Source organism: Amblyomma maculatum, chromosome 4 (assembly GCF_055883805.1).
Source record: "Amblyomma maculatum isolate TAMU_Amacu chromosome 4, ASM5588380v1, whole genome shotgun sequence".
Taxonomy (NCBI): domain Eukaryota; kingdom Metazoa; phylum Arthropoda; class Arachnida; order Ixodida; family Ixodidae; genus Amblyomma; species Amblyomma maculatum.
In genome coordinates this window covers 141292248-141364336 of record NC_139347.1, presented here as the reverse complement: position 1 = coordinate 141364336, position 72089 = coordinate 141292248, and the positions used below count along the sequence as shown (strand labels likewise).

The 72089-nt window shown below is 43.9% G+C and overlaps 2 protein-coding genes and 3 long non-coding RNA genes across 6 annotated transcripts; 2 read left to right on the top strand and 3 right to left on the bottom strand.

Moving 5' to 3' along the window:
• Positions 1–15476: 15476 nt before the first annotated feature.
• Positions 15477–17442, top strand: LOC146193201 (uncharacterized). Its single transcript, XR_014706801.1, has 4 exons — positions 15477–15667; positions 16577–16710; positions 16899–16963; positions 17306–17442. It is a non-coding gene; the product is annotated as an uncharacterized LOC146193201 (long non-coding RNA).
• On the bottom strand, positions 15657–22599 carry LOC146193200 (uncharacterized). Its single transcript, XM_084602616.1, has 5 exons — positions 22426–22599; positions 21864–21989; positions 20857–21033; positions 20391–20646; positions 15657–19951 (listed from the first exon to the last, which is right to left on the bottom strand). Exons 2-5 carry the CDS (start codon positions 21917–21919, stop codon positions 18887–18889), a joined length of 1554 nt encoding a protein of 517 aa, XP_084458742.1. The 5' UTR covers positions 21920–21989; positions 22426–22599; the 3' UTR covers positions 15657–18886.
• Positions 22600–57514: 34915 nt separating this feature from the next.
• Positions 57515–64812, top strand: LOC146193199 (uncharacterized). Of its 2 annotated transcripts, XR_014706798.1 has the most exons (3): positions 57906–58060; positions 63521–63652; positions 64212–64812. It is a non-coding gene; the product is annotated as an uncharacterized LOC146193199 (long non-coding RNA). The 2 variants fall into 2 exon arrangements; XR_014706797.1 differs by lacking the exon at positions 64212–64812 and having other exon boundaries at positions 57515–58060; positions 63521–63944.
• Positions 61836–65551, bottom strand: LOC146193198 (uncharacterized). Its single transcript, XR_014706799.1, has 2 exons — positions 65413–65551; positions 61836–63622 (listed from the first exon to the last, which is right to left on the bottom strand). It is a non-coding gene; the product is annotated as an uncharacterized LOC146193198 (long non-coding RNA).
• A 315-nt stretch (positions 65552–65866) lies between these two features.
• On the bottom strand, positions 65867–70849 carry LOC146193197 (uncharacterized). Its single transcript, XM_084600497.1, has 2 exons — positions 66845–70849; positions 65867–65877 (listed from the first exon to the last, which is right to left on the bottom strand). The coding sequence occupies exons 1-2, from the start codon at positions 70704–70706 to the stop codon at positions 65867–65869; spliced, it is 3873 nt and encodes a 1290-aa protein (XP_084456623.1). The 5' UTR covers positions 70707–70849.
• Between the last annotated feature and the right edge of the window lie 1240 nt (positions 70850–72089).

The following is a 72089-nucleotide window of genomic DNA, read 5'->3' as shown; positions in this document are numbered from 1 at the left end:
AAATTGCCTTTAGATAGCATGTGCGAACACGACATCCTGAATTTTCTGAGCAACTGGCTCTTAATTGCAGCGCTGTTTGCATAAAATATTTCCTCTAGTGTTGCATTTCCCCAACATAGTGGCATGTTCAGGCACCACGAGCAGGTCCACGGGTTTGTGTCAAGGTGAATCAAGCCCGAGTTCTCTTCCGTAGCAGATGAATGTGACATCAGATGCACTAGCATAAAATTAGAACCATTCGAATTGCACTTCTGAATACGCTTTGGCGTACTAGACAGGTGGATGGAAAGAAATGTAACAAAGACCCGCTAACATAAATAATACTGATGGCTGAAAACAAACATTTATATAACATTGAGAATGCATGAATGTTAGCATGAATGATAACTGCTGCTTTCGGTTAGGGGTAGTAGTAGCTCTGGCGGCTGTTTGCTCTAAGCTAACCCTCAGTTATGTTTGTTGTTCCCATTTCATAGATTCTGATACCAGGAAGGACAGAGGAAAGGACAAAATAGGTCCACTTCATGCTGGTGGCATGAAGCACCTGGCATAGGATGAGTCAAAGGTGTACAGTCGAACTTCGTTATAACGAACACGGATACAGCGAATTTTCAGATATAACGAAGTAAAAAAAAAGCTTATGGGAGTTGTATCTGTATAACGAAACAATTGAAAATTTGACAATGTATCGGTTATAACGAAGCAGATTTCGCATTTACAGGGCTCAAAATCTGCAAAAAAAAAAATAAACTAACTAAAAATGTTTTTTCAAAACGCTAAATTTTAATTTTATAAATCGCCTTCCACATAAAATGTGTTTGAATCACCCGCGCTTTTACACGCCACATCATCTAGCATGTGCTCTGCATCATCTGCATCTGCAATAGCATCTGCAAATGAATCTAGCATCAACCGCTGCCTGGCATGTGATCGAACCACCGCCGGCGCGCCCCTGCCACAGATCCCAGCGTATACCACGCACACAATCTGTGCTCTCTTTCCTCGAGATCGTGCCACTGTCTTGCAACATGGAAGCCCCAGAACGCAAAGCAGCGGGCGCAAGAAAATTTGCCGCAGACTACGCCGTTGTGCCTAGCACTGTCAACCGTCCTGAGCGCAAGAAAAAAGCTTGAAAAGATGCATTCTGCATGCACTGTGAAGAATGACAAGACGCACATAAAGTATTGTCACCACCAGAATGTTGAAGATGCCTTGTTCGCGCGGTTCTACGACGTTCGAGCACGCAACCTGTCTGTGTCTGGGGCCACGCTTCAAATGAAGGCAAGAAGTCTCGCTTGCGTCTCAGGCCACGATGACTTCTATGCAAGCAGTGGCTGGCTGCAGCGATTTAAAGACCACCATCAGATTGTTTGCCACGCCTAGTCTGGCGAAGAAGCAGCCGTTGACATAGAGAACTGCGAGAAGCGGGCAGAGAGCTTCCGCATGCAACTGGAAGTCTATGAAGAGAGAGATGTCTACAATGAGGACAAAACCATGCTTTTCGTTAAGCTGCTCCTGGAGAAGTCACTCGTTGCGAAGAATGAACTGTGTAAAGAGGCAAGAAAAGCAAAGACCGTGTCACCGTCATCGTTTGAGTCAACATGGATGGGTCAGACAAAAGGCAGTTGTTATTGGTAAATCTGCTTGCCCCAGGTGCCTACGCAACACCCAGAATGTCCAAGCGGATTATCGCTCGAATAAGAAGGCGTGGATGACGTCATCACTATTTGAAGCATGGATTAAGGCCTTCGACAAAGATATCACAGAACAGCACAGGAAAGTGCTCCTTATATTAGACAACTGCTCTGCCCATAAGGTGTCTGTACTAAATGAAGCTGACTGCCTAGTTTTCTTGCCGCCAAACTAGACCTCCATGCTGCAGCCATTAGACAGGGTCACCATTCACTCACTGAAATGCTGCTACCAAAAGCGATTGATTACGTAACTCTTATTTGACATGGACAGAGGCATATCAACGGCCATAAACCTGAAAACAACGCTGGACATGTTGCACGGTGCATGGAACGGGGTTGCACAGTCGACAATAAGGAATTGATTTGTCGATGCTGGGCTAGCCACATCCGCCAGCAAGACTGAGTTTTTACTTTTGACCAGAACCTCATTTTCGTCATCCATTTGATTATGTGCCCATTTGTACACTCTCTGTGTGTTCAATGAAATCGCATAACTTAGCATAAGATAATTTACCGAATCACGACATGATTTGGTAAACTTGCTCTTTACCTGCGTTTCTATATAGCATTTGCCCAAATGCCCAGTGTTCGTTTCGCAGACAAAATCAGACTGTCACCATGAACTGCAGCAAGTTTGCAAAGAATCTGGCGGCTATGCAAGGACAAGGCGATTTAGAATGCGTCAAGCCCGTAAAAAGATCCCGATACTCCTATGGAGACAACAGAAAGTGCCTCGAATCTAGGGGAAAAGAATTTCTATGGCTGAGCAGTGTGACATCACAAGGTGTCAAGCATTCAGTCTGCAAGTTACATCAAAAATCTCTGAAACTACCCTGCGGCACATTAACCAAAGATTTACAGGGGGCTCACCCTAAAGAACTTGTGAAGTCTACATGGTGTATGGACCTAAATGTTAAAAAATGTAAAGCTATGCGAGTGTCGCGCAGTAATTTCCCCCCTGCTTGCTATGCATTGAATAACACTCCTTTAGATACTGTAACTTCGTACAAATATTTGGGTGTGCATATTACTAATGACCTCAGCTGGAAGCAACATATTGATTACATTATTAACAACAGTAACCGCATGCTTGGGTATTTGCGCCGTAACTTTTCGAAGGCACCTGTTTCGACTAAAATGACTATGTACAAAGCATTGGTACGTTCAAAGATTGAATATGCTTCTGCAATCTGGGATCCCGGTTTCACGAACTTGAAATCCTCACTTGAGATGGTTCAAAATAATTCAGCGCGTTTCATTCTTTCCAATTACAGTCGCACTAGCAGCATAACTTCAATGAAACTAACGTTATCTTTGCCATCTCTCGAGCTTAGAAAGAAAATTTCACGTCTTAGCCTTTTTCACAAAATTTATCATCATAACGAATTGAGGCATACTTTCATTTCGCAGCCATCGTATCGCTCCTCCCGCGTTGATCATGCTTACAAAGTAAATGTCATAACTTGCAATACTAATGCCCTTTTTCATTCCTTTCTACCTCGTACGTCAGTAGAGTGGAATCGCCTTCCGCCCGATATCGCATTAATCCAAGATCACGATTCATTTCACTCATCACTGATGCAATATCTTGAAGCTGATCCGTGACACTTTTTCCCCCCTGACTATTATCTTATTTCCGTTTTTGGTTTTTCATGCTTGTTTGCTCCCAGTGCTGTTGTTCTTTTCGCTGTATAATGCTGTTCTCTCACCGCTTATGATTGTTTTCAATTTATTCCGCTTGTATAACTTTCTTTATTGTAAGATTGTTTTCGTTGTTCTGTATTCCCTTGTTCGTTTAGCCTTTGTTATGTTTTGTTCATTTAGTGTTCTATGCTTTCTATCATATATGATGTACCACTCCCCTCTGTAATGCGTATGCGCTTGAGGGTAATAAAATGAAATGAAATGAAATGTTTCTAAGATGCTGAATTTACCAAAGAAGCTAGACCTTCCCAACGACGTGAAACGTGTAGAATTGGAGTAAACCAAGTTTTTTGTGTATCCCGATAGAGTGTAAGCCAAGTGCCCAGAACAGAAAGGTCTTCTGCTCAGGCAGGAGGACACTAGGCTGACAACAAGTTGATGCATAACGAGCTCAAGGAAGGTAATTCAAGAGTGTTTCAGAACTGGTGTTTTGTCATGTTGATGGAATCTGTAATGATTTGGCAAGTGACCACTTATTGACACAGCTTATCGGCCAAGTAAAACCCAAGACATACCATCGCACAGCACAGTGCTACAAAAATACTAAAAGAGTGAAAATCTCCAAGTCTGGCGTGACCAGATTTTCTCAGTGTATAGGTTTGTGCAGTCGTGGTCCAAGGAATATGTCGAATACACGGTTGTCAAGACAGACATACAGTGCAACAAATGTTGTACACACAGCTGTCCTGATTGTTTCACTTATTTTTACAGCTTCCAGTGCACATGGACAGATTTTGGCTTACATCAGACTGTGTCACCATAGCCATGTAGTTGGGCAGCGAGAGCTGCGAAGAAAAGATGCAACCATTCACGAGTTGGCCACTGAGGACGCATCTGCAAGTCACCATTCATTCCTTGTCAATAATCCTAAGGCATTATTGGAGAGCATTCAAAGTGGCATGATTGAGTAGCAAGAATCAAATGCGCTCACCAGCGCTGACATTAAGCCCGTTGCTCTACATGCAATGTCATGAAAAAGGCATCAGGTGACCCAGAAATGGCAGCATCGCTGTGTACACAAACCGGCATAGTTAAGCATACTGTCAAGATGTGCCAAGGAAGGGGAATCCCTACTGCCTAGCCCACATTATGCCAACAAAAACTAAGAGAAGCAGGCAATTTTGTGTGCAGTAGACTATCAAAGTTGAGCACTATGGCCAAGCAAAAACGCTATAGTGACAGCCCTTGTCAGACCAAAACAATGCAGAATCTAAGCTGAGGATGCAGGTCTCCCATAGAGTTATTCTTTCAGAGGCACATACATATGATAGAGCTCCAGTGAACAGACTTCCCCTTTTGAACTCATCAGATGTTCAGGATGTAAAGGTTAAAATTGGCAATGAAGTGAAGATTCGTGATGACATCATTACTCAGATATGGATTGAAGAGCTGAAGGACTGTGATGCTTTGCTGCATGCAAAGCCAGATAAGCTGACAAAAGAAGGTACTGGCGAGATTGTGGTGGCAACGCTAATGCCTAGTCAATGTGATATGGAACATCAGCAAAGTAGAAGAGTAGTGACTGTTGATTCCACTCATGGCACGAACAGGTAAACCATCAACTTACAAATGTGATGCTGATAGGTAATTATGGGCCAGGCATTGCGTGCACTTTTTTCCTCTTTCGATGCATATCAGAGGATGTCATGACAAGGCTTTTTATTGGCATAATGGACAGGCTCGGGAGTCGTGTTTGCTGCGGTTGCTTCACGTCAGGTGATGAATCAGCATATGCAAATGCCTAGGAATATGTCATGGGCACTCTTGTGAAAAGCATGCTATGTGTGTAGCATGTCAGATTAAATTGAAAGCTCAACATGACCAAAATGACATCCAAATACGAGGAGCTTTCCAGGACAAGCTGAATGCTACATGCACCAGAAGAAATGAAGAAATCAGTTTTGTGCATTAAATGAGTATTATGGGTGTACCAAGATTTAAAGGGGGCTCACCTTAAAGAACTTGTCAAGTCCGGATCTGTTTCTAAGATGCTGAATTTACCAAAGAAGCCAGACCTTCTCGACGATGTGAAACGTGTAGAGTTGGAGTCAACCAAGTTTTTTGTGTATCCTGATAGAGTGTATGCCAAGTGCCCAGAACAGAAAGGTCTTTTGCTCAAGCAGGAGGATACTAGACTGACAACAATCATCTTGAGTTGATGCATAATGAGCTCAAGGAAGGTAATTCGAGAGTGTTTCAGAACTGGTGGTTTGCCATGTTGATAGAATCTGTAATGATTTGGCAAGTGACCACCTATTGACACAGCTCATCGGCCGAGTGAACCCCAAGACAAACCATCGCAAAGCACAGTGCTACAAGAATACCAAAAAGAGTGAAAATCTCCAAGTCTGGCGTGACCAGATTTTCTCACTGTATTGGTTTGTGGTCCCGACCCAAAGAATGTGTCGAATACAGGGTTGTCACAATAGACATACAGTGCAACAAATGTTGGACATCCAGCTTTCCTGATTGTGTCACTTATATGTACAGCTTCCAGTGCACATGGACAGATTTTGGCTTACATCAGACTGTGTCACCATAGCCATGTAGTTGGGCAGGAAGAGCTGCGAAGAAAAGATGCAACCATTCACGAATTGGCCACTGAGGACACATCTGCAAGTCACCATTCATTCCTTGTCAATAATCATAAGGCATTATTTGAGAGCATTCAAAGTGGCATGATTGAGTAGCAAGAATCAAATGTGCTCACCAGCGCTGACATTAAGCCCGTTGCTCTACATGCAATGTCAGGAAAAAGGCATCAGGTGACCCAGAAGTGGCAGCATCGCTGTGTACACAAACCGGCATAGTTAAGCATACTGTCAAGATGTGCCAAGGAAGGGGAATCCCTACTGCCTAGCCCACATTATGCCAACAAAAACTAAGAGAAGCAGGCAATTTTGTGTGCAGTAGACTATCAAAGTTGAGCACTATGGCCATGCAAAAACGCTATAGTGACAGCCCTTGTCAGACCAAAACAATGCAGAATCTAAGCTGAGGATGCAGGTCTCCCATAGAGTTATTCTTTCAGAGGCACATACATATGATAGAGCTCCAGTGAACAGACTTCCCCTTTTGAACTCATCAGATGTTCAGGATGTAAAGGTTAAAATTGGCAATGAAGTGAAGAATCGTGATGACATCATTACTCAGATATGGATTGAAGAGCTGAAGGACTGTGATGCTTTGCTACATGCAAAGCCAGATAAGCTGACAAAAGAAGGTACTGGCAAGATTGTGGTGGCAACGCTAATGCCTAGTCAATGTGATATGGAACATCAGCAAAGTAGAAGAGTAGTGAGTGTTGATTCCACTCATGGCACGAACAGGTAAACCACCAACTTACAAATGTGATGCTGATAGGTAATTATGGGCCAGGCATTGCGTGCACTTTTTTCCTCTTTCGATGCATATCAGAGGATGTCATGACACGGCTTTTTATTGGCATAATGGACAGGCTCGGGAGTCGTGTTTGCTGCGGTTGCTTCACGTCAGGTGATGAATCAGCATATGCAAATGCCTAGGAATATGTCATGGGCACTCTTGTGAAAAGCATGCTATGTGTGTAGCATGTCAGATTAAATTGAAAGCTCAACATGACCAAAATGACATCCAAATACAAGGAGCTTTCCAGGACAAGCTGAATGCTACATGCACCAGAAGAAATGAAGAAATCAGTTTTGTGCATTAAATGAGTATTATGGGTGTACCAAGATTTACAGGGGGCTCACCCTAAAGAACTTGTCAAGTCCGGATCTGTTTCTAAGATGCTGAATTTACCAAAGAAGCCAAACCTTCTCGACGATGTGAAACGTGTAGAGTTGGAGTCAACCAAGTTTTTTGTGTATCCTGACAGAGTGTATGCCAAGTGCCCAGAACAGAAAGGTCTTTTGCTCAAGCAGGAGGATACTAGACTGACAACAATCATCTTGAGTTGATGCATAATGAGCTCAAGGAAGGTAATTCGAGAGTGTTTCAGAACTGGTGGTTTGCCATGTTGATAGAATCTGTAATGATTTGGCAAGTGACCACCTATTGACACAGCTCATCGGCCGAGTGAACCCCAAGACAAACCATCGCACAGCACAGTGCTACAAGAATACCAAAAAGAGTGAAAATCTCCAAGTCTGGCGTGACCAGATTTTCTCACTGTATTGGTTTGTGGTCCCGACCCAAGGAATGTGTCGAATACACGGTTGTCACAACAGACATACAGTGCAACAAATGTTGGACATCCAGCTTTCCTGATTGTGTCACTTATATGTACAGCTTCCAGTGCACATGGACAGATTTTGGCTTACATCAGACTGTGTCACCATAGCCATGTAGTTGGGCAGGAAGAGCTGCGAAGAAAAGATGCAACCATTCACGAGTTGGCCACTGAGGACGCATTTGCAAGCGACCATTCATTCTCTGTCAATAATCCTAAGGCACTATTTGAGAGCATTCAAAGTGGCATGATTCAGTAGCAAAAATCAAATGTGCTCACCAGCACTGACATTAAGCCCACTGCTCTGCACGCAATGTCAGGAAAAAGACATCAGGTGACCCAGCAGTGGCAACATCGATGTGTAAACAAACCGGCATAGTTAAGCATACTGTCATGTTGTGCCAACAAGGAAGGAGAATCACTTCTGCCTAGCCCACATGATGCCAACAAAAATCAAGAGAAGCAGGCAATTTTGTGGGCAGTAGACTGTCAAAGTTGAGCACTATGGCCATGCAACAAAGCTATAGTGGCAGCCCTTGTTAGACCAGAAGGATGCAGGTCCCTCGTAGGGATATTCTTTCAGAGGCACATACATATGCCAGAGCTCCAGTGAACCGGCTTCACCTTCTGAACTCATCAGATGTTCAGGATGTAAAGGTTAAAATTGGCAATGAAGTGAAAATTCGTGATGACTACATCATTACTCAGATGTGGATTGAAGAGCTGAAGGACTGCGATGCTTTGCTGCATGCAAAGCCAGATAAGCTGACAAAAGAAGGTACTGGCGAAATTGTGGTGGCAATGCTATTGCCTAGTCAGAGTGATATGGAGCATCAGCACACTTGAAGAGCAGCGAGTGTTGATTACCATCTCACAAATGTGATGCTGATAGGTAATTATGGGCCAGGCATTGTGTGCACCTTTCTCCTCTTTCGATGCATGTCAGAGGATGTCATGAGAAGGCTTTTCATTGGCGCCAGGGACAGGCTCGGGAGTCGTATTTGCTGCGGTTGCTTCACGTCGGGTGATGAATCAGCATATGCAAATGCCTAGGAATATGTCATGGGCACTCTTGTGAAAAGCCTGCTATGTGTGTAGAATGTCAGACTAAATTGGAAGCTCAACATGACCAAAATGACATCCAAATACGAGGAGCTTTTCAGGACAAGCTGAATGCTACATGCACCAGAAGAAATGAAGAAATCAGAGTTCTGTGCTTTAAATGAGTATTATGGGTATACCAAGTTCGTTGAGCACACTGAGAGAACGTATGCCAAGTGTCCACAACAGTGGGCTCTTTGTGGACCCCCATCAAAAGTTCCAGAAGGATCCCATATTATCTTCTCCACATTGCGGCCAACTGGCTGATGACTCATCGTGCATCAGGGTCTGTGATTGGCACTTTAAAACAATGCGCTCTTTTTAGAATCACCTTGCTGCTTCGCCCAAGTACAGGGGCAGATCACCTTTTGCCCTGCGTGCCGGTGTGTGGAACCGCTATGTCAGATAAAAACATTAAAGAGCGGCAGACTGTTACAAAAGGATTTCCCCAGTCTTCACTGCACGTATGTGCCTTCCATACTCTTCAAACGTTTAGAGGGGAGATAAGCATTCAAAAAACTTAAAAATTCAAGGCCGATTCAGGAAACAACCCTAAACCTACTTCTATGCATGGCCTATGCAGAGTGAACAGGAGTAAGCCTACTTGTATCAGACACTTATACTGTCTTTGTCACCCCCGGTAACTGACTACTTTAACACAAATTGGCATCGCATTCATGAGGAATGAATCATGGGCATCAACTGGTCATGTGCAAATTTTATGAATTCAACGAACAATCGTGCAGACAATGCAAAGATTAACAGCAGTGCTGACTGGTACAGCTCACTTGAAAATTTTGTGCACAGATTTCTCACATTCATGCTGATGACAAGAAAAGAGGTGATGCACAAAGCAGCCACGCCACGATGCTCCAAAAAAGGCATGTGACTTCAAGTACTGATGAAGCTGACATGCTTTACAGTGAGCTTTTGATGCCATATGCATTCTGGCATGTGAAGTGACAACTACACCTCTCATCTAGAGTGCGCATGAATTCCGTCGAGGAGATCGATGGCAGAGGTGGTCATAATGGCATGGTAAACTCTGCTTCCGCAAATGACTGCTGCTAAGGGTTCAGGAATGCAGCGTTGCTTCCATGCTGCCACCTTCTTGCAGTAAGGCATCATTTCGGACGAAGTTTGATGGAAGCCTTTGCAGTGACATATGGTCGCCAAAATGGTATGCGCAAACCGTAACAGTGCTATCGGTCTGTGAGTGGAATGAAATAGCGCCATCGCATGTTTAAAAACAGAAAGATGCAAAAGTCAAGTTACCAAAAATTTAGAAAAGCAACTGTGGTTGAAGGTTCGATAACAAAATTTGCAGAGCGAAAAGTGGAACTGTTGCAAGATCTGCTTTGCCATTGAATGAACAACTGTGGTGTGCATTTGCAAAGAAAAGGCAAGTGTTCAGAAGCAGCAGGCAGCAAGAACACAATAGAGACGTGTGCAGAAAGCGATATTCTTCTGGGGAATGTTCAACCTGCCTCAAAAAGAAAAACTGATCAGAAAATGGCTTCCAATGACCTGCTGGTGTCTGATGTGAACACTTCTAACCCTGTACCAGTAGAAAATTTGATGATTTCTACAATCGCCCAGAATGCTACTGCACGTGACCTTGATCATGATGATAATCTGGCATACCAAGCTGTTTTCAGAGCAAGAAATGATAACCTTTAACTGCAGATGGGGTTACTAATGTAACAAGTGACGCCCTCAGTGAAATCAGTTGCGCCAGCAACAGCAATGCGGAAGGGTGGGCGGCCAAAGGGATACACACTGACCGTAGTTAGGCATGTAGCCGGTGAACATCCCTTCGAACTCTTGTCAGCGAGAAAAAAGAAAAATAATTTTCTTATGCTTAGTTGGCAAGGGTGCTGCAAAAGCTGCAAGGCAAGGAACTGGAAGAAGCCGGCATTGAGCAATGACCATAGTTTGCGCACTGAGGTGAGAGACTGGCACAAATTTTGGACAAGAAATCTCTTTAGTTGGTTTGGTTTTAGGAAAAGGAAGGCACAATATCTGTATCTCGCCTCTTGGTGGACACCTTAATCTGAATGCTGTACAGCGAACATAATTTCAATATGAAATCACATGCATACTTTTTTCAACGTTTTCCTCGATCCTAAGTTACGGCAATGGTGACGCCTTTCCGACAGACATTTCGCATGAGGAAACAGTGCATACTGGCATACTGCTTGTCCCGTGGAGGAAGGAAAAAAATCTTTCCTTCCTCCATGGCTTGACCAGACTCGCAAGCCTATGCAGTGCATGCCCAGCTAAGCTGCCGACACCTTTTCCCTAGCATGGATTATCTCGGCTGCTAGCAAAATAGACTTCAGAAAATATGCCAGCCCTACAATCACGTGGTCACAACCAGCCAATGGGAGCCAAGGAGTCTACAGGCTATTCTGCTGCAGTGTTGCCATCTGTGAAAATTCACCCCAAAATTTGGAAATCTGGAAATTTTTCAGACCTCCTGGTGTCCATGTCCATTAACTTCTAATGAAGGCCTCCACAATCAGCTCCGATAGAGCATCAGCGCTGCCAATTCAAATGTTTACAAGTGGCCACACAATCTAGAGTAGAGCTAGATTTGCATTTATCCATTCATCATTTTCTTAGTGTCTTGCCATGTTGCTGCACAGTGCTGCCACTAGGGTTTGTTTCATCCAATGGACCTTTTCCCCAGTGGAGGTGGTAGTGGCTTTATTCAAAACAATAAAAGGAAAGATGTTGCCAGCCGTGGCAATTACTATCTACTATCTAATATCTGAGGCACCCGAGCTGCACACAGCAGGAATAAAAGTACTGGGAGAGGATAACAAAGGAGAAAGACAGAGGTGACCTATAGATGGTATGCACTGGCGCTCACGCGGCGCCCAACTACGCAGCCGGCCGCCATACTTGTGGTGCAGAGAGCAGACGAACACCTAAACTAGCATGTTCTCCTCGCACGCGCCGCTTTCAGACTGCCTCTTGGAACTCGCAAACACGATAAAATCGGACAGCCGTAGCCGCACGCGACAGCAGCAAGAAAACAAGCTAAGTCTGAAATAAACGCCATTTCGGGTGGGCAGCTTCGCTGCTTAGCACTGCTCGAGCCGAGGTCGAGAAACAGGTCCAACGACGCCATGGACTGACTGGAAACGCAGATAATGGTCAGGGGCAGCAGCGCTTCCGTGAACTCGGAGAGCCGGAATTTGGAAGTGTTATTATTAGCACACTAGAGAATTTTTTTTTTTTACACAAAGGTTGCTGTCCACTATCGCATTGAGGCACCTAAATGGGCTAAGTGCATGGTGGTGGCTCATTCTTAAGCTGTGCACCGTGCGTGTTAACAAAAGTCGACATGCGAGTGTGAAGCTGATACTCGGTACTCAGCGCTTTATCCCTGACGTGTCTGTCTTTCGTGTTGGCATCTGTAAACACAGTGCACGTACAGTGCAGTGATAGAGTTAAACTGGCTAGCTGCTGAGCTAGGCGGCGAGCTTGCATGATCACCCTGGCGCAGGCATAGATTCCCAGCATGTGTACAAGGAAAAAAAAGTAATCGCCAAGGTGGCAACGATACCCCCGGGAAACAGCGCATGTCCCAAGGACTCGGTCATTTCAAGGTCCGAAACAAGACGAGGTCACATATTTCACACTACGGCTTTTGTGAAAATTCAATTGGTATCCATCCTGAGCTTATTCGGGATGCACCTCATCCTAAACGTTGGCAGGTAACCCCGAGGGTAAACTCTGAAGCACTATGCCAAGGTCACATATGCAGAAGAGATCGAAATTAAGGGTCGCAGATACGTCGTCTAGAATAATGCAAGAGCCCCATAGACCCGCTGCAGAACCACATGTGGCTTTCCGGATTCACGGAACGGCTGTTGTCACCATTGTCAGAGCTTTCTTTCCGGAACTGAGGGAAACCTAATTCCACGAACAACGTTCGTCGCTGCGCCCTTTTCGCGTACCTCGGCTCGAACAGCGCTAAACAGATCATGTGCCCACCCTAAGTGGTTTTTGTTTAATGTGCATTTTCACGTAGCTAATTAGCGCAACAATTACAGGCACGATTTCCGATGCATGCAGAGTCTAAGTGACAATATGAATGTGGCAAGCGAGCCACCATAACAAGACGAAAGCACGATTTCGGAGCAGTGCTGGCAGGATTTCGTTGGCTATGTGCACCACAAAAATGGCCGGCGGCGGCACAGTTAGGCACCATGTGGGCCCAGTACATACCACCTATAACAAGAAAGGACAGGGGAGAACAACATTATTATGTGCGCCCATGCACACTCATGCGAAGGTACCAAAGGAGGCATAGTAGTGAGCGCGAGTGGCAACATGTCCATATACACAGGGCAGGTATTTGATTATGCGCTTTTTCCCAATGACCCTACTGGTTCTTTTTTATTATTTTTTGTTTTCCAGTAGCACACCACGCTAGCGGCTGTTAAGCGAACTGCACTTACCAGTCAAATATTGCCTAACACTGCTGACATTCTTTCTAAGAACTGGTTTACAATGGCTGGCTTCCCCAAGCCAGAGAAGAAAGGAGTTAGTAACCTGTGACAGCACCTTATGTGCTATTCCCTGTTCTTGGAAGAACATGTATAGCAAACTCCACTCCCTTTTAACTGTAGATGACTTTAAGCTTGCCTGGCGCATGCACAGGAGAGCTACTAAATAAAGGCAAACACACAGTCTGACGGGTGAAGTAGTGTCTCACACTGCTAGCATTGATCATGGCCAACTCTGCTCAGGAAAGTTCCAGTCGCCTCTCATCGACATTCAACACCTTGTAGTCATGGAGGAAAGGGTGCAGGAAATACAGAGACCTGTTTACACTGCTTTTTCTAGCTTTCTACTACTCCCTATTCCCTTTTCGCTATGCCTGATAGCAAACTTCTCGAATAAAAAAAAAAAAATAAAAGACCTTTTTGAAGAGATGAAAAAACAACCAGTGGAAGCCCAAAGTTATAGTAACACTTGCTACATGCCGTTTTTGAAGCTGACGTGTCATCAAGAGACTTCTCGAACATTAAAATGAGCTAAAGGCTTATAGTTTATGTTAGCCATGCGAGAAGGAACGCAAGAAGTGAGGTACAAAGCTCGATTAATCCATGACATGCTCTATGATGATGCAAACTACCTTCATCTGATATTTTTGTCTCCTGTCGTTCTAGAGTTTGAAAAGATCAGTGTCTTGTTCCAGTCAGTCAAAACTGCTCTGGATAAGATAATAAAGAAGCTCGACTTGCTTCACTGAACATTGAAGCCAAGAATTTTCAGTAAGCAAAGCCAAAGGCTTTCCTTGGAAATGACAGACTTTGGAGCTAAGCTTTTCAGTGTCACCTCCACTGCAAGCACCAGAAGTCCACACTGAATGAAGTTACCATGCAAGCAGTCTTCAGTGGCAAACTTCCAGAGGATTCTGAAGCATTCTCGGCCAGAGTTGTCAAGTATGAAAACGCCCTGGGCGAAAAACCCTACAAGGAACTGGCACTGTATGTGCTCGCCTGCCTTTCATGCCCAATATCAAACTCAGTAATGGAGCAAGTCTTCAGTCAAGTCACATAAGTGAAGCCAAAGTAAAGAAACAAGCCATCTCTAGACAAGTGCTGCGTGAAATTCATTATCACCAACGATATGCTATACAGGTTGCGGTCAGATATCTATGAAACATAAATTGACGATTAAAGGCTGAATGGCATGGTTTTATTTCAATAAAATGAGTCTTTGATGACAGCTTACTTTTGGTCATTTTCATGCACTTTGTTGCAATTTTATAATCGGGGAAATTTTGGGACACTTCCCAACCCAACAACGCTGGAACGAAGAAAAAAAAAATCGCTTCTGCAAGATCACTGAAACAATGGTTTTGGAGGAGGAATCTCGAGCACAAGCATACCGAAGCAAAAAACGACGCGAGATGCGTGGTGCCAAACTGGCAGAAACGTTATTACACACCGATACGGGCGAGGGACGCCAGTCAGTCCAACAGCGCGCACCTCGACCACCCTTAAAACCACGTTTTCGCAGGGAAACAAAGGCGCACTAACAGGAAGGACAAAAGCAGTCCTCCTGTCCCCGTTCCTTTGTTTCATCGCGATGTAGTGCGCGCCACAAAGTTCGGCACTTTCTCGCTTCGTCTCATGTCTTCATAGGGAACCTGCAATCGTCGGGCGTCGCCACTAGCACGGCGACATATGCGCCACCAACGGAGGTGTCGTCAACCACGAAGGCGCTCCATTAGATGCCGGCGCCGCTGAAGCGCTTGTTTTCGCCGTTGTTTCCTATTGTATCTGCGTCGTTACGACCATCCTCAACGTTGCACCGCAAGTTCATTTGCTCGGGACGTTTTATTTTTGCATTCAGCAGCAACCGGAGAACGTAAGCTACCCGCAATGTCGCGGGTTCTCCACTGCGGATTCAAGCATGTCGACGGCCTCGAGGAGTATTTTCGGCCGTCGCTACTGCGGAAAGGACGCCGATTGCTTGAAAATAGCCATGTATTTGGAGTCCGAGAAGTGGACGGCACTGAAGTCTCGGCAAAATGCCTGTCACAACAGAGCAAGCACACATATGAAGTTGACCTCAAGGTAAGTAAACAAAACAATGCGGTTTAAGTACGCCGAGGCGCACGTGCGATCTGTCGGCTTTGCAGTTTTTACTGCCCCACTGCACTTTTACTTATTTGGCCTCACATTATGCCTGAGCGGTCTATTTTTCTTCCGATATCCCGATTTGCAGCTGACGAATGAGCCCCGAAAAATAGAAAGCGGGAAATGCACGTGTCGCTACGGAAGCCTGGGCAACTGCAAGCATTGCGCTGCAGTTGCTTTTTACCTCAATGAATTTGAGCACGCATCCTGCACGAGTGCACCACAGGCGTGGGGGAAACCAGCAGGGAAGCCGCTGCTTAATGACAAGGCCAGCATTGAGGAATTGTTTGGAGGTATAATGCACTTTGTTTTATTGCTGTTATGTAGTGCATGTGCTGCTAGTTTTCAGTACAGCACTGCTTGCATGAAACATTTGTTATGTCATCGCATGTCTCCTTGCAAACCATAGTGCTGTGGTCATATCTATTTTCCTTGCTGTCACTTTTACCTGTCACCATATTTATGTGGTTTTGTGCTCAACACATTGATTAGCTATTCCAACTGTATTGCTTAATATTCAGTGTGTTTTGTCATTCTTCCTCCAGACTACAACAGCACCTTTGTAGGGAACAAAAAGCCTGATGAGCTGTCCCCATTTTATGTGCTGGAATACTTTCCGGGCATTGTTTCACCATTCACTGAAACTTTGGGAGCAATGGTCAACAGTGAGACGGATTTAACCGACCCAGAGGCAGAAAGAGAAGCCAGGCGGGTTTTGCAGCTAGAAACAATTGGCCAGCTGCTTCCAGCACCTTGCAAGGCGTTGCATGTGCTGCAAATATCGGGCACCTACCCAAAACAAACAGTGAGATCAAAAGACCATATGCAGCTCCTGACGCAACAGCAGAAAGAGTTTTATGAAACAAATATTGTCTGCGAGTCTGTGCCAGACTTATGCGTGGCGACCATGGGCCAATCAAGCTGTATGAGGTATGGAAACAACAATGACAGAGGTCATTCTTGCTTATAGTAGGTATACAGCCTTTGTTAAAGGATTTGGAAGGCTGCATCCGCAGCCTTCCAAATCTCCTGAGGGTAAGAAAATCTCTAGTTCTGACTCCTCTAATGGGCTGGAGTTCCAGGTATGCTACAGGAGCCCCACTGCACAGCTTAGAACTAAGCCCCTGAGCTCTAAACTTTTGACAAAGCAGGTACATGTTTACTTCATGCTTCTGATTTTGGTTATGTGAACTCTTATTTAGGTGGCACAAAGAGAAAAAATTCAGGATAAGCAGCACAACTGGGCACACAGTACTACATACTAGACGCAGCCCTGAGGTGGTTGCCAAGGCCATCCTGGATTCAAGGCCATTTTCATCACAGGCCACTGCATATGGTACGCATAAAGTGCAAGATTTTTCTTGTGGAATACACAGCACTAAAACAGTGACAGAAGAGAATCCATGTTCTCATGTTTTCAAATGGATCTCGACTCCTTTAAATGATGTTTTGGTGCTGTATAATCCAACTGTACAATAGCGAGCTTAAGAAAACATATATTTCATTTTATTTACCCAATTACAGGACTGCGTATGGAACCCCTGGCTCGGGTGGAGTTTGAGCGCCTACTAGGTGTTGAAGTTGTGGAGGTGAGTTCGTACTTAGTAGAGTCTTCACAGTACCGTGAAATCCAGCACTTCAGAAATAAGAAAGCCTCCAAAGCAAAAAAATATCCAATGTTGCACAACCCTTTCAGCAGTGTGAACCTCAACACGACAATGTTTTGCTTTTAATAGGTTGAATAAAGCATTCCAGCTCATGCCACAGAATAGGGTTTGTGGAGCCTGGTTTTGTTACTTTTATCCGGGTATCATGCAGTAAGCTGTCGAAGGGTTAATCAAGAAACTAGCAACTTATTAGGGAAGCCAGGGACAAACTACGGTCGGTTGTAGTGTCTGATTATAAGGTGATTGTAAACAATTCTATTTCAGATGGGTCTCATCCTTCACCCAGATCAACCGTGGCTATGTGGCAGCCCTGACGGCATGTTCTGCCTGTCTGGGGAGACTTATCTCCTTGAGATCAAGTGTCCCTACAAATGCAAAAACAGTGATATGTTCACCGCCTCAGGAGAGAGCATTCTTGATTACATCCAGGGCACCGGCAGCAACCGAAGGCTGAAGATGACACACCATTATTATACCCAAGTACAGATCTTACTGTACCTGCTAAATGTAAAAAAATGTTTTTTTTTTGTTTACTCCAGCAAAGAAAACGTGATAATTGAAGTGAACAGGAATGACATTTTTCTTCAAGAATCGATACCAGCCCTTGAAGATTTTTATTTTACTTTTCTTCTGCCTGCTGCAGCAAAATAAAGCACATGTTCAATACAATTTGTATGTACACCAGAATTGAGCCCCAAACACAATGGAAAAATACATTTCCCATTTACTACTATTATTGCACGTCAGAAAATGCTAACATCCTAAAAATACATAGTGTGATTATGAAACTGAAAATGACATGTGAAATGAGCTAACAAATATGACCACTGCTTACCAGTTCTGCTGCTGCATGTGTGCGTAACACTGAAGCAGATGTACTAAAAACAAAAGCTCATTTGAAGTGTTTTTCATGCATCATTTCTGAAGACCTAGAACAAAGTACTTTACAGAACAGCAAAAAAGCAACTTGTACAGCTTGGTTAGCAATGCATTTCTTTATGTGCTAGAAGGAAAATGGCACACTTCAAAGCATTAATGCAAAACAACATTAGCATTAAAAAACAAACTTAATGGAAACAACATCATTATACAATATAAAACTGGAAAATATATCCTTTGCTTGCACACGAGACTTACTGACAGGTAAAGGCAGGTGACAATGCATTATCCACATTTGATCACTGCACTGGTAAGGTTTTCTGGTTTTCTACACAAAATTATGGCAAACAGCTCAACCCAGCCTCTAACCTTATGCACACAAAAACAGGCCATTTTTCACAGTACAGCATCACATATCCACTTCCAGTTCTGAACTAATCTTGCCTATTTAAATTTCCTGTACCTGATACAATACACTGTTAAGACAAAAGTTTCGGACCGAAACGTCATAGAAGTTCTAAGCTCCATTGAAACAGCACCCACAGTCTACAAAAACTGGCCACTGCCTTGTGTGCTGTGAGATATCCGTGCACATTAGAACCCTAATGAAATCAAAATTATAATCCAAAGCCGACCACTGCAGTGTTTCTCGTAACCCACATATAACTCTGAAACATTAAAGTGCAAATACTCTAATGCCCAGATGTATGGCCAAACAAATGACTATCCAGAATGAGTATCTATGGCAAAGCAACAGCAGAAAGATTTAATTCTTGGTAACACAGAAAAAAACTGATGAAGGGTTGGAAGCCTCGGCCCACCATCTAATATTCTGACAAAAAGGATATGTCGAAATCCCAGGCAGCCGAGCCCTTGTTGAAATACTGGCTAGTAGACTTGAGTCTTCTGTAACCTATGTTTGTTTCCTTTCATGCTATCAAGGGCAAAACCAGTAAAGCGGATGTTTTAAGATGACTGTGGCTGCTCTTTGCGTTTAATGATTGGAAGCTGGAGGTTAGCTAGTACACAGCAGATATGGAAAATATCAGTCATGCATGGGATGAGCTCAGTTGGTACTTTGTTGTTTAATACATTGTATATTTTAATCCTTTGAATCATTCTTTCGACATGTATTCTCACTTGCGCAATACTGTAAGTGTCCCTAACCTCTTCTGGAGTGAACTGAGAGCCATGGAGAAATGGCGGCATAACAAGAACAACATTCTCGTTCCCTAAAAGTGTTCTAATGCCTGGGAATCCCTTATCTGCCAGAACTGTGTCCCCAGCTTGAACAAGGTCTAAAAAGCCTGAATCAACAGTTACGTGTGTATCAGATAACCTACCACCATAAGCTTTTGAGCAAAAACATATCATCCCTCCTGGTGTTATGGACACCAAAAACTTAAGTGTGTATGCCCCTTTGTAATTCGAGTATAGGACTCGTTCTTGCTGCACAGTTGGTGGCTGCTCAGTACGTACTTCTGTGCAATCAATAATCATTGTACATCCAGGATAATGAGCCTTGAAACATTCAGGCATTGTGGCCTCAATCACTTTTGAGGGAGGGCGAAAAATCCACTTCTTGGTTGCCACAGAGAGTGTCCTCAAAACGCTTTTGAAATGTCTCGACGCAGACGTTTCGCTTATAGAGAAGAGAACAGCTAGTGACGAGTAGCTGATGCCAAGTTTTAGCTTCATAAGAAACAAAAGGAGCCTGTTTTGATTTGTGACATCACATTTTCGTTCTGAAGAAGGTGGCAACATGCTAAGAAGCAATGCAAAGATTATGTTGCTGACACTACAGAGATCTTGCAATGCATTCACTGAGTTTACAATGCTTTCATAGCCAGAAAAATAGCTAGTTCTATGATCAGGTCCACTGTGCTTGCTAATGGATGTTGGCTGGTGCTGTACGCTGCTGTCGCATGTCTCAAGATGTGTTACTTGAGTCGATGCACCCGCTTCATTTATGAGGCACATGAACACTGTAAACTTCTTTCTTGATAAACTTGTGTCTTCTGTTTGGGTTTCCTGTGTAAAATTGCAATAATAAAGAATAAATACATGTAAGGTAACAATGCAAAACTCATTTTCACTAGTCATAATGTACAAGAGTATCAACAATAAAGAAACATCTCGATATGAGCCTTCCAGAAAAATGCTGTCACATTTTGTGCGCAGGTGTTAGTGAAAAGCAAGGAGAAAGGAAAAAACAGTAAGAGTATAACGCTGCTAACTTGTTGCCTATGCTTCACAGGGAGACGTAGCTGAGCATGGTATAATACCAAAAGTATAAACTTAATTTTCTGATAAGGACAGAAAACTGGGTAAGTTGATGGGGAATCATACTCAAACCACGTGAAAAACAAGAAAAAAGCGAGTGAGAAGTATTAGTTTATCAGCTTAAGTATTAATTTTCTGTACAACCACAGGCATCCAACTTCAGTTCACGAAATACCTAGAAGCTCACCATGGATTTTGCTGTCGTGTGAAGCTCAGCAGCAACAGTGCACAGCAGATCCAAGTTTTCAAATGATGTCTGCTCACACAACTCATCCGGGCCAGTTGCTTGATCACCTGTGGCAAGGCTGCAGGTGCCACTGGCTGCTGCTACTTGAGCTGTGGGGTCAAAAGCTGACCCGAGGTCAGCAGATGATGTAGTGTCAACAGGTGATGCAAGGGCAGCAGAAGGGGCAGATGATGACGCACAGTGCCGCTGTTTCCACCTGCACATATAACAGAAGCAGTAATGCCATTAAAATCTTACTTGTGAGTGCACGTGGCTTTTGTTTTGGTACACGTGTACATGCAGATTTCTTGGTAGAGATGAACTGCTTTAAGGTGAAGCTAAATTTAAAAAAAAAATGTAATACATCCCAGAGTCCCAGGTTTTGCAGCAAACTAGAGCATAAGTAGCACAGCAGAGACGAGCTTACCTGTTAAATCTATCCAACCGAGCAGAAGGCGAAGTGGACCGCTTTTTGTACACTGTCGGGAATATTGTGGGTACATAACCAGGGTGACTTTCAATGGTGCTTTTTTCACCGTTCACAAAGTGCTTCGAGCACACCCTTGAATCTCTATTTGGCTGCCAACTTGAGGAGTCTCCGAAACTGAAACGAGTAAAACAGTAAAGCATGAACATTAGGTTATCATCAATCTTCTGCAACAGATGCAGCCGACTCTACTAATGAAAGGGCCATGAATAAAACAGGAAAATACGCTAGGCACGTAAATTATTTACGTATTACCATAGTATTACTGATCTAACGCACTTAATACACACTATTTTCACCCTTGCTTGAGCGCGGAAACAATTTTTAATTTCATGATTGGACAGCCGATTACGCACTAATGCAACAGTTCATAATAATCCGAATGAGTGAACAGTGACAGCGCACGTGCGAGACACCTGAGAGCGCCAGACACTGGGCGTTTTTTAGCGCGTGTGAAATAATCTGACTGGTACCAACCCCGACCAAAATCGTCACTTGAGTGTCCGTAGCTGGCCTAGTCCGAGCGCTCCGTTCCGCGGCACTGCCCGCTCATCGTTGTCTTCTACGTAGCACAAATCCATGCTTTCAGTGATTCGAATGCAGTAAACATTCTCTAGTTTTTCCGCCGGCGTCAACCACCCACTGCCGCGAAAAGCACGTAATGAGACAAAATAAAGCACGATCAAAACGGGGGACGGCTTGTTCTGTATTACTTCCGGAGCACACATCCGCGAGTATTTTCGTCATCCTCAGAAAACAAATACGCGCGACAAATGACGAAGCACAGTGCGTCACGAACTCGTGACAAAGGATGCTGCCTTGTGCGAACTACCTGTACCCTGACAAACAAAACTGTTACCCGATCGAGCCAGTTGACAAATGAACCTTGTCTTTGGGTACTTTCGTAACGTGCAGCAATTATCGTTTACAAATAGGAATTCACTTACTTGACTCGTCGCACGGCGATAATCCATTGCTTTCTTCGTGCCGTCTCCCAAGGCATCGACGGAAAGCTGTACAGCCGCACGCCCGGAGTCCCTTCGCGACTGTGGCAATCTTTCACGGAACAGTACCTGCGCCCACATTTCTTCTTCGCAACTTTGGCAGGGGAGGGATTGCACGGTTCTGAAGATGCCATCGGACCTATCTAGTAGCGTTTATCTGGCTCTCAACTGCAGAAACAGGCGCACCTCTTTCAGACAAGGCCACGGAGATAAACACGGCCTGTGCGAGCGAACGCCTTCGCGCGTCCTGTTTCGGCCGCGAGGCGGCACGGCATGTTCTGTCAAACTGCATTGCAGGGTGCCTATAAACAGCTTTACAGGACACGCGAAAAGCAATGTCGGGTGTCAGCCACTGCAGCACATGATGGCACGATCGAAAAGCAATAAAGTATCTATTATTACGAATTTAGCTTGCAAGTTTTCGCATCGAAGCGATTCTGCTAAATAACACTTTAACCACTGCCAGCGTCAACCAAGTCGGCGCACACTCGCCATACCCACTTACCTGCTTCAGATGTCTTTTTGTCGCTGTGCCATGGTCACTGGGTCCCTTTACGTGAGTTTATGACGAACAACACTGAAGTACGGTAATGCAGCACTGCGTGACAAGTCAAGTTACCAGCCTTGATCACAGCGGAAAAATTGACGACCACGTGCAGGAGACCCCCCGCCACTCTCGCGTTGCACTGTAGATAGATGGCACAAGACGCATGGAGGAAGTGGAGCTAAAGCTGGATTCAAAGCAGTGGTGGCGCTGAATAGAAGGTCAATTCTGAATATAGATAGGGAAATAAAACAACGACTGTATTTCGCTATTTATTCACATAAATATTCCGTAAATGCACTTAAGTGTAAAGGTTTATTAATGTAGATTTGTAGATTGACCATACGGTGAGAGGATGCCAACATTGAAGAAGAATGGTAGCGTAACTCCCATAGAAGCCTGCGTGTCGACTCTGAGCGAGGCTTTAGTTTCTCAGCCCCTGCGAACTGTGAAGCACAACAAAAACGTAACTTGCTTGTGACGTCACAGTGACGTACTTTTGGCGGGGAATTTGTCTTTTTACTTATGAACGAAAAACAAGGCCAACAACGACGGAGACAGAACGATGCTCGGATAAGGCAGAAAAAATGGACACCGTAACTGTTCAGTCAACTTTACTTGACATGGATTTCTACTGTCGTTTTACGTTAACTGAAATGTTACGGCATCTTTAACCACCTTATCATAGCATCGTTCTGTCTCCGTCGTCGTTAGCCTAGTCTTTCGTCGCGCGCCATGTAAACGCATTCTGGGGCTTATTTCTTCGGGCACGTTTGCGAACAAGGGCCTTCAAGCGAATTCGGCAAGCACATGGATAGAACCACATGGTTTGAGGCATTTCACTAAGGGCATAAATGAGTGATGCTGTGCTGCATAGAAAGCCAGGCTTTATTAATTCACGATTACTTACATGACGCTTCACGGCAATGAAAAATAAGTGTAGGAGAGCGACCACCGCTCATTCGTCACGGTCTTCATGAAATCCTCGTGATAACAAAATGACCTGAGCGTAGGTCTCCAAACGAGACGCGGTGAGATTATAAAAGGGTAAAAGATCTTGCTAACAAAGTACAGGCTGTTTCACACTTAGGGGAAAACTCGGAGCGAGTGGCATCGCGAAGCGGCGAGCGCTGCAATCGGAAGCCGCCAGCAGCTGGAGCATGCGCAGGCGTTCGAGGGGCGGAGTCTAAGCCGCGTCGTCTGCTACGACGCTCGGCGCTCGCCGGGAAGTGCACCACTCTGGGCAGTGCGCGGTTTTCGTTGTTTTGCGGCAATTAAGCCGATATGCTGCACTAAAAGTTTGCGACGCCAGCCTCTTGGCCTTCATTTGCGAAACTGAGGTTGTGCAAACTTCCCCTGACAGCATGCTCCTTTTTTTTCATCATCGGGATACTGACCGCGAGCAGGTGTATTTGTCCACTGTGTCTGCTGCAGTAATACGCCGCGACCAGAAAGAGACACAGAAACGTGTGCGCAGTGTGCTCAGTCTTTATTTAATCACGACAGAAAAATTTAATAAATGAAAAACAGTTCCCAAACGGCTGTAGGAGTAAGACACAATGAAACAAACCGATACGAATGAAGGAAATATATGCTGACGGTGCTGCGTCTCGGCAATACTGTCTTACCCTCACACACCGGTGCCCGCCGGCGGGAAAAGGCGCACGTCAAGCTCCGAACTTAGTATCTCGTCATGTCGCCACCAGCAGCAATGACAGCGCTCATTCTGGATGGCAGTGAGGCGTAAAGTGACTCGGTAAGGGACTGGTTCATGCGCAGCGCTTCTCATTCGGCGATAATTGTGAACCAGAGCCTATCCTCGGACAGCCCATGCAGAGCGTGGCGCGCCAGAGATGCTTTTAACGATCCTCAAACATTTTCTATAATGTTGAGGTCCGGTGACTGGGGCGGCCACTCCAGCACAGTAACACCGCGCTCTTCGAGCAGCTCGTTCACAACGCGAGCGGTGTGGATGGGCGACCTGTCTTGCTGAAATATGTAGTCGCCTTCTGGGAATGGGCCGTCAAGAATGTAGGGAATCAAAACGTCGTCTATAATTCCCGCGTACTTTTCGGCGGTGAGCTTTCCTTCGAGACGTATTAGCGGTCCAAGTCCATATTTACTGATGCATGCCCAAACGCTGACACTTGTACGCCCGCTCGCCGCGACCCGTTGCAGATACTGAGACATGTAGCTGAAAAAAAAAAAGAAAAAGCGAAAAAGCGTCCATTGAGTTCCGATATTTTAAACCACATGCGTCAACCTTTCTTCGAATCTGGGCTAGCTTCACTTTACTGGTTCATGTTCACAGAACTGTTGCGAGTGCTGGTTCAAATAAACTCATGCACCCTCCGCAGACTCGGTGATTAAATTGCAATACAGACTGAAATAAGTGATGTCATTGCGGTGCTTTAGGTCAATTTAATAAGCAGTTCCAGTAACCAAATATATTTAAATATTTGTTAGACCAAGGACTATTTTCTGACGTTTTATGATTCATCTGCCGGATGCTAAAAAAATAAGGCTAGAGCCGCACCTCTTTAGAACAACGTAAATATTATATGTTAATCTCTAGATTTAGCAAATGAATAATTAGTGGGTATACAGTAAAGCCTATACCGTGTCTTGACAGGGCGCCACAGTCGTGCTCTTTCGTCACCAGTGGTCGTAAAAGTGGATTCGTCACTGAAAACAACATTTTTCCACTCTTCAATGGACCACCTCTCATGTTCTCTTGCAAAACCTAGCCGCTTTGCCTTATTCTCATTCCGAAGCAGAGGATTTCGAGCTGCCGCTCTACTCTTCAGGCTTGCTTCATTCAGTCTCCGCCTGACGGTAGCCTTCGATGCCTTCAGCTTCAAGCTTTGCCTTATTTCTTGAAGTGATGCGCGGGGGGCGTCTGCAGCAGCCGCAACTATCCACAAATCCTCATCTTCTGTTGTGGCCCTTGGCGGACGTCCACGGAGAGCATCCTTGATGCGTCCTTCTTTCTTGTATGCTTGTAAAATCCTGTTCACAGCTTTTAGAGATCTTCCCATAATATCAGCTATCTTTTTTGAGTATAGTTCCTGCAATATAGTTCTACAATTTTGAATCGCTCTTTCTCCGGAATACGGGCCATGTGCACAAGACAAAATCTGATCGCCGACGGTATAGTACCGCTCTTGTCAAATAAAAAAGCTGGAATGAGGCAGGGAAGACGAGCGCCGAGAGCAGTCTTCAATCTTTTAAAGCTATACCGGTATCTTTATCGAGTCACGCCAGTATTTTCGCAGCAGTGACTGAAGGAAGATGACGAGGCTTGTTGGCTTTTCAGCACTATTTCTTTTGGCCTTAAGCAGTTTAAAAAACGCAAAATCACCAGTAGGTCCACAACTAATACCTCATGGCGCGTACTTTGATTTGAAGTCCCTGACGGAGACAATTTATACACTGCTGCCTTCTAGAATTAGCACTTTTATCGCTGTGGCTGGGGACATGACGATATACTAAGTGAAGTTCCAAGCGTGACGTGTGCGTTTTCCTGCCGGCGGGCACGGCTGTCTGGGGGTACTAAAGTGTTGTCGAGATGCAGCACCGTCAGCATCCATATCTTCCTCTAGACATTTCTTTCAATCGTATCAGATCGTTTCATTGTATTTGACTCGTACAGCCGCATGGGCTATTTTGCGTTTAGTAATTTTTCATTTCGTGGTCCAATAAAGGCTGAACGCACTGCGCGCAGTTTAGTGTCAGTTCTTGGATTATTACGGCAACGCACACTGGGGATAGGGCTGCTCGCATTTAGTACCCTTGCCCTCCTAATAAAGAGAAAGTGACACATGCTCTGAAGGGAAGTCTTTACAGGCCCATTATTGGCAATGAAGGCCTACAGGCTGGCGTCGCAAAATTTTAGTGCAGCATATCGGCTTAATTGCCGCAAAACACAAAAACCGCGCACTGCCCAGAGTGGTGCACTTCCCGGCGAGCGCCGAGCGTCGTATAAGACGACGCGGCTTAGACTCCGCCCCTCGAGCGTCTGCGCATGCTCGAGCTGCTGGCGGCTCCCGATTGCAGCGCTCGCCGTTTGTACATATCAGCGACAAAGAACAACAAAAACAAACGAACGGCATAACTAACGCTAGCGCTAGAACGCCAACCTGTAAGAGCTTAGGTAAGCAATTCAAATTGGGATTGCTAGTATTTAGAAGTTATTGCGTCTGAGAAGTGAAAATATCTACGATATAGCTTCGCTCCAATAAATCTCGCCCTGTTCATGATTCCCATATTTTACTCGCGCTTCATTTGCCACTGAAAGGAGTCAATGTGAGGTTAGAAATTTACAACTTAAGCATTTAACATGTTCATGAGAAAGATCCCATTGACAATAGGAACATCAATGTAATAATAGCTAAAGCACGTTCAGCGAACGTTGGTGCGGTAATACGACGCAGTAAGCAAAACACGCAGCAAAGGAAGCGGAACGGAAGGCTTTGAGCAATGCGACACGCGTCTTGGGGGCTATAAAATCTCACCTTCACCGCTCAATTAAAGCATGCAGCGATACGCCGCTCATGCAGACGTGTATCCGTAAATCAAGCCACCACTTTTGCGACGTGCCTGGGAGGCCGAACCGAGCCGCCGAGCAGTGACGCAGCATTGTCCCATCGTCCGGAAATGCGCACATGCAGCGGCAATCAGTTTCTCATCGAGCACACACAGTCTTCGCCTTGCTGTAAAGCTCTACCACAACCAGCAGAATGAAATACTGACTGTTTGGTACAGATAACCCACTCTGTACGCAGCACGCAACGATGAACGTTGAACCGGGGCCGATGACGCACCCATCCGCGAATGAAAAAAGCTTTGGTCTGAGCCATTTCTGAGCTTTGGGCAACTACGCAGCGGATAAGTGGCCGAGAGAGGCCGTTAGAAACAAGTTAAAGTATTATTAAAAATGTGACACGTTTTTTCTTACGCAAGAAACAAAAACTGCATTCATTCCTGAGCGCGAATATTATGTTTGCTTTCTAGTTCTTTGGAATTCTGGCAGATCTTATTTTCTGTGTGCTAGTATTTTGCCTCACAGTTCGCAGGAGCCACGGCCGCTCAATGGAGGCGCACTCCAATGGAGGCGCACTCCATTGAGCGGCCGTTGCAGGAGCCCTCATCATTGAGTTGATGCCGCTGGCAGTAGGCAGCTGCACGCGTTTTCTTCCAAGTTGCGCGACCAGTTGTACATTGACCTTGCGCACGACTGCATTCCTTTGTTGGAGGAATGGCTGCAGACCCCCCTACAGGCACAGGGCATGGCAACTCCCACTGCACACGATCAGTGTCCTCTGTTCAAGGGCACACTGGCAGACACAGGAGAGGCTGGGCTCCGTCAAGCCCCAACGGATAAGGAGAAGGAGCGAGCCATGAAGAGGGTAGCTGCGGGAACAGCCACAGGATGTGACGGGATGCCCATGAGCTTGGTGAAGGCTTTTGGACCTCTGGCCCAGGCTCGCTTATGGGACCTGCTGGAACTGGTGATGACAGACGCAGACATTCCAGATGACTGGAAGACCGTGAAGGTGAAACCGCTATACAAGGGTGCGGGGGACAGGAGGGATCTGGCTAACTACAGACCCATCGCTGTCACCCCAGTACTGTACAGGGTAGCAACGCAGGTCATCAAGGCCAGGCTCCAGAGGTGGGCAGAGAAGCAAGGAGTCCTAGGCGAGCTGCAAATGGGTTTCCGCCCCGGTCGCCGGATAGAGGACAATCTATTCGTCCTCACACAGTGTATAGAAATGGCTACGAAGTACAGTTCACCCCTTTATGTGGCATTTCTGGACATAGAGAAGGCGTATGACTGTGTGAAATGGGACCTCCTGTGGACCACGCTGCAGGAAATGGGGCTGGCTGCGCAAGACATTGAACTCCTTCAGGCCTTTTATGCAGCTCCATCAGCAGTGGTGGAGTGGAACAATGTGGTAACGGCGCCCATGGAGATGCACCAAGGCCTGCGGCAAGGATGCCCACTCTCCCCACTGCTGTTCATGCTGTATGTGAGTGGGGTGACACAGAAGCTGGCAGAGTCGGGATGTGGCTACACTTTGGAGCACAGCGAGGATGCAGCGCTGGTAGTTCACCGGATCCCTGCTTTAATATACGCTGACGATTTTGCACTGTTGGCAAGATCACCCGAGGAGCTGCAGCGGTTGCTGGACATCTGCGGTGTGGAGATGAGACGGCTTGGTCTGCGTTTTAGCTCAACCAAGTGTGTGGCTATGGTGTGGGGGCCTCACAACCATCAACCTGATCGAGTGTGGGATCTCCAGGGCAATGCAGTGTCACAAACCAACGTGACCAAGTACCTTGGAGTCCGACTGAGTGCGGGAGCGGATTATCTAACGGCACATGAGAGGCTCCTCAGAGCGAAGGCCGCTCGCACGAGAGGCATGTTAGGTCAACGGGCCTTGTGGACCTACAACCGCTACGAGGTCACAAGGGCATTCTGGAAGATGGTAGCGGTCCCGGGTCTGACCTACGCCAATGCCGTACTCTGTCTCTCGGCGGGTACGAGAGAATTTTTGGAGTGGCGCCAGAGGGACGCCGGCCGAATGGCACTCGGGCTACCCAAACAAGTCCCTATCGAAACCATCCAGGGCGACAAGGGTTGGTCGTCATTCACAGCCCGGGAAGCAGTGGCGAAGGCGGCGTTCGATAACCAACTGTTCCGTCTTCCCGAGTCGAATGTGGCCCGTCAAACACTCGTGCACACAATTTTCACCAGCCGAGCGACGAGATGGACGCGCCGAACACGATCTCTTCGGCAGAGGTACCGACTCCCGACGGTATCGTTGGCCACAAAAGCATCGGAGCTGGACTGCACAGCACAGCAGAAGATCCGGACCCAGGTACAGCTGGTCGAGACGGAGGAATGGAAGAGGACTTCCGAAGAGAAAGTGTCATTGGACCTATACCGGGCGGAGAAGAACACCATCCGAAAGGAACTTTGGTGTGATAACTCGCGCGGTAGTGGTTTGGACTTGGGAGACCTGCCGGTCGCCACCGCGCGATCTTGATAAGCTGCGCATGCGCGAGAAGAAAGAAGGTAGGTGAGGAGTTGTTTGTAGTCTGGCGGATGTGACGTAATAAATTGCTTATTTTTGTTTTTCGCTTGCGTGTACTCTCGAACCTAGACGCTTTTTTTTATATCGCCGTCTCCGCAGCCGCAGGTGCCTTTTTTTTTTTTTTTTTTCCCTTTTCAATTTTGGCGCGCAGTGGTACAAGCAGTACAAGCAAGCAGGAGGCTTGTTCGCGCCGCGTTGTTTCAGATTGACCGGACTGGAATGGATTCTGCAAAATAGATTGGGTGGCACGCATCCCTGCTGCTTTCTCCAAACTTTCGTGAGTACTGCGAAATACAGCGCAAATTTGCATTCCGTGCTTGCCTCGCCAACTCATTGCACCGGTGCCCCCTCGTTACAAATTGTTTGGAATTTTTTTTTCTGCATCGACGCGCTATTGTTTAGCGATCTCAATTATTTTTTCGTAATCTTGCTATGAGTCTATTTATCAGTGACTTCAAGTGAAGTGTGGAGGAACTAGGGAGCCCTTTTTCGTGCGCCTAAAAGCAGTCCCGGCGGCTCGCACGAAAGGGCTTTCCTTTTGTAGTTCATTTTCGAATACGCCTCCGTTTGGCCCCGGCTAGCCCTGTCCCAGCAAGAGCAACCATTTCTGTTTCCTTTCAGTGTGTACCGAAATAATCTTGATGCACGGCGATTGTGAGATCTTGGCTTCGTCGCAGCTTCTGCTCATGGCCTCTCCCGATGGTATGCCTTGTGCCTCATAAAAAGGTGAGTAGCACTTACTTGAGTGCACCCGCTTGTAAAAATATGTGCTGGCAAAATCCGGTTGCTCCACAAGGGTGCTAATATATGGAATCAAACTGACTTTATTTATGAAGATAGTCCACAGCATGACTTTGATGTGGCCAGGGCATGAATTTCGATCAGCACCGCCACAGCCAAAGCAATAAAAAGCGAGAGAGTATCGAAATTAATGGTGGCTCAACAGCGCAAAACATACACAGACCAAGAAATAAACGAAACGAGACACGAACAGCGCTGAACGTACAGCTGATTTTTTTTTATTGGGAAGAATCACATCATATATACGCACACGGAGAAACAGCGCACATGCGCAACGTCAACGACCTCAAGTTTTGGTAAAAAGGAAAAAAAAAACATATAAAAGCACGAGTGCATCGGCAGAACTGCTGCCCACTGTGCAGCATATTCATTTCCCGAGGAGATAATGTGGCAAAAGGCGTACTCACGCACCCATTACTTTTTCTGATGTGAAAAGCTTTCGCTACTTCTGTAGTGCACTGGTAAGAATGAACCTGTCATCAAAAAATTACGTGCATTCGCACGTGGATCAGTGCTTCGCTAGGTTAGTCTCTTTCTTTTTCAGCGAATTAGCGTGCTCCATGAGCCGCACTTTAATGCATTGCACAGTCTGGCCTATGTAGGTAAGGCCACAGGACAGAGGCATTTGATATACTATGCCAATCTTACAAGGAACATATCTATTTTCATGATTTATGTTGCACATATTTCTTCTGCGCCCCTCGTGCATTCTTTGAACCGCGGTTCCCACTCTTTCTAGTTTGTTAGGAGAAGGAAACAGAACGTTTTCATTATGCTTGCTTCCTACTCTTTTAATTCGGTGCAACAGCGTGTGTACATATGGCATGACTACTACCTTTCTTCTTCCTTCCTCCGAACCCCTTTCCCGCCCTCACATGCTTGAAGACAAATTTAGCGCGCAGAGGACTTTGTCTGCACTCGAGACGAGAACTGAGTTCAGGAAACCAGCTTCCTTGCATTTGTCCGCCTGAGTTAAGAGACTGGACATCATTTTATGATGACAAGATTTCTTCACTGCCATGCCTAAGCATCCCGTAACAATACTACTTTTTACGAGCTTTGAATGAAAGGACCTGTAATTCAGAAGGGGCTTTTCACTCCTAGGTGAATACTGCCAACAGACATGGTGGGGTTGGAAAGACAACTTTAAATCGAGAAATTGTAAGGCTGTTTCTTGGGGGACTTCATGCGTGAGCCTTAGTCCCGACCCATTACGTGCAAAAACATGAAGAACATTTGACACATATTCAGGATTCACAGAGCTAGCTAGCACCAGAAAATCCTCCACGAAACGGAAAATGTGCATGCAACAACTGGCTAAATCATTCTCAACTTTCATATCAACCCTGCTTAGATAAATGTCGGTGAGGATGGGAGCTATCTTGGCACCTATGCACACACCAGATTTTTGCGTATAAAGTCTACCATCTCACTCAAAAAACGTGTTACTCAGGTAGTAAGATAACATTTCCAAAAAGGATCCGGTTAAGGTTCCACACTCATTTTGGAACCAGCATTCATCATTGTCCTCCGTAATACATTGCTGAACATACTGGATGAGTTGAGAGTGTGGAAGAGATTATACAAATCAACCACATCTACGCTAAAACCAGCACTGTATACCAAGCTCTCATTTTGGAGCAAATCAGCAACTGCCTCAGAATTAGGAACGAGAAATGGATCCTTTACTTGAAGTGACGACAAATGTTTGCAAAGATAGTAGACACAACCAACTGCCATGAATTGCGGAATTCATACTTTTCATTATACTTTCTGTGTTGTAACAAAATCCTTCACATCTTACCTTTCCCAGGAGTGGGCATTTATTGCATTGTTCTGATTTCCAGGTCCTTCCCTGTTTTTGATGCGTGTGCTGAAACAGGGAGGGATCCTTTGGAGGCAACCTGCAGCTTTCTTCTGTGCTTTTGAATCTGCCTTAGTTTCCATTGGATAGCTGTAGCTGGTACGTGTGGGCAAAGGTGTTTCATATTTGCAGACCAGCATATATATGGTCCAGTGCTTGTCAAGCCAACAATTTTTTTCGGTACAAAGTATGATGCTGCTGCAGTTCCACAAAAAATAAAAAAATAAAAATAAAAACGTTTTTACAATTTTTAGACAGCTTACCTTCAAGTTCTTCGATTTTGTGATGGTGTATATATGGTATGCTACCACTGTTTGTTTTTTTTTCCTGTCATGCTAATGCATCAAGTATAATGCTAGGCTGTTATGGCTAGCATGATCTGCTAAGGTAAAGGTGCCAGTTTCATTCCACACCAACTGATACAGGTTGTGGGAATCTCTTTTTAAAAAATCATAGCAAATTGTATTGCTATGAAGAATATTATCCCAGCTTGTTTTTGGCGAAAAAATATTTTCTGCCCATGACCACCATCTTAAAGGAGTAGAGACGCCAAATTTTGGTGGCATTTTTGTAAGACATTCCTGTATACGGATCGCCAAGTGGTTTTTGCGTACGACTGCTAAATAATTTTCAGTTCAATTTTCTTTTCTCGCCAGTTTCGGTTTCAGCAGCTGAGAGATGGCTGTGACATCACAATCAAGTCCAAGCCATGCACAGCATGAAAAAGCCGCAGTATAATCTCCAGCTCTTCAATTGTTGTGATTCCTGTTCTTGAGGCAGGCTGGCTTCAGCGTTGCAGTGAATTTAAACATCACAGGATATCACAATTTTTTTCCACCCGTCACGTGACCTAGACTTAACTTTGGCGTAACAGCCATCACACGGCTTTTGAAACCGAAACGGATGAGGAAAGAAATTCAATGATAAATTGTGTAGCGGTCATAGGTGGATATCACCTGGTGCTTTCTGTACAGTAATACCTTGCACATCATTACAGCTAATAAAACACGAACCCAAAAATTAGGTGTCTATAGGTCTCTGCCATGTTTAAAACAAACAGCAATCAAAGTGGCGCGGCAGTCGTCTATGGCCCCAGAGCAGGCGGAAAGCACGGGAGCGGCACTGTGGTGCCACCCCACTGCTGTGGCCATACTTGCCAAGAGCACGCGCTGTGTGAGTACAAAAGCAATACTTGGAAAAACTTCACGTACACAGCATGCATCGCCTTGTCCTGCACACCGTACCAGACCAAGAGCGCGTTCAAAGCGCACGAGCGAAGTTGTTGCTGCCTTGAAAATGAGTAGCGTTGATTGATATCTATTTGCTATTTGCCCAGCACATTAGCCGCGGAATGCGTCGAGAATTGCAAAGCTTTGGGTGCATACAACAACTTTCAGTCGGGTAAGTGGAATGTGATTTTTCTCGCTCGTAAACAGCACACGCAAACCAGGTAGGAAGTATTCCGCTCAAAACATCATTGCATCCTCGGATGATTCTTCATACCAAGCATCAAATGAGCGTTGTTGGTAAGCATGGCAACAGTAGCAAGGGCACTGTGCTTTGGCACCGTACAGGTTTGCTTATCCTTGCATTATTCCTTTAAATCACCATGCTGCACGCCTATCTGTTCTGTTCGTGGGAGGTTATTGGCGTCAGCGTTTATAATTTCTTCATGGGTATTCAAGCTTTTAGCTTGCATTACAAGCTGCAGCGTCCACATGCTGGTTCCGTAGTTAGGGCTACCCAGTTCGGTCCCGGCCGCCGTGACCGCGTTTCTATGTAGGATAAACTCTGAATGCGACAGTGTGCCATGCAGTACGTAGTTGATGTAAAGATCCTCAAAATCTGAAACAGCTAGGGGCCCATATGTCGCTCGGGACGCTCAACCCCACAACTCGCATTCAAAATTAGCTGCAGTGAATACCACTCAAACCCCTCGGTATAATAAAATTCATCTCCAATTGAGCAAATCAGTGGCTGTCAGCGGACGCACATAATTTGAGGTGAACAAAGCTAATATTAGCCATACAATATAACCATGGAGGAGTGCAATACTGATCGCATGCGCAGCAGCTCACTATGCACATAATACATACAACTAGAAAGTGAAAAAAAAAAAAAAGTTGCTTGAGGAATTGCTTACATTATAAACAGGTCTACGCATTAATATACTGGCTGCCTCGTCAACATTTTACGTGCACTCACAAAATACCATTACGCGTCATAAAGAAGGCCAAACTCGAGTTATTCATGACCTTTGAGCCCGTAACCGCTCTGGCGTAAAGGTGTCTGTATCCAGCCTTCGCGCCACACTGCGATGGCCCACTGTTTACGGCGACCTTTGCCCATAAGAAACCTGTGCAAGGTTACTAAACTTTGCGTTCTTTACCTTCCAGCACATGCCACGGTGATGCAACTAGTCAGCATGGTGCTTTGTTTTTTATTTTTTCAGCTGCAGCAAACCATCGCACAATCACAGTAGGCGAAAGCAACTGAAGCATTGCTTTTCCTACCACGCGAAAGTCTGTAATTACGACAGGGCCACCGCATCTTCATGACATAGCCAGAGTGAAGGTGGTCTATACTCCTTTAAGTTTGCAAGTAATAGCAAAACCTAGTCACACAGATAAATTTGTAAAAAATTATCTTTTTGATGCATCACTATAAACAAAAATTTTCATATTAATAAGATGCATTGTTCTTTTGATGTGCAGGAAATAAACAAACTCTGCCTTATATTTGTTCAAATATAAATCATAAAATATGGTACAAAAAGCTGAAATTTTGAAATGTTTATCAAATTTTATATTCTTATGGTACTAGGCACTAGACTAGAGTGCCTGGGTTCGAATCTGACTGCCGGCAGCTGCGTTTCGATGGATGCAAAGCGGAGAGGCATCTGTGTGCTGTGCGATGTCAATGCATGTTAAAGATCCCCAGGTGGTCAAAATTACTCCATAGCCCTCCACTATGGGGCCTCTCTCCTTCCGCTTTCGCTCCCATCTTCCTTCCCTTGTAGCGTGATTCAGGTGTCCACGGGGAAACTTTTCCTTTCCTGTAAACCAATTATTACTATTATAGTACTCAATCTATTTCTCAAACTTTTTTAGAAGACAAAAAGCCTATAAAAGAGATCAAACAATGTAAGGTGCACCTGCAAAAATATTCTAAATCAGAAAAAATTACCTTATTGAGGTTTGAGGTTTATTCCTCAGTCAGTTATGTAATGAAGTGGCCCTATTAAAGATATGAAAAATACTAGTTTGCACAGAGCCATTCATTGCCATTTAATACTGAAAGTTTAATCAGGGTGCTTTTAAGTGAGAAAATAATTTCTCATGTTGAGCCTTTGCAGGCAACCACGGTGTTGCTCTGTGCCTGCTCATCGCAGCAGCCCACTTTCTGCTGGCTGCGAACTAGCAGTCCACTGCTTGAGTGCAATGGTGCTTTAGGCCTGGGCACTGTCAGCTTTCAATGTGCAAATTTTTTGCAGTTATATACGTGTATTGTAAAGAAGAAGTTCCGATTAAGTGGACAGATAGCCGAGGAGGAGGAAGCGGAAGTGCTTTTGCGGACCAGCTGACTCAAAAGTTAAGCCACCACCGCTCCGGTTCTTCTCGCTACCAGTGCTTGGATCCCCACTTAGCACTTGGTGGAGGTGCGGGGTAATATATATATATATATATATATATATATATATATATATATTGCATGACACAGTACCATTCAATGGCATTTATTTTTTAGAGCTTAATCTAATTTGTGCTTTAGATGAAAAAAAAAACATTTCCATTCGCTTTGAACCCTGGCATTGCTCTGTGCTTGCTCTTCACTGCAATGGATGCTGGAGCTGACGTCAAGGAGACATGTAACAACACCTTGTGGGGGTTCCCACGGGACTCGGGCTCTGTGCTCAGAACAGAACGCCCCGCCGCTAGCTCTGACCACATCCGTGGCAGGGAAGAACGAAACACTGAGGCAGAGCCACCGGGCTGGGCTGTTTATTGGGAGTGCCCAATTTTTATCCTTGGTCATAGCAGCATCCGCGGGCTCTGGCGTCGCGGCGGCGTCTCCCCCCGATGAGACGCTGTGCATCGATATGAGAGGGTAGGGGGAAGAAGGGGCCGCCCGGCACGCTACGCCAGGTCTCTCGCCCCTGCCCTCTCCGCCACTGCTTCAGGGGAAGGAGAGAGATGAGGTATCCCCGTGAGGCAGACAGAGCCGTGTCGTGCAAGCGTGGGTAATCTTAAATTCCCACACCCTCCTCCCTTAATCGTGACCTCCACCTGGGTGCCGTTTTCCCCTTGGGAGTTGCTCGGCTGGTCCTTCAGCAGGCCCATGTAATACAGGAATCAGGGCAGGGGTCAGGACTTGGGTTGTTGGGCTCTGCTCCTGGTGCCGCTGCCAAAGTGAGGAAGGCCACCCCCTATGCCGAGCGGGCCCCGCATGCAGGCCGTACATTCGACTCGTTCTGTTGAAATCCCCGTCGCCGCAGTCACGAGGAAACACAAGGTGGCGAATTATCATGGCTCGCTTACCGGTCATGGGCCGCCAGTACGCCCGTGGTGCGCTGCTCGCCCACGGCTGCGCCGACTTCCCGTAGGTCGTAAATCGGCATCAGACTTCATCCCAATAGGAGCTCCATACTGTTTTTGTTGAATGCCAGTCTCTGTGCTCGACCTCAAACCGAATATGGCACCTGCATTTGATAGCCCTCCTCGCAGCTGCGGGCAAAGAACAGTCTTCTTTGCAGCTTTTTGATCCGCATCTCAAATTACTTTGCGGGGAATTCTGATCCTTCTGCTGTACTACAGCTTCATTTAAATTTTTCTTTGTGTCCGTGGCCTTCAGCAGATTCCTTTATTGTCAAAGCTGGCAGTGCCCAAGCCTAAAGCAGCATTGTATTGAAGCAGTGGAGTGCTGGTTCTGTGTATTTGCAGCCGGCAGGAAGTGTCCTGCAGTGAAGAGCATGTAAGGAATTTACGGCGTTGCAGCGGAGCACCAGAACAAGAGGATCAGCTAACAGGCTTCTCGAACCGAGCAGCCTGTGCTGTGCTTGCTGGCTGTGAACACCGATCTTAGCGCCTCCGCTTTACAGCGGCGCTGTGCGCTACAGGGCCCCCCGACCAAACGGAGCGGCGAAATGTACGCGCCAACGGGGCAGGGATGAGGGTGCCTCAGCGGCAGGCATGTCGAGAGATAAGCCAGCAACATCCGAGGGGAGCTCCTGGGGAGGTGTCTCCATATATTTGGGTTTAAGGCGATCCAGGGAGACTACCTCTCACGACCATCCAGCAGGATAGTCGCCGGCTTTGTAGTCTTGTTGAGGACGTGGTACGGGCCATTATAGGGGAGGCTAAGAGGCGCCTTTACAGTGTCTCGCCTTAAAAAAACATGCGTCGAGGACGCAAGATCTGGGTGCACAAAGATCTGACGGTCAGATGATAGAGGTGGGACTGGGTTTAGGTGTTGAATGCAGTCCCAAAGGCATTAAAGGTACTGCAGGGGCTGGGACGAGGAAGCCGAAGGAACGAACAAGTCTCCGAGATGACTTCGGCCACCAAACAGCCAAGGTCGCGACGAAAAACGGTGCGTACGCCAAGAAACACCATAGGAAGGTGACCAGCCCAGTGCTCGCGATCTAGGCGAGCAATGAGGGCAGTCTTGAGCTGACGATGGAGCCGCTCAACCATGCCGTTAGCACAAGGGTGGTATGCTGTGGTGCGGCAGTGTTTAGTGCCGAGCAGACTGGTAAGGGAAGTGAAGAGGATGCATTCAAACTGGCGGCCACGATCCGTGGTAACAGCCAAAGTGGGAAATCCATGCTGAAACGAAGGCTTTGGCAACTGTTTGCGCAGTAATGTCCAGAGTGGGCACTGCTTTGAGCTAACGAGTGAAGTGGTCAATCATCATCAGAATGTGCCGGCAGCCATTAGATGGAGGTGGTGGTCCAACCAAGTCAAGGTGAACGTGGTCAAAGCAACAACCAGATGGCAGGAAAGACTGGGGCGGAGTGTTTGTATATTGAGTCATTTTGACGGACTGGCAAGCAAAACAAGAGCGGGCCCACTGGCGAACGTCTAATGTTTGGCCAGACGTACCGCTGGGTAATGAGGCACTATGTGGCTCTGATGCTGACATGGCAGATGTCGTGAAGTGAATGGAAAATGGCAGGATGACAGACCTCCGGGATGGATGGACGAGGTAGAGCCGATGACAAGTCGCACCAGAGCAATCCGGTCACAAGCGGATGAGGCACGAGCTGCAGACGGAGGGCACGGGGGTGGTCACGCAGGGCTTGAAGTACAGGGTCTTTATGTTGTTAAAAATTTAGAAATTTCATCTTTTTGTACCTTTCTTCTGAGACTTATACCTCAAAAAACGCTAAGTTGGTTTAATTTGCTGCATTCAAAAGTGCAGTGTATTTTATATGTAGAAAACATTTTGATATTTATGCATCAAAAAAATTGTTGTTTGCAAATATGTATGTGGGACTAGGTTATGCTACCTCCTGCAAATTCAAAATGGTGGCCACAGGTGGAAAAATATATTTTTCTCGAAAGCAAGGGATAATGTTTGTCAGTAGCACAATGTGCCATGATTTATTTAAATTGAAATTACACAGCCTGGAGCTGTTGACAAGAATGATCTGGGAAGGTATTCAAGTGCAGCTAGCTTTAAGTGATAGCTTATAAAGGTCGTTTGGTTGAAACGCCATCGGCGTCATGATAGTAGTTGTCGGCACCCGTGTCTGGAAGAACTGACGCTGGGTAAAAAAGAAATTGTATCATGGTAATTTTGGTTCTGTTGAATGATTGGAGTGTGATAGGCAATCACGAGTTAATGAAATCATTGTTTTGATAATATTAAGAAATAAGATACGAAAAAGTTGAGAAAAAATGTTCAAAGGTGTCAAAATGCTCAGAATTAAAAGCAACTGCTTCATGATGCTAATTGAAAATATTTAGTGCATAACTGATCATTCATCATCATCATCATCAGCCTGATTATACCCACTGCAGGGCGAAGGCCTCTCCCATATTTCTCCACTTAACCCGGTTCTGTGCTAGCTGCATCCACCTGACCCCTGCGAACTTCTTAATCTCATCCGCCCACCTAACTTTCTGCCGCCCCCTGCTACGCTTTCCTTCCCTTGGAATCCAGTTTGTTACCCTCAGAGACCATCGGTAATCCTCTCTTCGCACTACATGTCCTGCCCATGTCCATTTCTTCTTCTTAATTTCCACTAGAATGTCAGTAACTTGAGTTATTTCTCTGACCCAATCTGCACGCTTCCTATCTCTTAATGTTACCCCTACCATTTTTCGTTCCATAGCCCTCTGGGTTGTCCTCAACTTAAGTAGAACTCTCTTGGTTAGCCTCCACGTTTCAGCTCCATAGGTGAGTACAGGCAAGACGCAACTGTTGTATACTTTCCTCTTGAGCGATACCGGTAAGCTGCTAGTCATAATCTGCGAGTGCTTGCCAAATGCGCTCCATCCCAATCTTATTCTTCTTGTTATTTCCTTTTCATGGTCTGGATCTGCGGTTACTACCTGTCCTAAGTAGACATATTCGCCTACTACTTCCAGTATTTCGCTACCTAATGTAAACTGCTGTTCCTTCCCGAGGCAGTTGAACATTACCTTAGTCTTCTGCATATTGATTTTTAAGCCTACCTTTCTACTTTTCCTATCTAGGTCATCAATCATTATTTTCAGTTCATCCTCCGAGTTACTTAGCAAAGCAATGTCATCAGCAAATCGCAGATTACTCAGGTATTCTCCATCTACCCTTATATTTAACTGTTCCCATTCCAAGTCTCTGAATACTTCCTCTAAGCAAGCTGTGAATAGTACTGGAACGATCGTGTCTTCTAGCCTAACACCTTTCTGTATGGGAATTTTGTTACTTTTTTATGCAGAACTATGATTGCTGTGCACCCACTAAATATATCTTGCAGCACTTTCACATACGACTCGTCTAACCCCTGATTTCGCAATGCCTGCATCACTGCCGAAGTTTGTGCTAATACAACTGGAGGTGGAACATGTGAAATTTATTTCGAACATCAGAAGGTCGAGAAACGCACAGCAGCCTAGCTATTGAATTCCATAATGCCGCAGTGGAGCCCAAAACTGCCAAAATTAACATTTATGCATGCTGCAACATTGAAGTACTATAAAGTATGCATTGTGCATGAAATACATAACCTAATAATCGTCCACCTCTCCTTATTCAAAATATTGTGTCAAAGCCACCGCCAGTCCACAAGAAGTATAATTCACAAGCCGAAGATGTGCTCGCTCATCGGTTTTCTTTGCTTAAAACTTGCTTTCGGCATTTGCCATTTCGCCTTTTGGTCGGCGTTTCTTTTTGTCTTTGTTTCTGTATTTGCTTTTTAATCAACATTTTGTCTTTGCACTGCGCTCGCTTCTGGACACAGGCTGATCGCAGTCACTGCTTCAAATTAAGCTCTTTTGTAGCTGCCCTCGCACGACACGAGCTGTGGATTTCGCAGAGAGTAAAACAATGTTTTTTGAGCCTTGCAAGCAACATAAAGTCCCATGATTAAGGTTGTCAAACCGTGCTAAATGAAAAAAAAAAAAAAAAAAAAAAAAAACATTCTCTAGCTTTTTTATTTAGCCTCTTCAATTTTATGACTCACATTTTTGTGTGTGTGATAGCATGCCTAGCAGTACAAAAAGCTTATTTACAAAAATAAATAGTACAAGCAGCATCGGTGATAGGTGGCCTTTGCTAGACTTCCTTTGGATCACATTCATACAGTCCGATATTCATACCTCTTCATTCTTTTGTGCCGAAAGTAAAGTTTCTTCCCTGTTTAACAGCTCCAAAATTTGAATTAATTTTTTTTTTCTTGTGAGCTGCTCCAAATATGAATTTTATTGCTCTAAAACGAAGATTTTGCTGCTCCAAAAATCGCTACAAATCTTATTTGAGCTTTTGCACTCCTGAGTACATCCTGTTAATGAACCACAGTGTGAGTAATCAGTAGTCTTTCTTGAATGGTTAGTAATTGTGCTGGTTCACTATTTCCTTATCTCAGCATCATTCCACATTACAGCAATGTGGTGGGTTTGACTTCCACTTCCAATTTTCTCAAATGTGTACCAGCTATGGCCCAGCCTGGTGCTTGGCTTACCAGGGCTCATGGCTTAGGAAAGGAGGAAAAAGGAACTGCATATGGGCTTCTGCTGCACGAAGCGGACTTAGGGTTGTCTAATGGTGGAACGAATCGTGAATTTTGGTTCATGACCCTTTTCCTGAAGTGAACTAGAATATCTTTCCCAAGCATCTTATCCCAGAAGAGCCCAGAATCAGGCCGGGAGAAATCTTGTACCCACCAGCACCAGGATCGAAACTGGTACCTCCTGAATGTGAGGTAGATTCTGTCACAAGGCCATCATGTCTTGGTGGGGTAGTAGCCCTTGCTCGGGTTCTCGTTCTAATGGTGCTCAACGTGGCTTTGGAAGATCTTGAAAAAGCTTAATGATCGTTCATGAATTCAGAAAGGCCTTGGTCAAAGGTGCGCTGGTGTATGCAGTACATTTTCGTCTTTTTTTTTTTTTTACAGGTGTCATTCCGTGATGATTATGGTTACAGGATAATACTAATGGCGAATTCCAATCGCAGAACTGGAGCAGCGCGCACGCTCCATCACAGAACGCCTCAATCCGGCGGAGAGCACGCTCCCAGACTCTGCGTTTCGAATACTCTTGCTCTGGCCGGAGCAAGTAGGTGGTGCTCGCGAGCAAACGGAGATGGAGAAAGTACCCATCATTCCTTGCACTTGCCCGCGCTTTTCGTGCGCTCGCGTCGTCTGCTTTGCAAGCCTGCAGCCGTTTACGCAATTATATCCTCCTTGCTCGAAGAGCCGAGCGCGGACACACACGGTAAGACTCCTTCAGCACTTTCTTTAATATGGAAGAAAACTTCGGTTCACGTACCGAATGTTTGCAGTCTTCCAGAGACGAGCTGTAACGTGCGCGGCTTTGAGTTTACACGGACGATGGACATATAAATAGTTGATTCTTGATTCTTCGACAGATGTGTCGGAACTGCTGCTCTCTGACTCGCTGTCCTCAAGCAAAGCGAGCGCAAGAGCGCGACGCGAATGACCATCCATGGCGGCGGCAAATACTGATCGTCTGCTATGGAGCGGCGCGTTGCCTCTGAAGCCAACGCGGCGAGCCACCGGAAATGGATGCGCCAGCTAGCGCATGCGCAAGCGCCGCTCGGAAAGTCACGTCACGCAAACTTCCGGTCGCTTCCCCCGATTTTTGCGGAGCAGTTTTGACTGCTCCGCGGAGCGACCCTTGCTCGGCAATTGCTCCCGTTCTTCGTTTGGAAGACGCGATCCGTGTTCCGGATCTGCTTTTGGAAGACAATTGCTCCGAAAGGAGCAGAAAACGTTGCTCCGGAAGTGCTCCTGCTCTGCGATTGGAATTCACCATAAGTTTGTTCTTGAAAGAACAGACCAAGCTAGAAAAAATTTCATTGCAAGAAGACATCAGTGCTCAGCATACTTACCAATGTTCTTAAAAAAAAAATAATAATATACACTGAGACGAGCTGTCTGAAAATTTTCAGGAACCTCATAATTGTGCTTTTTATTTCTTAAACTTAGCCATTGTCAAATATGTTAAACTAGCATGTAGAACAATGTTTCTTTAACACTGATAGTCTTTACCTGAACACACTCACACACACACACACACACAAAAACTGGATTGGTGAAATTTTGTGTTTTGCTCTGCACAAATTTAGTTAAGCGGCAACAAATTTCATGGTATATATTTTATAGACAAACGATGGCATGAAAACTAAAAGAACAGTGGGCAATTAGATTATGTACTGACCAAAAATATTTTGTCATTTTTGTTTTCTTGGGGTATTGTACTAAACTTAAATCTAACATATTGGACCAGCCAAAGACACTGGAACACAAGAAAAAATGCTGTGCATTCAGAAGGTACCAGGTTTGATTTCAGGTGCCGCCAGGTACTCAACAGTTTTCCAATTGGTACAGGATTTCCTCCGACCTGATGCTTGGCTCTTTTGGGGTGAAATGCTTTGGAAATGGGTCTCAGACCAAACAGTGTTGTCCCATGTACTTCTTTGTATTGAGTTCCCATGTCCTTGGCTTCCCATGTCCATGTCCAGCAAGTTAGGTTTGCACCAACCGGTCTACATGGCCACTATGTAAAAAAATAGATATCAGGAAGCACTACAGATATGTCGCAATAATACTAGCTGTGCCCCCCCCCCCCCCCCAACAGGGTAGGCACCTGGATTCACCCCAGCTACCGTGGTAAATATGCTCTCAATGACCTCATTGGATTTTCTCCCTGTCCATTGCCCGGACAGACTGTTTCCACATTGGGACATAGATACATGTTTTAGTGAAGGCCTCCAGAAATTTCAACAACCTTGTCTTTAAATGTGTGTCAACATCGCACAGTTCGCGGCATTGCTTTTCGCCTCCATTGTAAAGGGACTGCCGCAACCAGGATTTCATCCCGTGTCCTTGGGTTTAACAATTGAGCACCCTAATCCTGTGCCACCGCAGTGGCTATTACCTATGTGGGGACGGAATCAAGATGATGAACAAAAGCTGCAAATCGCCTCCAAGGGATTCCTGTTTCAGCACACGCACCAGACAGGGAAGGGCCTGGAAATCAGAGCAATGCAATAAATGCCGGCTCCTGGGAAAGGTAAGACATGAATGATCCCGCTGCAACACAGAAGGAAAGTATAATGCTAGTAGCTGTTGCATGGCACTCACATGGAAACATTTAATGTTCTATCAGTAAAATAAATTGGCCTCAACTAAAAAGAGCAAATAAAATTTGCCCCTAGAGTCAGCAGTGCATTTGCTGTTTACAAGATAACATATAGGAAAGCGTGAATATGATTTGGCACTGTAAACCAAAGAAACACGGAGATGAAGAAATGATAAAACAAACTTGGCATTTCCATGTGCATTCCTTTCGTCCTTGGCCTGTTCGCACAGCCAAACCACACTGCATTGGTGTGCCAGCTAGCCCATCAAAGCATGCTACTGGAAAGCTCTTCGAGCAATTATACAATTCTATTTTCTACCATGACAGGCCTACGTGGGCACTAGTATCTCTATATGGAACAGACTGGTTCAGCCTAGTCCCACCTTGTGCACCTGAATGCCCTCTCACTGTATTTGACAGCTACTGGAAAATATGCACCAGCATTCATTTTGTTAACGGGCTACAGCTGAAAGAAGCGATTTCACCAGCTCTAGTCAGGAATACAAAAAGGATCTATACAATGGCCACAGAAATAGCACTGTCACTGAGTAGATTTGCTGGTGAACATTGAAAAACATTTTTTTTACCGTGCCCATGAACAGCAATTACCTTGTATGGTAAACAAGACAATATACAGTCATAACTAGAAACAGAATTTGAATTCACCTAGAGTTGATGCAAAAATGTCAACATTAATATTATCACGCTTAGCTAAAATGTTATACAACAATTGTAGTCGCATGACCGGGTTAGTCCTATCTAGTGGTTAGAACAATCCGGCAGATATGTACTGGCACCCCCACCCCCCTTCCCCTTTTCTACTGCTTTGGCTGTGACGGTGCTGACCGAAATGCATGCCCAGTGCCAGCTTCATAAATAAGGTCACTTCGATTTCATATAGTAGCGCTCTTGTGGAGCAACCTGTTTTTGCCAGCACACATTTTGTACCCACCTTTCATGAGGCACAAGGCATTCATGGTGCAGGAGAGCCCATGAGCAGAAGCTGCGACGTAGCCAAGATCCCAAAATCGCTGTGCAGCAAGAGTACTTCGGCACACACCGAAACAAAAAATAGACATGGTTGCTCTTGCTAAGACAGGGCTATTCGGGAGCAAAACGGAGGCGCACTCGAAAATGAGCCGCCGGCGACCGATCGAAGCACGGATATTGAAGGGACTGCTTCCTGGCGCACGGAAAAGAGCTTCGTAGATCCTCTACGCTTCACTTGAAGCCACCGCCTCACAGCAAGATGCCGAAAAAAGAATTGAGATCACTTAGCAATAACGCATCGATGCAGAAAAACTTTCCAGACAAGCTGTAACGTGAGAAGAGCGGCGCCATGAGCTCTCCTAGGAAAGTACGGGATGCCGCCGTAAGTGTTTTGCGCTGCATTTTCGCTGTACTTACGAAAGTCTGAAGAAACTTGCAAGGATGGGTGCCGCCCAGTCTATTTTGCAGAATACATTCCAGTCTGGTCAATCTGAAACAACGCGGCGCGAACAAGCCTCCCGCTTGCTTGTACCACTGCGCGCCAAAATTCAAAACGGGGAAAAAAAAAAAAAAAAAACTGCGGCTGCGGAGGCGGCGATAAAAAAAAAAAACGTCTGGGTACGAGAGTACACGCAAGCAAAAAACAAAAATAAGCAATTTATTACGTCACATCCGCCAGACTACAAACAAATCCTCCTCGCCCATAGAGTTTCTTACTCTTACCTAGAGGGAAAGCTGTGCTGCCGTCTATGGGAGTTTACATAGAGTTTCCAGACGGCCAGTTCAGCCACCATGGGCGCTCAAAGCATCATGGGCCGGAGAGCTACCGAGTGCAGAACTACAACTTTTGGCTAAAAGTAATGCAAAGATAAACGTTGTTCTACCGTAAATAATGTTCTAAGATTGAATATTGTGACTATAAATTGCAAAAAGAGAGAGAAACAGCATGTCGGTGTGATATTTATCCAATATAAGCGATGGCTCTTTCTCCTATTGGCTTAATTTCGAGCAGCACAAATACCAATATTTCGCACTTAATAAGCAAAGTTTGAAATACAAAAATGTTATGAAAATATTTATGGTTGCGCAATCACTTAAGGAAGTTTTTAGTGGCATTTCGGGAAGGCCGAGGCTAGAGCCACGCCCGTGGCACTAGCAGGCTGCTGCTGCCACGCATAAAATACGTCACACTACGTCATCATAAACTAAGCAAAGAAAAAAATGTGCATGACAGCAAGTAAAACCTTTATAATTCTTATTTAAAACTTAAATTGTTGGTAAAGAAATGATTACTGTCCAGTTTTTTAATAATTTTTACTTATGTAGTGATCGGTAGCGTCGGCGTTTGGCGGTTTGGCGCGTTGGTCGCGCTGGCGAGCGCCAGGAGTGCCAGGAGTGGAGGAGCGTGTGGGTGGGCGCTGCTTTAGGTCTGCTTAAAGGCCCGTTCATGCCCATCTACTACATCTACCTTGGTCAGCATTGCGCGCAGAATGACGGAGTTTGGACGCGCTTGATTGTGACATGCAGCTGCAGAGGAAGTTTTTTTTCTAGCTTCGTTCTGGGCTTCGGGTTCGGCTGTGCATTGTGCACTTCACTCGACGCAAGGAAATTCGTCTCCCCGTGGGCTGCTTATCTCGTTGTCTTCGTATTCCGCCTTCAAATACGAAAGAACTGCAGTTGCTGCAGTGTTCTATTCCATAGCTCTCAGGCGGTACGTTAAGGCACTGCAGTTATCTCCGAAATCGTTCTGCGGCCAGCTAGGCTACTCGTCCGCAATCAATTCAGTGCTAGAATTTCGTGAAAAACAATTTGATAGAATCGCCTGTCAAAAAGGAACTGCAGTCAGGAACAGCTGGTGAATATTTGAGGTTGCTTTTGGTACTTACATAAAACTACATGTATGAGCGCGAATTGGGTTTGCATTGTGGCTCAGCAGTGTGGCTGATCAAGCTATGTTGGTAGGTCAGCAAAAACGGGACATAATGCAGACTCCTGTTTTTGGAAGGTGCACTTGTACTCTGCAGTATATGCCTTGTATCTGAAATAACTCAGCCCTTCTTGCGGAGCCTCTCCGCCCATATTTCAATAAAGTTGCCATCTTTTAGATATTTGTCAAGTCAGTGCAGTGCAGTCTTTTGGCTTGTTCTTGTGTGAAAAAAAAAAAAAAAATGATTTCCATGGAAATCAGTTTCTAAACACGCTTTTGGAACAGACTCGAAGCTCCAATTTGATTAAATTGAACATTCCAGTTGGGCAGTTCAGCTAAGGCTTCCAATCTTAATGCTTATTCTGCCGGCACTGACCTGAAATGGCAGCTCCAAGCAGGCGACAGGCAAGCATGCATATGACACATAAACCATACGAACCTACATATATACCGGAAGAGTTGACACAATCTTTTCTTTTTGGGACCTCGCACATTGGACCCTACTTAGTAGCAGATCTTCAGGGATCAAAGTTACTTCGTTTAATCAACTGCTGTGGTCGTAGAAATTATGCAAACTACACAGCAGTTTAAGTTGCAACATTTGTTTATTGAATGTTCAACAGGGCCTTCTAATTGAATGTTCCAATGTGATTGCCAATCAGAAGTAGAAAAACCATTTGAGCTACATGATTACATTCACAAGTCCAGCTGGCATGTCTTATTTAATCTACTTCATTCCTAATAGACATAATGGTATCTTTTTTTTTTTGTCTGGGTTAAATTGGCACCATACTTGGCAAAATTACTGTTCAAAAGCAGTTTAATTACATTACCAATTACTTGCAAGCAGTGTTAAAAATGTAATGAAATTACTAATTACTGCTCCCAAAAAGTAGTAACATTACAATTACCTCTGCAGAGCAAATTCCTTCTCATTTACTGTCTGGATTTCATCCGTATAGAAACTAAGTAAAGCTTGTGAACAAAACTTTTCCCCAGACACTAGAGCACATTCTTTCATCTTACCGCCAAATTCTATCCAGTGAAACTATTCCCTCTCCTTTTCCTACATAACAGGCTATTAAAAATATGACAATGGCAACAAAACAACAAAAACAGAATCATGGTCAAACACTCGCCACATTCATTGCACTCAAAGAAGTAATAAGAGGCAAACTCGGTGCCTTGCTCTCGCGGCGAGCTGCTTCCACCGTTCTAAGCCACTGAATGATATGATTTATAGATTCCATGTTCGCGGGACCATGGCAGCTTGCGCTGGGTAATTTTCACACCATGAACATTTCCGCCTGTCTCTTCCCCCCCCCCCCCCCCCCAACTCCTTTTTCGCCCATGATGACAAGTGTAACAAAGCGGCACTGTGCCTATAGCCAGTATGCAACAGTGAGTGTTACTGCGCACTTTCAACTAGTTTTGACCTTCAACCATTTTGCACCGCTGTCGCTTCGATGGACCCTCGACGCCTTACATGTACCTGCTTAGAGAATGGTTGTGACCCTTGGACACACAGTTCTACTCAATTCTGTATTTTTTTGTTCATCCATCACTGTGGGACAGGCTTGCCGCATATGTCATTACTGCTTTCTTAGCATCGTACCGGGAGTGCATGATATGATGTATAGAAACAGCAGTTATTCACTTTAGCAAAAGTAATTTTGAAATGAATGAATTACTTTCAGTGCTTAAAGTCTGGCTCTGTCAGAGAGGGTACTCTAGAAATTCGAGCATATTATATACGATCATATTATATACGAAGGAGGTTTTCGTGATCATTTTATGACATGCACCCGAAAAAATTACATCCCTGTGCTCTGCAAGCATGATCGACAAACAATATGTGACATAAAGCAGCTTATAGTGAAACAACAAAGCGTTAGCACTTGTAACATATGTAATATTGTTTCCTGAAACCACTATCTTGTAGCACAGTTCACATCGAGAACTGAATTTCTGACTGTCTGGTTGCGAAGAAAACTTTATAAGAGTAAATAAGTTTAAATAGAAATTTTGCAAATAAATGTATTTGAGTAAACTTTATAGGAGCAGCGAGAGTGCTATGTTCTTTAAAACACTTTACACAGGAAGCACAATCTTAATCGCACTTTAAATGTAAAATCAACTAGGTAGGAAAAATATATTCTATAATTTTTACACTTCAAGTGAACCCATTGACAATTAGCAAGAAATATTGTAAGAACTACCAGCTTGGTCTGTTTGACTGGTGACGAGTACAACATCTGAATAATATTGTGTAAGCATATTGACAATTTGCTCAGCCAGCACCTAAAACACAGTGTGCACTGAACCAGCAAAATCGAAGAGATGGTATGTGTGTAGAATAACTTAACTAGTTCCAGCCTCTGTGTAGAGGGACTGACCTTTGTTTTCTTCATTGCAGATTTTAGAAATTCTGATTCTTACTAAAACAAAGCAATAATTCTTGCTGCAAAATTTTCTAACAATCATAAGCATTCTCTGATTGCCACTGAGAAGAATAAAAGGTTGCACCTGCTTCATATTCGTGCAGTGCTGGACACCCAATATATTCAAGTCTCAGACCTCTCGTAAAAACTGGTGAGGGTTCTTGGACGCCGCGACACCCCCCTGACTTTAAGCTCTGCTTGTGATAATCTTTTGATGTGTCTAAAATAATAATGTGGACTATTGTGAGTTGCACATTTATTGTAATGCTAGTGTAGTGCATCTGACAAGTATATTCCCACTGAAATCAGCACTAGCAGGTAATCTATATGTCTCAAAAGGCAAGCATGATACCTTGCTTGTGACCACTGATAAGATAGAAACTTGGAGGATGACAAAAAGACTTGAAATTGAATGTTGGAAAATTACCAGTGCACACAGGACAGGGACAAGGAAGAGAACACCACAAGCAAAGGTAGGAAGAGAGCCTAGTGGATTAGTGAACAAGCGGGAAGTCAAAGGCAAGGTATTCAGCAGTTAGTTGTAAAGGAATGAATTCTAGGAAAATATATATTACCAAGGGGACCCAGATAGCCAGGTGGGCTTAGGAAGTAGACAGCCTGTAGGGATAAAGCATAGTTTACATTGGAGAGGGTTAGTTGGAGAGAAACTAGAGGCCTTTATCCTGTATAGTGAATGTGGTTATGCTAATGATATGTAACTTGAAACTTGCATGCCCTGGAGAGGCATGCTGTGTTGTACATTTTCATTGCCTAAAAGAAACTCTGAGATATTTAGTGTTTTAAAACATCTGCATTGTAGTCATATTAATACACGCTGTTTCACAGGCAGCTGAATTTGACATACATTTAAGATGGCGGACATATCAAGCACATTGATTTGAGCGTACTAAAATTGCTCTTAGTAATAGGTTTGAGTCGGTTTATGAGCTTTAACATCCCAGAGGGACTCGGGCTATGCCACATGCTGTAGTGGAGGGCTTTGTAAATTTTTACCACCTGTGCACTGACATCGCAGAGCACATGGGCACCTTGCTTTTCTTGCTGCCAAAAAGCAGTTTCCACAGCCATGATTCGATCCCATATTCTTGGATAGAGCAGTCGAGCGCCCAGTCACTGAGCTGTTGAGGTGCTATTTAAATACTTATACTTACCATGTGGATTGAACTATATATAGACATACGCACATCAAATGAAAAAAAGCAAAGTCATATATGGGAGGCAAGATGGAATTGCAGTTTCACTTCACTGTGCCATGCATGTTCTAGAGCGTACAGTTTTACTGATTCTGACAGAATGTATATGATAATATCGATAGTACTAATTGGTAACTTGCATTTAGAAACACTGAGCTTTGTTCACCACTTGATGCAGCATATAATTATGTCCAGTGCAGGAGGGTTCTTGCATCAAGCTTTCTGTGTCAGGTAGTGGCTGCTTGGCACAGCCAGGCAGCTACAGGTCAACTGCCAGAATGTGTTGATGTGAAGCAATTTGAGAACAAATTATTTGTTCCATATGACAAGAAATGAAGCTCACTAATTTAGCAGATTGAACAGTTTTGTTTTGCATGAGAGGATGACAGCACACAAAAATGGATAGGGGCACATATGGCAACAAACAACGATATGCTTGGTGAGCACTCATTTGTTTGGTTATTCCTTCAAGGAAAGGAATGATGAATTGTGTCTTCGTCATTTCTGAGCCGTTCATTCCTGTCTTCCAAGGTTTCAGTAATCTTTAAGGGAGGAGATAAGAATGAAATATATAACTGCCGACCAATTTTCATTCGACCGTTTTTATTTTTTTTCAAAAGCTCTAGAGAAAGTTATAGTTAAAAAAACTGAGAACTCTTCGATAAACACTCTTTACTATTAATGACAATCAGTTCGGCTTTTGCAAACGATGGTCCACTGAATCTGCTCAGCTGCTGCAAAATGAAATTATTTTACAGGGTTTTGAATGTAAGAACACAACGCTAGGCATGTTTGTAGACTTTGGTAAAATGCATGAACTCCTCAGTCATAACATATTACTTCATAAACTTAAAAGGTATGGCATCCGCGGCTCTCTTCTTAATCTGTTTCTCTCATATAGTCGGCGTAAACAGGCTGTCTGTACTGATGGTAACCTGTCTGGTTTAAAAACTATACAATGTGGAGCTTCCCAGGGTAGCCCTCTGGGTCCGTTTCTTTTTAGTGCTTATATTAATGATATGGTTATATAAACTTGCTTTCAATGTTCTGTAAGCTGATGATACAAGCTTTTTCTTACTGACTCATCCACAGGTAACCTATTAAAAAGAGGGAACATTGTTCTTCAGTCATTAAACAGATGGTTAATATCAAATGAACTTGTTAATTGTCGATAGTAAGAAATTTAAAACAGTTTTCTTTTGACCTTTAAACTTTAAAGGAACTTTATCAGCACTCATTTTACTTACCTTAAAACTTAATAATACAATAGAAATTATCGACAGCTTTAAATCATTTGCTGTTATTTTTGATGCACATATGAAAGGAACAGAACAGATTACATATATTGCAAAGAAAGTGTCACAGTCTGTTGGCATCCTTTGCAGGTGTCACTGAGAGTTTTCTCCAAATCTAAAGTTGATAATCTACAACACAATATTTCAATCTTATCTTAACTATTGCCATTTGGTCTGGACCATCACATAAAGCACTAACATTAATAAGGTACTAATGCTTCAAAAGAAAGTAATTAGATTAATAGCCGGGGACAGTTATACAGCTCATACAGCACATTTTTTTTTTCCTTAAATATGAGATTATTTGTATTCAAATACCGGCTAGTATATTATCTGAGGTTCTATTCTTCCACAGCAGCTGCTTTTCTTATGTCCCTGGCGGAAATGTCCATGGCGTGAACAGTACCAATTGTGCAAGCTGTTGTGGCCAAGTGGAAAATATATAATGCTCATTTATTCATTTTATGGTTAAGATATGAAGCAGTAATGTACCAGTTTGCGTACTGCAATTACTTCATTTATATTTGCAGCCGAAAATGAAGCTAGCTTCCAGTACAGCACTTGGAAAATATACTATTTAAAATATTAATGGGACTGGTATGTTTCAAGCAATTTAAGATAAACAGGCCTAGCTCTTGCTTTCTAATTTCACCTTGAAATAAAAAAAAAATTCGCATCCGACCCGACCAAATGACCAATTGAACTGAAGTGATAACAGTAACCTCGCTGTAGCAAACTCGGAGTTAATTGTAAAACTCAAGTCCCAATTCATGTTCAGTAGACGACTGTAAATATTTGAACTTTTATAGTAAAGACATTTTTGACAAGAATCGGTTATATATAGTATCTGGCAGCGGCGACGTACTTCCCATGAAATGACATCGCCGCACGCGCGATACAAAATCGCGAGGCAAAGTTTTCTTAAACTGGCTTTACCACTAGACTTTCAGCTGTGCTAAGAAGCTAACTTTACGTAGGCCTCGGAGCTGTGAGGGAAAGCATGCGGTGTGTAGGAAAAAAACAAAACAAAGAAAACAAAGGAATGTGGAAAGAAGGTGGCGCGGTTCATTCGGAGAGCAAATGGGCAGCGAGAAGTACGGAAGGAACGAAACGGCCTGACGTTCACAACAATTATTGTGCAGTGCGAGGCATGCGGTGGCAAGAATTAGTGCATGAATGCGGAACGCCTTTGCTTCACTTGGCTGTCGCGTGCATTTCTCGTTGATTGCCTCTTCGATGACAAACAGCGGAAAGTGATGCTGTGTTCTTGCAAGGCTTTGGTTTTCACATGAAATCAAACTCAGTTGTATTCGATTGTTGTGTATGCATGCGTGAGGTATGCTTCCACGAGATGTAAAAAAAAATCTTATAGCCGAAAAAAAAAAAGAAAGAAAATTGCGCATAAAGATTTGAGAGAGATGGAAGGTATTTTAGAGTGTTTTATTTTTATAAAGCAGCAACACATATATATTTATTAAGCCATTTATAATAGACAGCACATCTGCGCCATATATATCATCACAATTATACTGATTTAGTAAAGACCCTTATATAGTCAATATAAAGTCATGATCGGACCAGCAATATATATTGCTGGTCCGATCGTGACTTTACTATTAAAGGGTTCATTCAACCTGAATCAGTGCTTTCAAGGCCTGCATTATATGACCTCTTAGCTCCCATTTTGCAGCCAGGTCAAGAAAGAAAGTCATTGTCCCATGTTCCCTATAGAATACTATGCCTCCAAGATATATATTTTTGATTCGCACCATCTTTCAGACCTGGTATATCTCTTTTTGATCCCTATAGAACTTTGCCATGTCATATTCTGTTCCCACCTTAACTATTGCACGCTGATATATGGGGGGCAACTACTAATAATAGACACCAAGTACACTTCTGCGTCTAGAAAAGAAAGTTATTTCCCAGGGAGCACCAAAATATTGGAGCAATGTAACATTTTTGTTTCATTTGAACATTATTTTGATGTTATCAGTGTCTTTATTTGAAATATTTTAGCAATAGGGGACATATTAGGCTGGTATAATGTGTTGATAAACATTTAATTAATATAAATCTAACTTGTATGCAACATAAATGTAACATTCGTGAAAGTGTAGAGTAACCTTGCCGAGCATGTAGGCCCGCTCACGATGGTACACAGCTTGCGCGCTTTGCAAAGACCACAATACAGCACAACTACATATAACAGCACAACTTCTACACTCACCTCTGAACAAGTCATTTAGAGTCATGCTTTTATATCCATAGCCGATGGGTGTGCAAGGAGTCATAGTGACGAATGAATAATAATCAAAACTCTCTAACAAAATATTAGGGCTGCTTTCATTCTACGGCAGGCATAATTTCAAAGCTCTAGTTGAAAAGAAATATGTTATTGAAAAAACATGGTTACTGGAAGAAAAAGGCCAAAAGTGCTGGGACTTAGTGTTCAAAATGTATATTCTATGTTGCTTTATATATTTATGATCCAAATATTATTTAATATTTAGCAGACAATATTAGAATAACATTTGTTTGTAACATTAAAGTAATGTTTGCAATATGCAACATAAAACATTATATAACATTATTATAATATTTGGCAGTTATTAATAATATAATGTTTCTTTTGAATGTTACAACTATGTGACAGAACGTTAGGCAACCTTCAGGCAAGTTAACAATTTTGTAACATCATTCTAATGTTTGGTGCTACGTAGTTGCATAAACAATGTATTGTATTTGCATCCTTCAACAGAGGTTATCATGCATTCAGCATCAAACTGTGAATATCATTACAATCTTTTTTATCAATTCGACTTTGCTTATGAAAAATGTCAATTTTTAATGACCCAATCAGGGGAAGCACTATGTTTCAATATTTTTACCATGTGCCTATGAAAAAGGGATGATACATTACCAAACTAATTACTACCTTCTTCACTCTTTACTATCTTTCCAATCCCTGTCATATGACAGTCACACATAAAGTTTTGTGTTCAATATGTTTCTAGAGTGACCTGTTTTTCTATTTTATTGTGCAATATGATACCTAATTCATTCAACCTAAAAATGGGACTTTTTTGTGCATTTTTCTATATTATTGTACATATAGTAATGTTGCATATTGTCAGTACTTTGGTTCATTTTTCATTTATATGCATGCAAAGCTGAATGTCTTTGCTAGAAACTTCTTTGAACAATTCTGTTGCTTCCTTGACCTCGTCCTTAAGCTGTCTCTACAGCTTTCTGTCAGAGAGTCTGTAAATGAAATGTTGAGAATAAACATGAATTGCTTTCAATTGATTTGAATTGCCTAGTGAAAAAATAATAAAAAAGAGCCCCATTTACAGCTGGACTGTTGAACTGAAGATCACTTCTTTCCAGCTGGAAACCATATATATTTCTTCCAGAATGACATATTTTTCGAGCTGAATTATATATTGCACTGGAAAACCTGTTGATCAGGAATGTTTTTACTTCCTGATGGAAAATTGACATTTCCAGTCAAACAGCTAGAAAATTTGCAGCTAGAGTGCAACAACAGTCATAGTGACATATGAACTGCACAACACTAAACAACATGCAACTCGATGCATCGTCCATATGGATACCATATGCATAGAGCCAAGCATACAACATACCATGCCATCATTAAGAGCCTTTACTTGTGATGTTAAACGTATGTCATCAGACCAGGTGGTTCATATAAGATTTGGTGAAAATGAGTACAGAAGCCTTCTCCTTGATTGTTCATGTAAACAGAAAAAAGAGGGGTGGTATAGTAAGCAAACCTTTATAACAAAATTATATATATATTTGTGCATGCGCTCTGTTTCAGGCAGAATTTAAGAGATTTAGGTGCAAATTATACTTTTATTTAAAAATGTATTTGCGGTAATAAAGAAAGCGGCAAAATTCTGCAACCTGTACTGCTTGAAGTATATTTTTATTATGTTGTTTTATAGTTATTATTGAAACCGTATAATGTGGAGTACACTATATATCAAAGCAATTTTTCTTTGTAATGTTAAATTCATGTTTATAATACAGCATAACAATATTATTTGTCAACTTATAACAGCATATTATAACATTGAAAAGATCAGCTATTACTTATGTAACACAAGCATTAATACAACTGACATACCAGTTTTGTTATTCTAATGTTGCTACCTATAGTTGAAGAATTCTTTGACAATTTTAGCAGATTGATGCGCTCCACTGCTGATTTGCTTCTTGTTCATTGTTTGACATAGATGAAGCATGTGTGTATGAGCGGAGGTCTTGTCATCACCTTTGCATGCGGTTCACTAATCGGGCAAGCACTTTACATTAAAATAACCAATATGTGCAGCAATCTCGTCCTTTGCACTAAATTGCAGAATATAGTCACAAAATTTCCAGTTAGGAATTTTCACTGTTGATCGTTTTTATCATATATCACATTAACCGATCACTACCACTGCTTTGCCGGATTTTGCACACGTAATATACATGCAGCACGACAGCCAGTGAAGAGGATATATCAAGCACATAAAAAAAAAAAAATCATAAGGGGTGGGCTTTACAGTAACATAAGTCGACATGCAGAGAAGCCCCCTGTTTGTCCGTTTGCATACTGAAAACATCCCTACATCATTCTGCAGTTTTTTTTTTTTTTTCTTAAAAAAAAAAAGTGTATCTGGGAAATCAAATTGGAACGAGGCAGTAAGTAAATATTTTCCAGTGCTGAATGGGGCAGATGTGCCGGGTGTGGTTCAACCAGCATGAATTAACGAAAGATTTTAGCTCTTTATTATTATTTTGCATAATAACCACGGCTCATTTCGTGATATATTCCACCCGCTATTATGCCCAAGCATCCTGTTCTTCCTGTAGTATATGTGTCACTGTGTGTATGTGCTCTAATGATTCGGCGCGCACGTATACGTACACCGCGCGCACTGCCGCGACCCTCCGTAGTAATACAGCGCGTTGCACAATTAGAGGCGCGATGTAGAATGCTTCTCCCAGCTAAACTGTGGAATCCTCGCAGTTAAAATTTTGCACAAAAAGGGCATTTTGTCGCTAGTATTTTTTAATATGAAATTTGTTTGGGGTGCTTGCCTGATTCGATTAAAAGAAGTCAGTTGTTCCCATCTTATGCGGCGGCAATGACCGCTGCCCCAGCAATGGTACTGGTGGCGCCACCTCATGCTGCTACAACAACTCTGTAGCAGGAAAAGAGGGGGCGAACGTTTCTGGCAGAAGGTTTGAGTTGTTGTAAGCAGCATGAGGTAGCGCCACCAGTGCCATCGCTGGGGTAGCGGCTCGTCTGCCGTCGTCGCCGCCGCTTAAGATGAGAACATCTGACTTCTTTTGATCGAATCAGGCATGTACCCCAAACAGATTTGGTATTAAAATATACTAGCAACAAAATACCATTTCTGTGCAAAATTTGAACTGCAAGGATGCCGCGGTTTGGCTGGGAGAGGTACATCGCGCCTCTAACTGTGCAACACGCTAAACTTGCGAGCGGGCTAGTTCTATAGGACTCCGACGACCTCTGGCGCTGCATGGTTATACACAAACACAACACTTGTTTAATTCTCTTGTGTGTGTGTTGTGTTTGTGTATAACCATACAGCGCCAGAGGTCGTCGGGGACGCGACCCTCCAGTCTTACTCGCATTTCATATAACCCAGAGCTGCTTACACTAAAGCTTTACGGATAATATATAGCTACGCTTCGGCGTCGTTTGGTCGGATGTTCTGCTCACTGCAATTCCCTGAGACATCGAAATTGTATACTATCTCGTGTCTCCTGAGGCCGCGTCGTCTGCCATCTCAGTGTCATAGCTGCCATGCCATGAACAGTGGATGGCGCAACCGACGAAAACTAAAACAGACTATATATGCACACCTTTAAAGCCTTCAATTTAATTTTTAAAGTACAATATTAACATTTGCAGTTGCCCTCTTTTTATTTTTTTAGTTAACAAAATGCTGCACTGCTGCAAGCTACGTTCACTGCGGGATGCATTACAAATGGCGGCGGAGATGTTTGCATTTGCTGTCATTAATCTTCTAGAGCACTATACTGTCATCTTGCGGGGCCATACACCATATTACTACTGATGACATCGAAAACGCTTCCCGCATTGAATGTATTGGTAAGATTCTCTTAGTATTACTGAAGGTTATAAAAAAAATATTCACAATGGCTTTATTGCATCAGTCATTCATCGCAAAATTTGCGCATAGCTGTAAACTTTCCTTGTGCCCCTCGAAACTAGGAGGTATGGTTTGTTCACGTCGTTTGTATACAAGCGGGGCAGTGTGTGTACTTGTGAGGTTTGTGTGCTTGCGAGTTTCTTATATCAGCCCCTTCGGTCAAGTCTTCTCAGGTGTGCAGTTCTGTACTTGCAGTAGTATGTATGTACAGTTTGGCTCAGTATGCATATGGCTGCAAATCAAAGCCGTTCAGTTTTTTCAGAAACTTGGTGCTTGAAAATTTCGTCATTATCCGGGGTTTGAAACCGGGATCACCACCTGTCCCCGGCAGTCGGTCTACCAACTGAAATGTGCAGCAGATTAGATGCTAGGCGAGAGCGAATTGATGAACAGCTCGAAATGGGAATAGCTGCTGCAGTATACCGCGAATGGCTGCACCCTTTTGCGACTTGACTTGAAAAATTACGCAGGAATCTGCCTTCAAAGTAGATGACTCAACATTTTACGGGAGCTCCGCTGAGTGTTTCGGGCTGTTTACAAACATGAACACTCCATGATGCCTGAAATTTATGTTTATAACTGGTTATAAGTGAGAGAAACCAAGTACAGTTTTAAAAAGCTGTTGATGCAATGTTGGATCGCAGTATGTAGTCCATGAAACGACGTGACATGATTTGGGTAATCAACAGGGAAGATGGGATTTTGTTATTTGCAACCTTGCCTTTTTCGTTGCTGTAATCTGCAACTTTCATCTTCTCTCTCTTTTTAGTAGTTTGTGACTTTCTAGACTATGGTTTCTTTCAATTGGCCGATTTGGGCTACTTGTTAAAACTGGCTGTTTTCAACTGGGCTATTTGTTAAAATGTGGATAAGATAGAGTAGGTGTGTTCAAGCCCACCTGTGTGCACACAGCACACATAGACTGCACTGCAGGTGAGTCCCCATACTTTTGTATGGTCATCAACACACCTTTCTAGAGCGCTGAAACGCCACCATGTCGCGTAAATAAAGGGAAATATGAGGTGTGACAAAATAAACGAGACAAGTGTGTAGCTTGAAAAAAGAGTTGAGTTGGCAACAACTGCTTTGCTGACATCATCCCACACACCTCCCCTATTCATGCACTAAAAATACTTAAATTAGCAAAGAAAAGTCACAGTTTTGGAGTGATGGATGGCTGTTGCAATAGGACAATGCACCCGCTCACATGACCATATCTGTCAAGCAGTTTCTGACCAGCAAAAACATTGCTGTGATGGAGCATCCTACTTATTTACCAGATTTGGCTCCATGTGACTTTTTTTATTTCCTAAAGTTAAATCTTGCTTAAAGGGAACCAATTTTGTCTTATTTGTAGAGGTTCAGGCAAAAACAGAGAATCTCCTGAAGGGCCTTCCAAAAACCTCGTTCCAGAACTGTTACCAGCAATGGCAGAAGTGCAGAAGTGTGTGAATGCTGAGGTGACTACTTTGAAGGTGATAATGTCACAGAGAACTGATTCTAAAAGTGCAGTAATTTATTGGACCAGTCTCGTTTTTTTTGTGTCACACCTCGTATTTTTATCAGGTGCTCGGGTCAGGTGGGGTATGGGGTGAGACCTAAGGTGCATAGGCGTACTCTTTGCCTTGGCAACTGCGTTGTGCCAGTTCCAGAGTATCTGAGCCAAGATAACACTTTCTTAGCACCACTGCATACTGCTGCAGCACTCTAGCCTGGCGTGCTGATTACAGTACTATAATTAGTTAAATGTCAAGAATGCTGTGCCAAATACCCCTGTAAGAAGGCCCTCCTGCCAGTAGAATCAATTTTTTCAGTGTCACCATAGGCTGGGCAAGTTCTTCCTTTCATTTGTTCAAGGCACTGAACACTATCGTCAAAACAACACCCCTTGTCACCTGCTGGCATGAGAAGAGAAAAAACTCGGTTACTGGAAGGTTCCTCTCAGTTGATGTCATTGGTCGAAGGGCTTCCTTTGAAGAATTTTGCCGCTGCATTCTTGACCCGTAACCGACTGTTGTTCACATTGAAAGCCCCTTTTGTGTGCCCCTGCCGATTCCCATGGTGGGATCTTTTTATCACTGTAGCTCGGGGTGGAAAAATTAGGTGCGCTATTGCAGTATTTCCTGCACAAACCTGAGACAAAGAGATGGCGCTCTTCATACCACACTCTCTGTAGATCACAGTAAATCCACTTGCAGTAATGCTCACAGCATCCAGCATTTGCATGTAAAAAATCGAGATCATCTAGTTTCTGTCAATTCCATGTCTAAAAAAAAAATGCTCTCCACAATGCACATTGCAAATGCTGTTTATTCCATCACAGCAACTGGGTTCACTACTGTGATGTGTGTGCCAAATCTGGTCACATCAGATGGTTATGAGAATAGGAGGTGCCAATTTTACCAAACATATTGCGTGTGCATATAACAATAGCACACAGATTACAAAAACGTTTCCTGCATACTTGAACAAAGCTGCTTCCAAGAAGTAAATTTCCATTGCATGCAGAGGTGAATCTTTGCTGTAGCACTGTAATATTTGTGAATGTAAAAGTCCTCCCTTGCCATCCAAGCCAACTCGTTTGTTCTGCGCATTGCATACTTTCTCTAGTCAGGCTTCATATCCTCATTTTAATGTGCATAGCTAAATGTGCCGGTGCTTTTGTTTTTTTCTTAATAATAAAGGATTGGTTGTGAGGAAAAGGGAGGGATTGTTAAATGAATGAAAAAAGATTGGCCAATCTATTGAAGTCGAGGAGGGAGTGCTGATATGGTTCCTGTTTCCAAGCAGGATACGAAGACATCATTGCACAATGATGGATCTGACCAAAAGGAGATTTCAGTGCATTATGTGGAGGCTATATGGAAAAAATACTTCAGCGGAACACTTCATAAAGGGCATGTCATGCTTATTTTGGCAGCCACTTTTACTATCATTGCAACAGTACAGCTAGCAGTGCTGACAAAAGGTTTTTCACTCTTGCCAATTTCTGGGAATTGCAAGTTTTTTTGCAAGGGATCACCTTATGCCACACTATTTGCACTGAACTTGCAGAATAGCCTCTCGGGCAGAATGTCAGGCCTTCTGAAGTTTCGTTGATCACTGTAATGCCCCACACTCTTTCATCCTTTGTGTCGCAGTTCTCAGAAAACTAAGTGCTGGAGCGTAACCATGTTTCTTTAAGGACAGCTACTTCTATGTCCTTTGTAAGAAGTGTAAACTCAAGCCGGAGTTTTCTTCATGACGGCCCTGCTGTTAATGTTTATAACTATCGCCATCTCTGTGTTTAATTTTTGCTGCTATTATTTCTAAGAGTCTTCATAGTGTTCTACCCATGCATGTGCAATTTTCTGGGTTTTACTTTTTGTGTATCTAGCTTGGTGTTAATGTCGTCATTTCTTCCATACGTGGAGCTGTGCTAATGCTTTTATTCCTTTTCAGCAAAACAAATCTTTGCTTCGTTTGCTTTCATGCATCAGTTTCCTTCTTGTAGTCTTGCAGTTTAATGAATACCTTTTTGCAAGCTTTCTTCCTTTGGCAGTTACCGGTTTAAAGCAATAGATGACCAGGCTGAAGACCGCCAAGGCAGGGAATGCAGGGAATGGCACAGAGGCATGTTGAAAAGGAAAAACACAAAATTGCATTTATTGACCTGCAGTCAAAAGGAATTTGGAGAACAGTGGGAAAATGCAGCGAATGACGCAGAGGCATGTGAAACAGTAAAACACAAACATGGCATTTATTGGCTAGCAAGTAAAAAGGAATTTAGGGGACATCAACACTGCCTGTAAAAATGTGACTCAACGTCACTAATCGTTCCTCTCTATGGCTCGGTTTGCAGTTTGCGCACAGGCACTTTGCTACTTGCTTAATTTCACTTAATTTTGTGCCTCTGCTATCTCACACATACTCATTAATTAGCATGCAGCCGTAAGCATCATGTGAAAGGTCACTCGGCACAGATATAAAGCCCGCTTCGACCAAAACATACAAACATCGTTGTAAGGCCTAGGGGTAGCACATCTGACTTGGCATCCAACAGTTCCAGGTTTGATTCCTGTCCTTCCCTCCGTAAAGCTACTACCAACCTGGCTATGTCATGTGGTCTCAAGACATCATACAACCCACAGGCTGATCAATGCTTGGCTATGCCATCTCCCATTTAACATGTACCAGATGCATGTCTATGATTTTTTGTCTACAGTACTGACAGATTTTCTGCAGAGCGGGACCATTAACACTGTCACATTGATACACAAGTACTTACAGGAGTAGAATGACCATAACACAAGATATTTGGTACTCATAGCAAAGAACCCAACAATTACACACTCATTTAAGTTTTTGGGAATAGGCAGGAAGTTGGGATGGAGCAGATTAAAATTTTTAAGGGTATGGGGAGCCTCAGTCTGCTAGCCAGCGTTTCGACAAGAAGGATTGTCATCATCTAGGCAATGCATTCATCACTGGCAAAAAAAAATTAAAAAAAAAGAATCGAAGAATGGGAAAGGCACAGTAACTGTCTCACGTTTCTGTGGACACCTGAACTATGCTCTGAGGGAAGGGATGGAGGAGGGAATGAAAGACTGAAGACAAAAGAACAATGAGGCATCCACTTAAATTTTGCCTAGAAGGGTACAATAATGACAGCATTAACAGGTCCCGTTTGCAGCTTCTCTTGCGAACTTACATTCCTACTTATGCACTTTACAACACCCTTAATCAGTAATTTCTTAATTTCCTCTTCTGCTATCTCATACATACTCTTTGTATAGTAATAAGCTACTATATTATGTGAAAGACTACCTAGCATAGATATAAAGCCTCGCTTAACAAAAACATACAGACATGTTTGCGTGGCCTTGAGTCGGGATGTCCCACTCTGAATGCAAAGTTCCTCAGAAGGAAATAGGCTTGGGTAGGTTGGTAAATCATCTTAACTCAGGAAGCATAGCGCAGGAAGACTGGAAAACGAGGACAACACAGGACTAGCGCTAGCCCTGTGTTGTCCTCGTTCTCCGTTCTTCCCGCGCTGTGCTTCCCGAGCAAAGTTCCTGGAGGGTTGGATTGCCTTCGTCCTGCTATATGAAATGACAAGCCTGAAGCTTCTGTCAAATCGGCCATATCACATGGTCGCATGATGTCGCAGAACCCTGCAATTGATCAGTGTCCGACCATGTCCGCTGCCAGCCATGCCCGTGATTTTTAGCTCAATTCAGATGCTGGAGTTTTCTAGAAAATGGGACTTTTAGCCTTATTGCATTGAAAGGTGCGGTAGCAGAGGGCTCCGAATTATTTTAAGGTACTGTGGTAAGTGACAACCTTGTGCTGTACAGCCTTTTACATGTCATGTGCATTACAGTATCATTGACAGCAGTTAAATGGGCCTCCACTTTCAGGAGGAAGACTGCCGAGGAAGTGGACAGGGCAGTAAGATGGCAAACTTGAACTTGAAAGAAGTGCTGTCCAGGCATGAGGCATGTGTGTCCAAGCATGAGGAACTGCGACAAATGACGCAAAGAGGAAATCAGGTTGAAGTTGAGCCCTACAGTACTCAACTTTAGGGCCTTTGCATGAATGCTTTGTATATATTTTTTAATATACTTACAAACTTTCAAGACAACAGCACAATGTCAATGTAAACATTGCTGGAGAGAGTGGGAGCTAGTTGCACCATCAAGTTCAACAGAAAGTCGAGCTAGTTATTACTATGTGATACTTTAGCATAAGCAGTGCAAATACAAAGGACAGGAACTCAAAGACAGAGCAGTGCCAGTCCTCCTCTAGTTCAGTCTTTTGTTATTAAAAGACAGTCTTGAGATACTTACCAGCATGAGCAATTTGTCTGCAACAGGTGCTTTAAGAGTTGAAAAGGTTATGTGCATGCTTTTAGAAGTACTCATACCCATCAGCCGTTAACAACACCATAAAGATAACTCATAAAGGTCTTCTTGAGTATCTTCCCAATCTAGTGCACTGGGGTGAGCTTGAGGCTTTTCTCTCCTTGATGCAGAGTGATAATGTGCCAGTTGCTTATGTGCTTTTCCTGACCTTAGTTAACATCTCACTGTCCCTTTAATCTGCCTGCAGGAGGAGCATTCAGAGGACAGGTACAAAATCTTTCGCTGTTGCAAATTTGAGGTGGTCTAAGGAACTATAATACATACCTACATAGAGCTTAGTAGAACATTAAGAATATGCTCACTGCATCATGCCTGTGCTAATTGTGAGCCTACGTAAAGCCTACAAGGTATATAAGTTTTTTGTCCTAATATATACATATATATATTTTTTGTCTTGCAACATGCACCATATTTTATTCACTGTTTCAGCTACAACTGTCAGTGAATGTCAAAAATACATTCTTTAGTTAGAAGAGCAATTTCTTCAGCATAGCATTGTCAGCTGTGGTCTGCATTAGACTACTGCTAAGCTGTGTTAACTAGCTAACTGGCAGTGGCACAGGTAGAAATATTTTTTTGGGGATGTTGTGTGCCACCGGGAAAAAAAAAAAAAAAAAAATGGGCTAAGCAAAAAAAGGAGAAAGAAGGAGGATAGCTGCGCTCTGGCTGGCTGGTTGACAAATATTAATTAGCTAGCCTTTTAACTATTACTGCTAAACTCTCTGTTGTGGCCCAGTGCAAATAATATACATACAAATTTTTTAATTTGTGAAAATGCCATTCCTGTGTTGCAGTGCGAGGACTTTCGGGCCACACTCGACAGAAGTGAAACTGAGTGGATGCAGACAGTTCTAGCCACACAAACAAATGTGTGTTGCACAATGGCACAGCTATCCCGTGGTCTCTTTTTTAAGGCACCCGGTAGGGAGCAGTGAGGGACTGAGCTTGTGACAGGTGTGCAACAAGTACTTGCAGGCTTGGCATGCACCCGAGTTTGGCTCGTAATTCCTGTTGGTGTTGTGATGAAGAGAATGGCATTTGCGAAAAACTAAAACTGATATGAATATTATTTCCAGTACACTATAAATCTCTCAAGAAATAAAGACCTGACCAGTAATGGGTAAAAGGATAACTGTTTAATATTAGTTCCTGGCAGCTAACCTGTCTCAGCTGTATTTAACTGTTGCCCATCACAGCTGACAATGTTATGCTGAATGAAGTGATCTTCCAGTTTGAAAATCCTATTTTGAATTATTGCCAACAGTGCAACACCTCTTATACTGCTTATTGCTGTCAAGGCTGATAGCCAGCATACATCAGTACAAAGCGCACTGTTGCAGATACCAAAGGTGTGATAATTAGCGGGACATTGCCAAGTGTGAGATTACCGTGGTAGGATGGGAAGGTGGTGTACTTGACCTTGAAAACTTCCACTTCAGGTAAAAAGGCAGCAAGCTTTGCGGAAGGAGTGCCATGTTAACCTGGAAAGAAATAACAGAAACAAGCAGCAAAACCAAAAAAGCAACGAAGAGATAGCAGAGCAAGCATAAACTCGGCAGCAAATTTTCTTTTTTTATTTGGAAGTGGGGAGGGGGGGGGGGGGGGGGTAATTTGCTTAGCTGTGAACTTAAACAAAGGAGAAAGAGAGAAACATTTGGGCTAAAAAGAGTAATCCAGCAATTCATGAGTTCATAATTTGGAGTTTTTCCTTAGCACTAGCTGAACATGACTGTGAGCAGAAGAATACCTTGCCATCTAAATTTCCTTTTAATTTTTGAATGCAGTCCCTGTGAAAAGATTTAAGGCATAGACCACATTTAATATTTCCAGTCGTTGGGCCATTCAGTGGCTGCCTGCAGACACAGTGTAAGTTATACACAAATATTCTTGGCCGCACATGAACAGTTAAAGAAATAGTTTCTGGGAAGTCATCTATGGTGCCTTTCTTTATACACTCTAGTAAATGGCTCCGTAGCATACCCTGATTAAGATTCATTACTGATGGATCTCTGTCAGATGCTATGTAATACATATTAGCAATTGCAAACAAGCCACAGTCCAAAGTGGTACCCTGATTTTGAGCGGGTTTGATGCTGATCGTTAATGTTGAAAATGGCATTTTTAATATGTGACATATCTGTTTAACGGCATCAGGGGGTATATCTTCATCAATGGAATCATGCACATATACTGTATTTGGGGGCGCACATGCATTAGTGACAGTAAGCCAGTGATCTGGGTTGCGAGTATGCAAGATCTGAACAAATGGGCCCTTCACTTGAGAAAAACGTAGCCTTTGTCCCAATAGAACATCTTGAAACCCTCCCATATAAGAAAATTTTTGACGAATCAAGTACTGGGCAACATTAATGACACTGTCTGACAGTGAACTATGTCTAGCAATAGCCTCTAGATCTCTGTCACATAATGAATAGAGCTTATAAATTTGCAACGTCTCGGCTTTAACAGAAGCAAGGTCTATTGTATTTTGCTTTGTCGAGCTCACCTCAGTGCCATTCACTTTAATGGGACGCACTGTGCTGGCCTTAACTGCAGGTACTACAGGCTTATTAGTGCTTCCATAACTATTTCCTGTATTTATGGGACTTGGTTGGTGAACTAGTGGGCTTGTCCTGTTTTGCTGTACTGAAAACAATCGCTTAGTAGCTTTCACTTTTTTTGGACGACCTCTTCTGGCCTTAACTACAGGTATTACAAGCTTAATATTCCCAAAGCTACTTCCTGTATTTAAGGTGCTCGTTTGTTGAACTGCTGGGCTTGTTTGAATTGTTAAACCTTGTAAATTTTGCCCAGCCTGACTTTGCTGTGCATATGCTGCTGTGAGCTGTCTTCCAAATGCCTTAATAGCCAAAACATTTTCTCGCCCCTCTTTTTCACTTCCCATGGATGCAATATTTGCGACACTCTTGGCCATAATCTCAAGCTCCTTGTACACCCAGCAGAATATCTTTTGCGGTGTGTTTAGCTTAAGAGGTGAAGATACCTGAATGCTACTTGTTACTACTGGCTTTGTGGGCGTAGCTGTAGGGCTTTCACTTAAAAAATGCTCCTTTTGCCATCTGCTAGGAATGCATGCTGTATCGAGTACTCTTTCCTGTGCAAATGAGCGGACTGCCATTATATGCGAACAAGGCAAGCCGTACTGGTTGAAAAAAGTACATGTACAGCTGTCCAGATTTTGACTGACACAATAGTCTTTACTTCCTAAAGCCACATTAAATGAGTTGAGAAGTGAACTGACTTGATAATTAGCAGTCTTAAATTTTTCATATTGTTCGAGCAGTTTATCTTTAGCTTCTGATGTGCAGCAACGGGACAGTTCTAATTGAAATTCATCTATACAATTTACATTTACATTAATCTTCATTTCCTTCAGCTTTGCAAACTGTAGAGAGGCGGCGTCATTGTCAACATACTCTATCAATCCTCCTACAGCCTCCACTAAATGCATACCAGGACGAAGGAAACTTTTAAGCTTTTGATTGTGGCTTTCAATTCGGTTATTTGTATTATTTCCTAGGGTTACAAGGCTTTTCCTGTAAGCATGCACCCACATCTCTCTACACGAGTCCCACTGCTGCATATAATAGGAAAAGAATCCAGCAGGAGCTACATTACGCAATTGATCTAACATGTCAGAGTACTCTTGATGAGTTTGAGAATAGACTAATGCTTTTACAAGTGGAAGGAGTAATTTTCGTTGCCCTCTTGCTTTATCATTAATATTTCTATGGAGGCAATTCAGCACGTGCCATGTGCACAGTAAAATTGTGCTGTTCGAAAGAAGAGAACTGAGGATACGCATTTCGTTCATGTCTTTATCTATCATTACCACCTTACATCCTGATACAACAAATGGATTAAATTGTATAAATTTTTCAAACATGGCCCTTATAATTTCAGCGGTTTCATTTTGTACGAATGCGTAGCAGACGCACCGCCCACGCCCACGGCCATCTTCGATGAGAACAGAGTACAAAACATAACCTTCAATATTAACTTTATATGTCCCATCTACAAATATAACATCAGGATATTTTTCCAGCATCTCACGCATCTCACTTGTTTGGAACAAGATAAACTGCAACTCATGTTGATTGTCTTTTTCGTAATGAATGACCCAGTTTGGATTTCTTTCAATTAAAGTTTCTACCTGCTGAACTAGCATTTGCCCGTGAGTCTCCTTATTTCGAACTGGTACAGAGTAAATTTGTTTTAAATTGTTTACATCTTTCGTAGTTAAAGTTTTACCCGTCTTTTGTTGAACAAGTTTCTTGAACTCTTTCGAAGCAACGTTACATTTCACCAGATCACATAGTTGATTTTTTTCATTACTGTTCAGAAGTCTTTGGTTTGTGTATAAATTGTAATGACTAAGGTCGTGATTGTGCACAGTTTTCAGCTGAATTATTTTGTAGTGCAGAGATGGAGACTTGTGAAGAGCCAGTGAAACAAGCATTTCACAACCAATGCTGTTGTAAGACTGGTTTGGACGTTTTCCAGTACTGCGTATCCTAGCATTACCGCTATGAATACAGCGATAAGTAATTCTCAAAAATTCATAATCTTTAGATCCTGACTCTAAGGGGTTTTTGTTTGACCTAGCGACATGAACGACATGCTTCCCCTCCTTACACCACTCATCAAAACATTCCTTAAAAGAAACAAAACTATCAAATGTGCCATTCAGGCAAATTTTGCTCCCTCCCCCTCCAGATATTGTGTTAGAAGCCTTAGTTGCATGAACATGGGCAAGGGTTACATCTTCACAAAGCTCACTATGGCAGCCTGGTGCTAAAGGCAGGAGATGCTCAGATGGGGTATCAATTAGCCAAGTGTCACCAAGGCCACCAGTTGCTCTCTCCCTTTCCTGTTTAAGAGATTCTATTTTTTGGATAGCTTGACTGTCTGGCATATCACATAAGTTAGATTTTCTGCACAAAGCAGATGCTACCAGACAGCGTCTGCGTCGCTTGGCAGCACTGGGCTGTGCACTGCTCACTGTGCCACCCTCATGCGCAGACTTTTGCACCTTAGAGTGAGCCTGGTCATTGAAATTGCCAACTTCTCCATAAGGTACTGAAGCAGCCAAACGACGCCGTCGCCGCTTAGCAGCACCGGACTTTGCTTTGATTAGGCTAGTATTCACGACACATTTGCATGCACTCTGGCCTTCTTTAGATGGTGATCGTGCACGGCTTTTGCAGCCAGTAACCTCTACGACAACACCGCACAAAACAGCTGCAAAGTCTGCCAGCTCACAATTTTTTTGGTGGTGGCTGGCCACACAGCTGTCACAGGCAATGCTGCGCAGGTCACTAGCTTGCCCTTCACCGTCCACACAGCATGCTGCAGTAGAAGGAGGCGCACAGGCATTTCTGTAAAAGTGTGCCTGCACTGTCCTCACTACTGCAGAATAAGGTGTGGCACGCTGCAAGGGCTTGGCACCTGTTTTGGCAAGTACTCTGGTGTCTCTGCCTGTGGCAGAGCTTGAACCTTTTCCTTGCCGAAACAGTGCCGCAGCCTTCCGCTTCTTCTTTGATACAAGTACCCACTCACTGTTGCCATGGTTGCAGACAGCCTTTGGTACAGTTGCTTTAGGAGCACTGACTGTACCTTCCTCTATGGAAGAGCACACAGCAGGGCTGCTTTTGTGCGACACCTGTGAGGCTCCACCATTCACCTTGGCACAGGTGGTGCTTGCACCTTGGCTGAGAGTCATAGGCTTGGTAAAAGGCACACAGCCTTCAAGCCTCTTCTCAGCCTTTCCCCATCCGGGTACACCTGAGCCATGGGACACAGAGGAAGGCAGGCTGTCCCAGGTAGTCCAAACTTTACAACCTTTTTGCCGGACACGAACACCTCCAACAAGCACAAAGCCAGCTCCCCAAAGGGTAGCTGGAAGCTGGTCAGTGCCGCCCCGTTGCAAAGGAGTATTGTTTGTTCCCTGGACAGGAGCAGGAGTTGCAGGTTGCTTGCTTACTACTCCTAAAGTACAAATAGATGAATATAGAGGAGGAAAGTCTGCCTCACAAATCATGGCCTCCCTGGCTGGCTTGGCCCAGCCAGTCCAACTTGTGGATACCCGACTCTCCTGGTACCTCTGTTGAATGGACCGCCTCTCAGCAACAGCAGCCAGGCTGCAGGCCTCCTGGTAGAGATACTCCGCCAGCACCTGGTTTCCTTGCCGGCTCGGGTGCACACCATCGCGTCTCAGGTAGCTGCTCCAGCATCCAACCAAGCCGCCCAGGAAGCGGAAACCCCGCTCGCGGCATAGCTCCTGTAATGCAGCGTTTACCTGCCTGTACCGCTCGTTCGTGCGGTGCAGCTGAGTTTCGCTTTCAGCAACCCTATACTCGTTCTGCCCTCGTGGGAGAACGGCGGAGAAAGCTACTTGCATCGAAGATTTGCTCTTGACAATGCCGCTAGCCAACCGACGGTACTTCTCAATGCACATGCTAACACTCTCAAGAGTGTTGTTCGTGCCAACATGAATAATGAGAACGTCGATGTCGAATAGCTGAGTAGCTACCGCCGAGAGCAAATTTTCTATCTTTATCCCTCTGTGTGCACTCACATCAACAGCCAGACCAGGACGCGATGGAAAATACTGATTAACATATTTCACCATTGAATCACCGGCCACCAAAACCCGATTCATGTTGATCTGTGCAGCGCAGATTAACAGAGGTAGAGAAGTTTAAAACCTGTTTAAAACACGCAATTCAACACACGACTGACGTCAATCGCAACAGTTAACAGAAAGCGAGGATTAACAAAAATGCGAACTGACTTGAATCGCAACACAGCGAAGATTAACAAACTAAAAAAAAAATAATAAAAAAACGAAAAGCAACTGTACACGCAAATTAACGTGCAAATTAGGACAATCGGCACAAACGCCTAGCGTTATATCGAATTCTAGAAAAACTTATCGCAGGAGAAAATGCTTGTTGGGGCGTCCTGAACAGGCCAAGGACGATGCAGCCGATGGATGAGAATCCTAGGCAAAGTCTGAGCGTGGATTTGAGCAGAGACCTGATCCAGACACCCGCCTGCCTGAGTGCCTCCTTGCTGCTTTCTCTCTCGACTAGAACTTTCGCACTTCAGCCTCGCTGGGAGAGGGATTAGAACGGCCCATGCATGTTTCGAGACTTCAGCAGTTGCGCGCCGCGCGCCGATTGGTTGGCAAGGCTCCGCGATTGCTTCCGCACAGCGCGCTGGTTGGTTGGTAAACTTATGACACTTGGGTAGCCAGGTGAGGGTGGGGAAGGGGCGTGAGCAGGGCAGCGACACGCACTTGGCCTGCTCTACCTTCAAAGCCCAGCCTACAATGCGAAGCTGTAGCTGTGCATTGTAGCCCCCAAAATTGTCTTTTTCTTTCTTTTTTCTTTTTTTTCTTTTTTTTTTTTTTTTTGCAAGTGCGGTAATTGTTTGCCAGCTTTGACAATTTGTCCCCTTTATATATCAGTGGGAGCAGGCAAGGAAATGGCATGTGGCGGTCAAGGAATGGAAAGGGGGGGGGGGGGGGGGGGGGGGGGGGGGGGAATCGAACTGCGGAACGAGAGCAGGCCGTCCACTGATCAGAGCGGTCACCCGCACCTGGGGCGCTGACAAAGTGTCGGCAGAAATTGCATCGCAGTGTCATAGGATCAGGCAGACGGCAACGCTAAATAAAAGTCTGTACATATCTTTCACATAAAATCGCGACATCCTGCAAAAAATGCCCCGAAACTCTGAAGGGATTCTCAATGGGTGCGTAAGTGACGGTTTGTTTCGATAGTAATTACAGGAAAAAATGGAACTTGGCACAATTGGACAAGCGTGAGTCCCCTGGTGGCTAGCTTTAGCCCCTGTTTTTGCCGTGTATGCACACTGCCCGAAATTGGGCAATTGGCATCGTGCGTGAAAAACAGCACGCCTTTCGGTTGTATATTGCACAGCAGCGTTAAACTGCAAATTTACTCCTTGGCTATTTGATTATCTCGGCTACCGAAACCCGACACCGCATATCTTCCGCTCACGCTATAACCTCGAACATATA

What these genes read in the sequence shown, in the direction of transcription:
- LOC146193197 (XM_084600497.1), bottom strand. Translation starts at nt 70,706, where the DNA reads ATGAATCGGGTTTTGGTGGCCGGTGATTCAATGGTGAAATATGTTAAT.
- LOC146193200 (XM_084602616.1), bottom strand. Translation starts at nt 21,919, where the DNA reads ATGCCTTGGGAGACGGCACGAAGAAAGCAATGGATTATCGCCGTGCGA. An exon ending in ATCGCCGTGCGACGAGTCAA is followed by an intron (nt 21,034 to 21,863) that starts GTAAGTGAATTC and finishes TACTCGTTTCAG; the next exon opens with TTTCGGAGACTCCTCAAGTT. An exon ending in ACACGACAGCAAAATCCATG is followed by an intron (nt 19,952 to 20,390) that starts GTGAGCTTCTAG and finishes AATTTTACACAG; the next exon opens with GAAACCCAAACAGAAGACAC.